The 72,089-nt window shown below is 33.8% G+C and overlaps 5 protein-coding genes and 1 long non-coding RNA gene across 6 annotated transcripts; 2 read left to right on the top strand and 4 right to left on the bottom strand.

Moving 5' to 3' along the window:
- Positions 1-962: 962 nt before the first annotated feature.
- LOC122598972 (probable protein phosphatase 2C 44) lies at positions 963-5,531 on the bottom strand. Its single transcript, XM_043771426.1, has 5 exons — positions 5,260-5,531; positions 4,375-4,626; positions 3,170-3,446; positions 2,331-2,485; positions 963-1,306 (listed from the first exon to the last, which is right to left on the bottom strand). The coding sequence occupies exons 1-5, from the start codon at positions 5,308-5,310 to the stop codon at positions 1,169-1,171; spliced, it is 873 nt and encodes a 290-aa protein (XP_043627361.1). The 5' UTR covers positions 5,311-5,531; the 3' UTR covers positions 963-1,168.
- Positions 5,532-16,014: 10,483 nt separating this feature from the next.
- Positions 16,015-24,689, top strand: LOC122600035 (U3 small nucleolar RNA-associated protein 25). The gene is made up of 25 exons (XM_043772679.1): positions 16,015-16,153; positions 16,261-16,362; positions 17,957-18,101; positions 18,269-18,357; positions 18,442-18,649; positions 18,848-18,983; positions 19,068-19,191; positions 19,270-19,370; positions 19,481-19,612; positions 19,932-20,012; positions 20,097-20,275; positions 21,310-21,382; positions 21,488-21,547; positions 21,660-21,698; positions 21,823-21,911; positions 22,029-22,093; positions 22,231-22,277; positions 22,400-22,459; positions 22,601-22,672; positions 22,800-22,829; positions 22,923-23,017; positions 23,108-23,213; positions 23,696-23,758; positions 23,843-23,914; positions 24,257-24,689. The coding sequence occupies exons 1-25, from the start codon at positions 16,120-16,122 to the stop codon at positions 24,329-24,331; spliced, it is 2,277 nt and encodes a 758-aa protein (XP_043628614.1). The 5' UTR covers positions 16,015-16,119; the 3' UTR covers positions 24,332-24,689.
- Positions 24,690-29,051: 4,362 nt separating this feature from the next.
- Positions 29,052-31,844, top strand: LOC122602362. Its single transcript, XR_006324228.1, has 3 exons — positions 29,052-29,224; positions 31,045-31,127; positions 31,608-31,844. It is a non-coding gene; the product is annotated as an uncharacterized LOC122602362 (long non-coding RNA).
- A 1,875-nt stretch (positions 31,845-33,719) lies between these two features.
- On the bottom strand, positions 33,720-36,443 carry LOC122601110. Its single transcript, XM_043773881.1, has 4 exons — positions 35,627-36,443; positions 35,203-35,535; positions 34,943-35,036; positions 33,720-34,122 (listed from the first exon to the last, which is right to left on the bottom strand). Exons 1-4 carry the CDS (start codon positions 36,441-36,443, stop codon positions 33,720-33,722), a joined length of 1,647 nt encoding a protein of 548 aa, XP_043629816.1.
- A 2,466-nt stretch (positions 36,444-38,909) lies between these two features.
- On the bottom strand, positions 38,910-55,811 carry LOC122599237 (TMV resistance protein N-like). The gene is made up of 10 exons (XM_043771715.1): positions 55,128-55,811; positions 45,719-46,811; positions 45,530-45,604; positions 45,167-45,391; positions 44,325-45,074; positions 41,550-42,141; positions 41,370-41,467; positions 40,987-41,079; positions 40,786-40,911; positions 38,910-40,258 (listed from the first exon to the last, which is right to left on the bottom strand). Exons 1-10 carry the CDS (start codon positions 55,598-55,600, stop codon positions 39,458-39,460), a joined length of 4,326 nt encoding a protein of 1,441 aa, XP_043627650.1. The 5' UTR covers positions 55,601-55,811; the 3' UTR covers positions 38,910-39,457.
- Positions 55,812-56,136: 325 nt separating this feature from the next.
- LOC122599238 (pumilio homolog 5-like) lies at positions 56,137-64,607 on the bottom strand. Its single transcript, XM_043771716.1, has 10 exons — positions 64,362-64,607; positions 61,788-62,355; positions 60,084-61,153; positions 59,589-59,730; positions 58,955-59,062; positions 58,186-58,398; positions 57,993-58,103; positions 57,713-57,907; positions 57,202-57,373; positions 56,137-56,472 (listed from the first exon to the last, which is right to left on the bottom strand). Exons 2-10 carry the CDS (start codon positions 62,292-62,294, stop codon positions 56,450-56,452), a joined length of 2,541 nt encoding a protein of 846 aa, XP_043627651.1. The 5' UTR covers positions 62,295-62,355; positions 64,362-64,607; the 3' UTR covers positions 56,137-56,449.
- Between the last annotated feature and the right edge of the window lie 7,482 nt (positions 64,608-72,089).

Genomic DNA, 72,089 nt, shown 5'->3' with positions numbered 1-72,089 from the left:
ATCATATTTTCAAAAAATTCCTAATAAAGGGTATCTCGTTAGTTTTTGACAGACAAAGCTCGTTAAGTGTCACGTCATCAGTTTTGCTGACGTGGCACTTGACTTTGACCACGTCAGCAAAACTGATGACGTGACATCAATGATGTGGCACTTCACGAGTTTCGTCTGTCAAAAACTAACGAGATATCCTTTATTAGGAATTTTTTGAAAATAGGATCCTTTAAATAGACAAAAACAAAATAGGTTATCTATAATAGGAAATTCGTGTAAATAGGTTACTATTTACGGATTTAATCCTAAATTTATTACCGGTCAAAAATAATAAATATATTTGAAGTTGATTTATTGGGAAATAATAACTCTTTTGACTCGGTAAACATTTTAACCAAAGTATCTTCATAATCATTTTCAGCAGTTTTCATGGTCACCTTCAAGATATTCAACTAAATGGGTTTCAAACTTGAAAATTTTTTGGAAGAAAAAGACTGAGCAATATTGTCTCTAAGTCTATTACGGATTAGGGTTTACGGCCTGTTTCCAAACCTGTGATCATTTTGATCATAACAGGATTTGAACCCAAAAATTTTCAATCTCATATATCAATCCATATATGGATGATTGGTGGAAATTTATTTTGATTACAAGATGTATACGTAGGGAATAAAAGAAAAGTTAGAAGATTTTGGTCACAATACATGTATGATTCTTTTTACACATTGCCTACTTAAATTTTGGTGCATTGTAGTAAAAAGCACTTTCAATTTCTAAAAGAAAATCCAATATGCAATGTCAATTTGTATAATATTAGTAAAGTAATGAATCTGGACATGCATTATCTAATCAAATGAAGCACACTTCACAATAAAATATTGAAGCTATAGCTATACAAGAATCCCCTAAAATGTCTTATTAAATGCATACTTGCACAACCAAAAAATGAATTATTAAATAGGAGAACCCAATGAAAAGAAAAGATTAAGAAAGTGCATTTTAAAAGCTCTATGAACATATAATTCTTTTCACTACCATGAGCTTAGATACAATATTGTATATACAACATTTTGGTCTTACTTACCCTATAACCATAAACCCAATGTATAAATATAAGAGGGATGAAATACCAATTTGCAGGGGTTTTGAGATGATGGACGTGGTGGTGGTGTTCTGGTCATCCAAATCGAATGACAATACATGATATGTCGTCTTTGCTTTTTCTTGCTAATGCCTCTGAGGTCAATCGCTTGGCTGCTGCTAAGGGGTCTTTGATAGATTTTACCATATCAATTGCTTCGAGGTTACTCATCACCTATACTAACACAAAGTTATGTAAATGTATACAAATAACAATAACAATTCACTTACCAAAACACACATCCTTGGACATTTTTAATCATAAGTAAATGATGGAAATGATGTACATTTACTGACATAAGTTGCAATTGAGCCCATATATGGATATACAAGTAGATTTGAGTTATACATTTTCTCCAAGACCATCTTGAACGCTCAATGTAATGCCCAGTTTTAGGGCCCTATACCATTAAGCTCAGTTTTATACCATTGGAACAACAAGTCAAGTGGGTCAAATGGGTTCGTCAAGGTTGCTCAGTTTTAGGGCCCTATACCATAAAGTCAAGTGGGTCAAATGTCTAAGTCATCCAAAATATGCTCAAAATGCACAAGAACTCGTAACTCGTTTTATTCAAAAACTTTATTGTACACTAGCAGATAATTTAAATCATAATCAAAAGAATGATTATTCATAAAATCCAAAATAAGAGAGAACAAAAAGTACATGTGGGCCCATCTTGACTGACCCACCCGGTTTGACCCATGATGAGCCCACACGCATTATGACACCTCTACTTTGGAGTAATTAAACTTTGTCAACCACATTTACATAGTGAGTTACAGATCCTAAGATGGATCAAATTATTGGCCTTTAAAATTGAAGATAGCACGATTATGCAATGAGAGAATGCATTATGCATACTCTCATGGGGGGCTTAGGCATAGAGCGAAGTGGACGACCGCACATGACCTGTTTATTTTAAGGGCCTCGTTTTTAAAAATTCTATCTATATACACATTATTTTATGTTATATATAATATTGCTACTTTTAATAATTAACTATAAGCATTCTAATTGGGTGATTAAGATGTTAAGTACGCATATCTATCTATTTTTACGTCGTCTGGTCAAATTCGTCGCTCCTAGGCTAGGGCCATTTTCTTTCGGCCCGTCCTAGACCCAAAGTTCCTTAGGGCCGGCCCTGCATACTCTAACTTATAAAACAATTAATTAAACGTAAAATGAGTGAACAACGGACCTTCCATAAGCCGTCACTGGCCAATATTACAAGCTCTATGGTGGAGTTGATAGGTACATGTCGAATATCAGGTTCTGAACTTAGATGTGCTTTAAGGCTTTGGTCTCCAAAAGCTCGAGCAACAGCAAGTTGACCGTTGACTCGAGGTACATCACCTTAACATATAATGACAGATACAATATACATCAGAACTTGCATAATTGATGACACGATGACTGGACTAAAATATGCATGTAGAAGTTCTACTCTATCTACTAAATCACAGAGATGGAAGAATAAACCAACACGTTTGATTATAGTTTACTCTTAAGAATGTATTGCTGAGTTGCAAACTACAGACTCTAACTTGCAACTTACTGGTGTAAGGTTGCTAACACCAGAGGTGGCAAAACGAGTAGGTCGAGTATGTTAGTTACTTGGGCATTGGACGAAAATGGATTCAGGTCAAAAGTCAAAACGGGTTGGGATGGGGGACCCACCAATACATTCTCCAATATTATCATTTAAATTTAAAAAAGCTAAATGTCAAATTGTGAATAAAGAGTTTTACATTACTATATAAGAGTATTAATACAAATTTCAAGTAGGACAATTTGGACATTCTTAGCATTTAAATAGACATTTGGACCACTTTAACTAGTTTAACGTGTTTGACCCATTTGAACCATATTACTTTAGCTAAACCTTTTTTTTTTTTCCTTTTTGTTTTGTAAAATAAATATTTAGTTGATTACAATTTTTTTTTACAGTTACCAAACATAACCAACCAGAAATGAGCCATTTTTGTTTAAATGTGTCGGTAAATTCTTAGACAGTGAATTTCTTAGAACGATTTATACCTGGAAGATTAGTCACAAATCCACCCTGTTTCTCGATCCTTTTCCTTTCAATGTGCGGTTCATGGTCCACCGTTAGTTGATTTGCAGATCCCCTCTCACATAACACAGCTCTGGAATCTCCTACGTTTGCAACCCACAAATCTTTGCCATCAATCACAATTGCTGTAACTGCAGTTGAGCCACCCGGACCTAATTGCCCAGCATTCTCGAGGATAAATTGGTCAGTAGATCGATATGCATTTTTTATTGCCTTCTCGGGATCATTCCAGAAATTCGGCTGGAGAATGTTAATAAGTTACAAAAATATATTAATACAGGGGCATCAAAGTTAATGGAAATGCAAACTAGTATCATCAAAAGCTTATTATCGAGTACAGAACTAAATCTGCAGTAAGCATACATTATGAACCCGGATGGACTAATTAATACACAACATCTTGATTGTGTATAACACCATACAAACAGTCTAAATTCACTTCAATCCGATAAAAATACTAAAATAGAATCTAAATTTTGCATTTTGGCATAGAAGTTATTTGCTTCCATCTTGACAGTTAGGACCGAGCACAATTTTCTAGTCAGTATAAGCCACTTGACACATAAAGAATTCAATTCAAGTCAAACGGGGAGGTATGGAGATCTAGGTCTTTGAGATGCACAAAATAGAAATGCAAGAAACATGTTACTGAATTAGGATTAAGGCGACATAATGCATTAAAATATAAAACGCACATCAAGTTCTTCCTAATGTATGTAATATGTATCAATTTGGACTATTGGACAGTCATTATCAAAGTTACCTCATATCTATCAGAAAGTAGTGTTCCATATACAAACACGATTATAATTGACAATCGTTCCTGACATTCTTAAAATCATTACTTACGTACAACACTACAACATGAAGAAGCATCTAGTCCATTGTAACATTTTCAAGTCTGATCTATGAAATGCATCATAACTCACTAATTCAACAAGGAGTCAACGACTATTATCTACCGAACATTAAAAGTAAATTTTAGGATATCTGCATATATTAACTGCATTGATATATATATCCTTTATGAAAGGATACGCAATTTCATATTTATAAAATTTCCATTTAGAAGATCCTACTTTTATTCCGACTTTCAACTAACAATGCTTACAAAAATGCTTTCGACATACCTGGGGGAGCAAGAAAAGGGGAATATAGTGAGACTTACCTCACCAAGTATGTTGTTAAAAAGATTGTCTTTCAAATAACTCGGGACACGATCACCCAGATGACCGTCAAATATTGCAAATAGCCCGAGCACATGGCCCTTTATGTTTCTATATTCGGCAACATGATAATCTTCCATGTCATGTCCAGACTTCCCTTCTACCAAGTGAAATCCATGACACACTTTGATATCCGATGACTTGCTTTTCCCTTTTCCAGTGTCCGATGGTGATGCATCGAGACAAGCAGCTTTCTGTGATCCATTATAAAATTTAAAACGTAAATTTCATTTTCGAGTTTTGAACCATGTGTTTAACTTTTCAACTTCAACAGAAATAAATTTCTTACAGGAGTATACAAAACTTAAAGCAATAAATAGTACCGCGTACGATATTAGATACAATAAGTACTAGATATAAAAGTTTTGACAATGAAACTTGTACATATACATCATAGAAATTAGGTTAGTGATCATAAAATTGCAACCACTCATTCAATCAATAGGATAACTATGCCAAAAATAATACATATTCATTCACCATCCAAACACTCACACACAAACATGCATACTAAATCAAATATCCAACTGTTATACAAATCTAAACAACCAAGATACCAAAAATAATCCATGATCAAAATTCAAACAACTTACAAAAATTAATCCTATTAGATTAAAACTATTCAAAAAGACAACTTTCATAAACATAATACACATACATATGACATATGCATACAATTATAAAATCCAAACATATTTAACTACTAATTATGCCCAAACTTAACAATTTATCACCAAAATAAAATATCAATCATTAAATTAGATAACTAATAAAATCATCAAAAAAAAATTTAAAAAGAAAAAAGAAAAACAGAACAAAAAACAAACCTTAATTTTCTGGAGAATTCCACCAGTTGCAACAGGATGTTTCTTGTCCATGGTCTTCTAAAACATTAAATAAAATATCAACAATTATAAGGAAAAAAAAAAACAGAAATGTTTTCTTTTCCCGCGGTTTTATATAGAATAAACACTATAAACAAAGAATTGTTGATCGTCAAACTTGATAGGCGATACTTGAAAGAAATCTACACTAAGAGTTCACACATATAGATATATGTATCATATATGTATAGGTATAATGTTTGCAAGTAGTTTGAAAGTCAAAAACTAAAACAAAAATCTGTTTTTGATCAAAGTCTTCGAAAGGGAATACAAGGTCGTTTACTTTATGGCGGTTTTAACAACAACCAACCCATTACTACTTTTTTATAACTCCCTTTAGTTATTTATGTTGTCAATAAAGGTCCCTTGTTTTATAACTTGTGTGATTTAGACCCTTTGATTTGGTATATGTTTGTCACAAGTCATAAGTCAACTGGTTTGTTTGAATTTACTATAACTAGTTATTAAGAGAACATTATGGTTTGTAATAAGTTGTTAATGTTAATATTGAAATGTAGTCACTAATGACCTCCTTTTGCTTAAATTAGGTACAAAGAAGTTAGGATAAGTTACATAAATGCTTTACGCGTTTGTTATTTTTGTAAGCATTTTATTTCTTTCGAAAGATTTTGACATTGGCGTTCTGTTTTGAATATCACGTGTATTACTTTTAACCAGACCTCTTAAAAGTTTCAAATTAAAAATCACAACTCCAAAGCAAGAGCTATCAACTCATATCCAACCCTGCATGACCCAATAAATGCATAAATCAAACAAGTTGATGGATTGGTGAGTTAGATTTCGGGTCAAATAGATTTTTATGAGTCAATTGGGTTAAACATCAATCTCTTGTAAATTTTTTTTTTATCAAAACTATAACTTTCATAATAAAATAACAAACAATAAATCTACTTATAAAATTTATAAAAGCTATAAGTACAAAATGAGTAAAATATGAGTTCAAATTGTACTAACATTGATAATTACAGTTTTAAAATGTATTATTATTGATTGAAGATATTAAAATTTAGATTTTAGACTTCAAAGGTCTTAATGTATATATATATTTACTGAAAAAGTATTCATAAAAAATTGGATTGACCTAATAACTCACAAGCCAAACCTGAATTTAACCTGAGAAAAATTAGATCGACGGGTTAGCAAATTGATGGGTTGGCAAGTCGATAATCTATAACACTATCTTGCTTCTTTTCACATCAATTAAGTATTACCAGCCCTACATTTAGGATGTTTAACTACTCATGTAACAAGCATGAACAGTTAATTCAAGGATGTAGAATAATTTTAACTTTCTTGATTTTGGTGTCTTTGTCACATAAAAGTTGTGTGACACCAACTACACAAATGATAATCTCATGATAGAATTTTTTTATTCTTTTTCTTGAAAAGGCTCTACAAGAGTGGCTCGAATAGGAGAGAAATAAGTTTAGGGTTTAGTAAGGAATTTTGTTATAAGGTTATATCTAACTTGACCAAGTCCAAGGGGGTACATGAAGAAGAAACATTTAATGATGTTGAAATGTATAATGTGTGAATTTAAGGCTATGTGTATGTGGGAGTGAATAATTCCAGGTCTACTATTTTGTTCATATCTACTACAAGTAAGTAATGACGATTACATGAAGAAGATGTAACATACTTGTATTATCACACATAGTACACACATACGTACAAGTGAAATATAGTAAGACAAAAAAATATATATGGCTTTCCTTGACTGTAATTTCAAAGATCCAACGAAATTTATATATAAAAAAAAAAAAAAAACATCACGAGTTCACGACTATTTGGTTTCTAAACTACTCCAAACTTGCATATGTTCTTTATGTAAATCCTCTTTTCGTATCCAAATTAATATCATGATGAAAACCTTCGTGACCATAATCCAATATGTTCTCATCTCTCGCTGCATGTATACGTTTCTTTATCTTTTAACTTTAATATAATCGAAAATGTTTAATTCTCATAAATATACTCCTATAATTCCTCTTACAATCATCAAAAATAATATGTGTATTTTACTAATTCTGTTTATTAACCTCATTTTTTTTTTTAATTTTGTCACATGTTATCTTGTTATTAAGGGGATTTTTTAAGAAAATTAATTAAGAAGAATATATCATTTCTTCTCATATATAATTTGTTCCAATTAACTTTAATATAATCAAAAATGTTTAATTCTCATAATATACTCTATAATTCCTCTTAAAATTATCTGACATGTGTATTTCACTCATTCTATTTATTAACCTCATTTTTTTAATTTTGTCACTGATCTTGTTATTAATTGAGGGGATTTTTTAAAAGAATGAATTAGAAAGATATATCATTTCTTCTCATATATAATTTGTTCCAATGGATTGGAGACTTGCGTCAATTAATGAAAATTTAACACAGAGGCCCGAATGCATTTATCCACGATGACAAGAATTAAAGAATCCTAAGAGGATGCCTTCTATACTATCTTGGTACATAAAAAATACCGTTGAATTATTGAAACTGTTTTTTTCCTATATATGGTGTTGGTCATCAACACCTCGACACCAGAATGAGGGCCTGAGTACTTATGATTGTAGTTAGTTATAGATGTTTTCATTTTTCTTGGCATTTACGACTTCATAGTCTTGTTAATTTAATATAATTTTTTTCGTATGGTTTATCACCAGTTTAATATATTCTAAAGAAAAATACATATAACTAAATGGATGTAGATAATTTTAAATACAGTTTTCGCATAGAATTTTAAGAATCTAGTAATATGAAAAATATATATGAAATTAAACAAACAAATATTTGGACAGAAATATATATAGAAGTCGAACTTTTCAATATGTCAAAGCGAAAATCTAAGACACTGAACATGATTTCGTGTGAAAATTTTAAATACATGTGTATTGTATAAACTCCTGTAGTCCGGTTTTCAACTATTTTTTCTCTTTTAATTTTTTAATTATTAATATCATAATTGTAATTATAATGGTTATTATTGATGGTAAATATAATTATAACCTACTTAAATAAAATTAGGTGAATAGTCTATTACAACTTTCATTACCTTTTGTGTAACTTTGAGACAAGACTGACACAGTACCCACGCAATGCAGCGATAAAGGCGGCGTTCGTGGTGATGACAACATAAAAGTGGTGGCGGCGACAAAGTCAAGTGGTGTTAATAATTGATGTAAAAGTAATTGATGTTAACGGTTAGTGTATATATCAGAAAAGATAAGAGATTGTAATTTAGGCTATATTGGTAAATTCTTCTCCTAAAAATATAATTTTTTAACAAAGGTGGTGAATTTTTATAATATAGTGTAGATGTGTTAGGAATATAAATAAATTCAACTTTGAGAAACACAACATAAGTTATGATATGGTATTATGCTTAAAAAATCACTTCTATATTTTGTGTTTGTTATATTACATATCTTGTTTTAATATAATTTTTTTTCTTAAATAAATGGCAATGATTCGTTCATTTGAGTCTTTAATTTTGTTTGAAAACCAAAGGACAAATCCTGACCATTGGATTATCCCAAACAATGGTTAGGATTAAACATCATCATCTAGTAATAATTTTGGACGGAGGGATATAAACGTCTTTTACCTAAACATACACTCTTTCAAACACTCCCTCTGTTCATTTCCCCCAAATCCCAAATGAAAACCCACACAGGGTCACACACACGCCTCCCTCTCTTTCTCTAACCTGCTTTTTAGACAACGGTGACAACGAAGGTCACCACCACCAACATCATCTCCAACAACACAAAAACACATTCTATATCCTCATCTTTGGCGACGGGATTTGTAACCACCACCATCTCCCTCATTATCTTTGGTGATGGCGACGGGATTTGTAACCACCACCACCTCCACGCTTATTTTGGTCCACCACCAGCACGCACAAACACACAGTCTCTCTTTGTCTCCTTTTTTCTGGCGACGACGACCACCACTACCATCATCTCTGGCCACCACTAGCACACACAGGCTCACACAACACTCACAGACCACCAGCTCTGTCATATGATTCGCATGTGTACATTCAAGTTTGATTGGCTATTAAGGTAATCACATTTTTAATTTTGTGTACAATCAAGTTTGATTTGGAAATCAAGTGAGATTTAACGTAGTTCGTTTATGTTTTTCTATGAAAATGGATAAGCAAATCTATTTTTTCCATGACTTTCGGTTTCTTTATGTGATTTTTGATACGATGATTTGTTATATCATTAGTTATTGTTATTGAAAATTTATAAGAAGAGTTTTTCTTACAAGGTGTTTGATAAAATGTCTAAACCAAAATTATATACTGAATCACATTTGATTATATATGTAATTGTAGTTTTTGGCTGTTAACTTCTATTGTTTAAACTAATGTACTGAATCACACGTTATTGCTTATGAATTTACTGATTAACTTAAGTATTTATGTACTGAATCGTACATGTTTGGACAAGATGAAATTGGTAATTGTAAAACATATTTTGATTGCTAGTTGTAACTTTGTGTCGACAAATGATGACTTTTGACTGTAATTTTTAGATTTCTCGATACTGGACATAGTTACTAAAGTAGCCGAATAACTAGCTAATAGCTTGACATTGATATCCAGTAATAAATAGTAGTTCAAAGACAAATTCGAAGAAGTATACAACAAAATTTTGTTTCCTCTTCAATCTGTTATTCATATGCAACTTTGAAGGGTTACGATTATGTTGTGTTTATGATTGTTATTAAGGTCGGTATATGCTTGCACTTTTTTACAGGCTTGTTGCTAGTTGAGCCTACTATATAGTTTTCATTCTTTGGTTATCATCAAAGATCGGTGTGTTGGATTGTGAGAACATTAGGATTGAATGACAGTTAATCATGATGTGATTTTGTGAGGACATGGTCCACATTCGTTCTTCAGCAGATATACGAGGTCAATTCGTCTTGTTGAAAGAAATGAAAATTCATCAGGGAGTTTTTCATGAAAAGAATTGATTATATTGTGGTTATATCTTTATTTTCAAATTCATTTGCAGTGTAATGTTTTGTAAATGAATGTAATTTTTACCATGTTTTTGTTCTCTGTTCTCAACTAATCGTTTATATATGAGTCATATGGTGGTTTCATCTTTTTTGTATTGAAGCTGACATGCTTTTTTTATGGAGATCTTTTATGTTAGTGGCACCTTCATGAATTCTTCTTTAATGTTATTTAAATGGTCGCGACTCTTGTGCTTATACCCATGACTTGAAATGTCATTATTCTTTACTTTTTACTGGAATGAAGGTAGTATTTAAATTTGTCATTCATGCATGCGTGTGATTTTGGATATTCGAATTTACAGGTGCACAAAGCTCGGTTGCGTGTAATTTTATATCCAATCAAATATGATTGTATAAGCAAACATTCTACAATCAAAAATGATTATGTATCAGATCACAAAAATAATTCCAATCTAACAAATTACAAAATACAATTAAAAGTGATTAAGTATTTAATCGTATTAGATTGACTAAGATAGTGGTTGGATACAACATCAAGTGTCATCTAATACATTACAAGATACTCTCAAATGTGACTGGATACATAACACATGATATCACATTCTATCGGTCTAACTTACTACATGTTTATATATAGAGAGAAAATAATAGACATTTACAACTTGCAAGTATAATAACATAATCTTTTGATGATCAAATTCGTGTTTCATCCTAACTATTTGCTCATCTTCTTCCTTCAAGTTTCTCTATCTGATGCATACACTCCTTCAGTGCACTATCCAAATGTGTTGCTCAATCTTCATCTGTAAGTTCAACGTCACCAATTTTAAATGTACTTGCCAACCTGTAATAGTCTTGGATCAACTACTGGCACATAATACATCAATGCGTCTGGTGTTTCGAATTGTTTTGGTAATACTGTTTTAGGAGTTTAATTTATGCTATGTACATAATCAAATTTAATTAGATAGCAAATCTAACATGTTAAAAAACACAACACATATATAACCAATCACATTTGATTAGTTTAAAAACACAAATTGCATACATAGTCTAACACATTTTATAACACAATCATGTTAGATTGGATACAAAATTAAACTTATTTGGAATAAAATGTGAGGTGCACAATGTACCATCAAACATGATTCGCTCCATAAAACTACACACATAACCAATGGAAGATAGGCCCGACCAACACATATACCCCAATGTACAATCAAACATGATTGACTAAATAAGCTAGTTTTAACACAATACATGTATCCCAATGTACAATCAAACATGATTTGGTAAGTGAAGTCATTTTGAAAACGAAACATATATACCAATGTTCAATCAAACATGATTGCTAATTAGGTTATTTTGAAAACAACATATGTATCCCAATGTTTAATCATATATGATTGATATCGTACCTTCATTCTCTTCTTTTTTCAACTGTAATAATGTCTTATTCCTCTGCAATAATCTTCTCTTCGTTAGCAATAATCTCTTCTTGTCAACGAATTAGTGATTTAATGAAGACACAATGACAGTTATGACGTTTCATGGCGTTGATAATTGATGACCGGTGATGCTTTGCACCGAGAGGTTTTTGTAAATTAAAAATTGTCATCCCCGGAAACTTTAATTCGCCACCGCTGGTGATTCGCCGGAGTTCTTCTCGATTCTTTTTTATAGCCAATTTGATTGTCAGAGTTTTCCTTTATTAGTTTTTCCTGTGAGATTTATGTTTAGGTTTTTGATTCATCAATTTTGTGTATGTAGGGTGGTGGTGGTGGTCTGTGTGTTTGTTTGCGTGTGTTTAGTGTATGTATATGTGTTTTTGGAACTTCAAGAAGAAAGCATGGGAGAGTGGCAGTGTAGTTTTACCAAAGTACCCATCTGTATTTAATTTAGTTAGGGGATAAATTTCAATCTTAACCATTGATAAAAATAATTTAATGGCCAAGATTTGTCCCTTGATTTCCATGGAAAATTAAAGACTCAATGGATCACAACCCATAAATGGCATTCAAAGATTTTTCCCGTTTTCCAATCATATTCAATTTTATAATTCTGCACCAAACGCAGCTGTTAACGCTAGGTACATAACAACCACTAATTTATAACATAATTACAATGGATACAAATTTAAAATTTATATTAATAATTACATAAAGAAAAATCTCTCTATATAACTAAGAAAAGATATGAAAATGTTTATGTGACAACTTTTATTAAATGACATGTAAGATTTTTTTTTTAATTGTCAAATTGTAACAATTTTTCTTATTTTTGGTATTTTAAAATTTGATATAATAATACTTAATATTAACAATAGATATATCAATTATGTTTTTTTGTGCATATACGTGTTTTTTATATAAATTTTATTTAACATCTTAAGATATATACTAGTTAAAGATATAGTTAGCTAGGCACATATTTACATACAATTTTAATTTAATACTAATATATAATAATATTGATTATTGATTATAGATATTCATTATGTTATATTTTTTACATATACGTTTTCAATATATTTTATTTAATAGTTTGATAAATGTGTTAAGTTACGGCTACGTAATATTAAATTTAATCTGGTAATGGTTATTTTTAATATCTATTTGTAATAGTTGCAACTTATTAATTATGTAAGAAATAGCTTATTTCTAGGCATGATTGCTAGGCTTTAATTTATAATTAAAAAAATTAGTTTAAAGTTGAAAGAACTTTTTTTTGGTTATATATATGGATTAATAATACAAGTTTACAATTTGGAGGTCTCGAGTTCGAGACATGAGAAATACATTTAAATGAATTTCACAAATAAAGTCCTCCAGTGAAGCAGGTTTGAGTCCTGCAGAGGGGGCAGGGTTTTACCCCAATTAAATGTCGTGACTTCCGGCGGTTTAGTTGGGGTTTTCTCCTCCTAATAGGTATTAAAGGTGAGGGGGCTCTCTAGCGCGGACCCGGTTAAGACAACGTAAACTAGATCCCCTGTTGCGAGCAAATGATCCACACCTTTAAAAAAAAAATATTGATAAATAATACAATTAATTTTTTTAGGGTGTTAAATCTATTTTTTGTTGTCACATTTAGTTGGTCTGATGTGTAATTTCGAGTCTTAAATATTATAACACGAATCACCTAGCGAATGACTATTACACACTTGCGGGCAGTGTACCCGTTCGTATGCAGTATAGTTAATTTGGTAAATCCGAGGTCGAACACAAGGACTTATTAAGCAATTGCTAAGAATAATGTAATTCAAATAAAAAGGGGTTGTGGCCGAGTTGTCACTTTGCAAAAGTTAGTAGCAAAAGTTAGTAATCCCTTAGGATTAATCGAAAAGAGAGTTTGTTTTGATCAATAATTTAAACGGCATCCATCTTGATTTTGCTCGACAACATGTTCAGATTGCACATAAATGAAGTTCAAATTCAATTAAGTTGATAAGGATAATCGTGACAAAATAAAAACACAAACTGGTACCACCAACGTTTGTAAAATCATTTAAATCACCTAATTAATCAGTTCCTTTGTAAAAGCCGGTACCACTAATGCTTGAAACAATTTCCCTAACCAACTAGTTTGTTTGACTATCAAATTACAAATTGCATCTATGTGAAGAGAACGTGGTACCACCAACCGTTATACAACACGTTGACAAAATAATTCCTTTTATTAAAACGATGTTCACTATCATACCATGAACTGGTGATAATTTATTAAAGATAATTAATTGAAATCATATATATATATATTTGACTAGTACACTAACGAAAAACATATATATCACCAACATCATAAAGATAATTAACAAAGAATTAAATCATCAAGATCACGACACAACGATAATTAAAATCAACTTTGAATTATTAAAATAGTGCAATCTTTACATATTGTCCCACTTCATCAAGATGGATGATGAAATGATTAGCTACTCATAATGAAAAGATAAAAACAATCAATATTTATTGAAGTCATGTTGTACCGAATGAAGAAATCAATCCAATCAAGTGCTTTTATTGTAATTGAAATGATGAGATGAATCCAAGCAAGATTAAGATCTTCCAAGATGTTCAAGGGAATGAAAATTGACTTTTGAAAACCCTAAAATTGGTTTGAGTGCTAAGAATCCCGTCCAAAGGAATGAAAAATAGAATTTATATGTCATCAGCGTGTAATGGACGTTACTATTTGTCATGGCCATTACAAGGTTGCATCCCGTCTAATGCCCGTTAAGTAACTAACGCCCATCAGCTTCTATCATGACACCATCAGCCCTTCAGGTCTTAATGGGCGTTAACTTCTCTAATGGCCGTTACCGTTACAGTGGGTAACACAATCATGGCCATGGCAAGCCCCTAACGGCAGTTAAGTCATGTAATGGGTGTTAAGCTCATTTCATCACAATTTCTTCATTTTAACATCCTTTTTCACTATATCTTTCACCCGGTTCATCCATGAACTCCACTTGATCCTTCTTTAAGTCGTTTTTTGGCCATTATTATCTGTCTCGCGTGCTATAACCTGAAATCACTTACACATACCATAAACGCATCAAATGTATATGATAACGACTCAAATTCCATACAAAAGCAACTAAATACATTGTGGGAAATGGTTATAAAATATGACATATCATGGTCTTACATATAATTTGATTTATTATTTGATAAAATAACTTTCACTTAGTAATTACTTAATATACTTAGGGTATATCGTCCATCTGAGGGGTATAATCTAGTGATAAATATAACCGCAAAACTATGGTTAACACATTATTACATGCATGAATGATTTGTGCATTAAATATATCCCTTCTTATATTTAAAAATATGTAATGTACAACTTTCAATGCGTGTTATAACATCTTAAATATAACCTTGGGGCTATGTTTATCATTTAAGTTTTTTAAATTCATGTCATATATAACGTAGGAAGTTAACGCACTAATTATTCCTTTTTTTTAAAAAAAAAAATATATTTTATCCTATATTATTTAGTAATCTTGCATATAAGGTATTATATGCAGTAAATGAAAATTATATGACTTATAAAAAGCAAATATTTTTTCATCTCTCATGTTAAGTTCAATTCTGAAACTCAATTCTCGATTCATAAAAAGCTGATGTCAAGTTCAATCTCGAAACTCAATTCTCGATCCATAAAAAGCCATGTGATTGAACATTGTACATCATGAGATTAGCATGGTTCCCACTGAAAATAATCTTCATTTGATAAAAAAACATATGCGTTGCACATGTTAGGTTAGACATGAAAGAGTAAGTATTCACATTTTAATGTAATAAATTAAAGTATTTATTGACTATTACGTCAAATGAAATAATCACTATAAATATTATAAAGTTAAATTAAATGAAATTCATCTATTTTTTAGAAATAAAAAACTCATTTCATTTGTGAAAAAATTAAAAACCATTTTCAGTAACTAAACACGAACTTAAGTGTTAGCAAACGAATTGAAATCATCATATCAAACATGTGATATTTGTTAACACCAAAATCAAACGAATAACTAGTAATCTTAAGTAGTTAAAATTGGTAACTAACTAGTAAACAAAAATCAGTTTTCGGGTTTTACCGGGCCGGTCCGGATTTTGACACAATTTATCCCATGAAAATAAAAGTAATAATAAATTCAACTGTAGCAAAGTTAGGGTTTAAGAGGGTTTAAATAAATAAATAAAATAAAACCTCCAACATACAAGAAGCTGTTATTTGCAAACCAATTGAAATCATCATATTCTTATTATTATATCAACTATGGCTAAACCTAGGTTTGGTAAGAAACGACCAGGTAACACTCAATTTTCCTGTCTCCTTTTTATGTGTGTCTGTTTTTGTGGTTTTAGTTTGAAATTATAAGGGGTTTTTTTTTTTTTTTTTTTTTAATTTTAAATATAGGATTTAAAGGTTCACAAACAAATGAATCATTGAAAAAGCGGACCCGAAGAAATCAGTTTGTTCAACCTGATCCTCCTTCATCTCCAAGTGGTGATGATTCAGGTAAGTATAAAAAAATGTTCCTTTTTAAGTAATCTTGCCTTTTTGTAGTTTATTATTACTCAATCTGTGAAATGTGTTCCGCCCCTTAGAATTCTTTGTCGATTAATGGGCGGAACACATTTTACTTGTCAATATATGAGGGTGGGCGCTTTCAGAGACGAGCCAGATTTTTTTTTTTTCAGGGGGCAATTTCAAAGGTTGTTTGGCATACTTATAAGAGTCGTATCGAGAATGTAAAAAAATTGGACCCTAGCTCGGGGTTAGAAAATGGACCCTCAGTATAATTTCGTTCTCCACACCGGGTATAACACTCATATTCAAAAAGTACTAATTTTTTTTGATAAATAAAGACCACAAGTGTAGGGGAAAGTCTTATTAAATGAAAACTTATTCAATGATAATGTAGGGAATCCGAAAACTATAATTTTTTATGAAGTAATTAGCTTGTATATATATTTTTTCTACATAACTATTATAATTATTAAAAATTAAAACATCTTAAGTTTTTTATTCTATCAATGGAAAGATCTATCTCGAAGTTAATGCTTCGATAACCAATGACTTCTAAATAATAAGCTTATGACAACGAAGATAATATTTGTATATATTTCTTATTATTTTTTCTTATTTTGAGAAAAAAATTACATATATACCATTTAAGTTTTTAAAAATTACATTGTACCAAAATTGAAGTGGGGGCAGCTGACCCCGCTGCCCCATGCTAGAACCGTCCTTGGGCGCTTTTATATGTAAGTTTTGTATAATGCGGTCAACTAAGCAGATAAACAGTTTCTCAAGTGAGTGGCTTTTGTTGTGTTATCTACTGTTAGAAGTCGCAAAAGATCCTTTTAGGGTGTACAAAAATGACAGTTGCATAAAAAGGAACACTTGATAAGTGCGTTGCTATTTGTGCGTTTGTTTATTCCTTGTATTCATTTACAATTTACATACTTTGAAAGTGTTAATGTTTGCTATTCAGTTTAGTTTAATTGGGGTAATCTGGGTGGATTTTAGGTGACGTGTTAAGTTATGCATGTTGTTCAAAGCCAATAAATAGTGCTTGAGCTTATATGATTGCGGTTAGATAAACATGTTTTGTATTACCATGTTATGCAAAACCAATGCTTTTGCAAATTTCAGTATAGTATGTGGATAACATCTTTGTTACAGATTATTGTATGTATAGTTGTTTAAGCGTGGAAGACTTTTAGGCTTGTGGTTGGTTCTTTTATATTTTTAAAGGAGTGTTTGGCTGTAGCTTTTCTATAAGTGATAATGTAATATTAGATAATCAGAGTTTGATAATCAGTTAGGCTTAGAATAGGGTGTAAGATAGTGTTTTTCAGTGCTTGTAGTTGTATTGGTGTAACAATCAGATAGTTTAATTGTCTGGAGTAAATTGTGAGAAATGAAAGGCGTCTTACCAGAAACACGAATCCAAGCAATAGGGATACCATTTATGTATGTCCTTTTCAACATATCGAAAGTTATTAATTTTAATCTGTTATCTTATCTGTTCTCTGTAATGAGATCAAGGATCTTTGCATATATGAGCATTGATGTTGAGCCAAGTGTTATGCCTTTTGCATTGTAGATGCTTCACCTGAGAAACAAACGGATATCGTTTCAGAAGAAGAACGAGAGGAGGTGCCTGTTTACAAAGAACCAACAATGTATGATAATTTGTTAAAGACACTCGAGTCAACCAGTGAATCAATTAGCGATGCTTATAAGAGGAGGTAAGCTGTTTCTACTAGAAAATTTAGTTATTTTCTCTTAATATATATTTGTTTTTGCATCAATATTAATTAGCTCAAGATGATGGCTTTTTATCTTGATCTACTTTAAATTCAAGTTATACCAAAGATTTAAAATGACATTCGTGAGTTGCTTCTGTTATGGGTAGACAACGTGCAGAAGAAGGTAAAAGTGACACAGATGAAGATGAGGAAAATGATTTAGAGTCTTTAAGTGGTTCCGAAGAAAGTGGGAACGGTAAGAAGCATGTAATCTGACTCAGTTTCTAGAGAATAGTTTATCTTTTGTAATTCTAACATGTGTGTGTGTTTTGATGATCAGAATCCGAAAGTGGATCAGAAAGTGGCGCTTTGGACTCGACTGATTTAAAAGGAGATGGTTTGGCATCCATGGGAGAACCTATCGAAGATAATGCTTCCGATGGTAATGCCGATGATGATGATGACGACGACGATGAGGCATCTGATATGGATGGACAAGAATTCATGGAGAATGATCTTTCACTTTCAAAAGATTCAGAAAGTTCAAGGTATTGAGATAAGCCACACAACATCTTTGAATTTTTTTTCTTTATATGCAGTATTTTACTACAGTAGAACACTTCTGAATTGATGAGAAGATTGAGTTAGTCAGATTATATGCTATCTGATAACTATTTGCCATCAACGATATTCCCATGGGTAGATATATGTTTGAGCATTTATTTTTTATTCAAATCTTCATGCAGTTCTTTCTCTACTCACCTTAACTACAAATTATCGGTAGAAGTGACTAAAATACTCTCAACAAATAAAGCGAAGTATAAATGGAAGGCTGATGCAGCTAATTGCAAGTGGGTGGCAACCAAAGATCTGTGTTTAGAGGTATTTTGGCCATTATGCAACATTTTGACTTAGTTAAAAATTTATATTTGTTGTTTGTTTCTTAATTCATTATTATATTTGCAGGATTCCTACTCGACTCCTCCTTATGGTCTAAATCCTAAGTTATATGACCATTGGTTGCATAATTACAAGGCTTCAGACGTGCATGATTTTTATTCATCAAGATCAAGATCATTCTTCTCTCTTTGTAAGTGAATGATAGATAAAACTTGTGAATTATCTTTATTTATATTATCTATATAACTTTGTATGTATTTACTTACAGGTAACAGTTATCGGGATATATTGCACCACAACAAAAAGCCATTTTATCTTAGAGGCAGGGAAGAAGACACAAGTATCATGGATGCCTACTTGTTACACTCGGTGTGTGCATATTTATATTTGTTTTTTTTAAAAAGTTTTATTGTGTAGACTGTAGACTACAATAATGATCAAGGATTTTTTATTTATTTATATCATTTGTTATCTTGCAGCTAAATCATGTATTTAAAACAAGAGATCTCGTGACAAAGAATGACCGAAAGTTGGCAAAACTAAAAGAGTCGAAGCCTGAGGAAATTCTGGACGGAGATAATTTCCGTGACCAAGGATATACTCGTCCTAAGGTAAAACTATAGAATGTAAAAATCCCATATGATATATATTAAAGTGGTAGGAAAAACCTAAAAAAGAGAAGTGGGTTAAAAAGGCACTCAAAGCTTACTAGTATTGAAGTTATCTAACTTTTCTAGTCATATTTGACACATTAATTGTTTGACGAAATATTTAACAATTGGTCAAGAATCTGGCCTATCCATCTCAGCTTGTTTCGACTCATACTCAAAGTTTTGACCCAATTTCAAACCTGCCTGAAATGTGCATATTTTCGCCTTGTATTTAATTTTATATGAAGTTTTAAGGAATAATGGTTGCAATCAAATCCAGGTATTGATCTTATTGCCAATGGCAAGCATCGCATACCGAGTAATCAATAGACTGATTCAGCTGACCCCTCCAGGGAATAAGGTCAGCGTAAATGAGTAAATCCCACACAGGAAGATTTTGCGATGGTTCTAAATTTTTTATAATTACTATATTCTTTTTCAACAGGTTAATGTAGACCACATTGGTCGTTTCTCTGATGATTTTGGCTCTGGGAGGTCTGACGGCCAGGAGGAAGAAGATGGAATTTCCAAATCATCATGGAAAAAGTCAAAGCCATCAGATTTCCAGGCACTATTTGGAGGGAATAATAATGATCATTTCATGGTCGGCATCAAGTTTACCAAGTATGTTTTGTCATCAAACCAGCATCTGTTTAATCTGTCTTTACGGGCAGGGCCGGTAATGGTCAATGCGGAAACACTTCTGCCCAAAAGTTTAACTTTTTCATAAACAATTAGTGTGTTGAATTTTATTTATTTTTAACATAAATCATCTAATCCTTTTAGTACAATGATATGGGCAGTATTATGCATTAAAACCACATTTTTAGCTACTTCCAATATGTTACAGTTAAACATAATCTGCATTGATCTGTTCTTATGTATATTGGCAAATAATGCCGCCTCAAGTTTCATTGAATATGATACTGTTTGCGCCATTAGCTATGACCAATAACAATGGTATGTGCTTTTTAAACCTTCTGATATTCATATCAGCTTAAAGCTGTAGGCTGAATGCAATATTTAATTTATGAAAACACAAGTCATTGTGTATCTTGAGTATTTCAGTAACTATCAATTGTCAGGCTCTCTATTGTTAACTTTTTAGATCTAGAAACATTGTGAGATTCGTTTCAAAGTTTTATAGAATTGCATAAAGTTACATTTGATTCTGATGAGATTCTTAGAAATCTATTGTAAAGAATTGGTCTCTATGAACATAATAAATTTATTATCAGATGCTTTAAGTGTATGCATATATGCAATGAGTTTGCTTGCCGTTTGTCATTCTTCATTCCACTGAATTTTCTGTCAGGCTAGTGTAGAAATCAATGTTGAGAATCTTCTGATTTACATGTGGCCTAAATCTATATCTATACTTCTATACTACTTTATAATAATTCTAGGACCTCTTGTTGAATATTATAGATTTTGAGTATGCCATATTACCATTTTACCTTTAATGAATAAATTCAAACCATTAGTCCCTTATCTTCTATAATATCTTCACTACCCCCTTCACCACCACCACCACCAGTCGCTACTACCACATTGCTATCATCGCTACCACCAGCACATTGTGTGGGTACCCCTCTAGTATGTTCAAATGATTAGGGAAAGATATTATTGACTCAATGAGTATCTTGTGATTTTTGTAGGAAAACCATAAAGTTGTATAGTGATTTTTATACATCAGACATGATTGTTGCTTCTCCTCTTGGTTTGATCACCGTGAGTAAACAAAAGCTACTAGCTATTTCAATTTTTACCTGCTGTATCATGTTTTTTCATCAATTGTTTTTTCTAACTCTGCATCTTTGAGTTTTTCCTTTGTAGAAAATTGGGGAGGCTGAAGCGGAAAAGGAAAAAGATGTCGATTATCTGACTTCTATCGAGGTAATTCATCGTGCTTATTTACACCTTTTTATATGATGAAGCACGTGTGACATGTGCACATTCAGTTTATGCTCTTATATGCTAATGGAAGGTGCTCTTATCTTATGAATAGGTGCTGATTGTTGATCATGCAGATGTCATAACTATGCAGGTAAGGTGTCAGATACAACTTCTGTTTGCTTTGTTGATTTCTTTCGATCTAGGTCTTATGCTTTGTTGATTTCTTCTATAGATCTATTCTTCTTTTGATTATATATTTAACATCACTTGTGTAGAATTGGTCCCATGTGAATACTGTTGTTGAGCAGTTAAATCATAGACCGTCAAAACTTCAGGGAACTGATATTATGCGCATAAGACCATGGTATCTCTTCTATGCTATATATCTTTTTCTCTTCTCCTAAAGATATACCTTATGTTTGACAAGCTCAAACTTAAGTATAATATCAGAGTGTATGTCTAAGCTTTTCCAATTGCTTAGGTATTTTGAAGAACAAGCTCGGTTTTATCGACAGACAATTATTTTAGGATCTCATGTCAATCCAGGTAATCATTTAGGGTTAGTATTCCTTTTTATTACAAACTTTTAGGACTTCAAATATGCTGCGTTTATGCATATTTAGTGATTCTATATATGATGAAGTTTGAATCCATCTCATTTACCAGTGTTTTCCATTTACCAGATATTAATGCTTTGTTCAACAACCACTGCCTCAACTACGAGGGAAGGGTGAGAAAAGATATTGTTTATATTTACACAACATATTTTGGTGCATATTCTTTACTTCACTGTTGATCCCACTCAAATTCTTTCCTCATTCCACTGTAAAAGATTGAAACTGAAATTTGCAGGTGAAACTGTTTTGTGAGCACAAAGGTGTTCTTCCAAAAGTTTTGCTTCAAGTGAGGCAGGTTTGCATGTTACAAATCTTTACAATATTATTCTATGAGCTATAACACTTACTTCTGGTAGACTTTTTGTTATTTATCATTCTGTACTATGTAGCAGTGTGTTCTTACTATTACTTGTTTGTTTTACCAATTAACATTCAGATATATGAGCGTATTGATGCTGAATCAATAGTTGATGCTGATGATGCCCGTCTTGATTACTTTAAGAAAAAGGTATGTATTTTTATGAAGATTCTGATGATGCCTGAATCAATGGCAGATCCTTACAGTAATTGGTTTAAAATTGCCACATCTAACAGTGATTTAAAAGTAGATTTGACAAATTTCATACTTCTTGCAGGTCTTCCCAAAAATTCAAGATTCTGTGCAGGTATCATAATTATCGTATTACATGGTCAATTAAATAAGATACTTCCACTATCCGCTAGGTGGCTCCTTAGTAAATGATCATATATTCATGTAGGGTGGTATCATGATCTTTATTAGTTCTTACTTTGAGTTTGTTCGGGTACGGAACTTTTTGAAGTCCCAAGATGCATCCATGTGTCTGCTTGGAGAGTGAGACTTTACTCTTTGTTATCTTATTATACTGTGATCATTAAACTTTTCTTTTCGACTATCGTTTTTATGTGATCGGTAATTATCCAGGTACACAAAACAAAGTGATATATCCCGTTCACGTGTTTGGTTCTTTCAAGGAACGAAGAAGATTATGCTCTACACCGAGAGAGCCCACTTCTACCATAGATACAAGGTAAATTTATACAGGTGGCAGTTTTGACCCCTTCAAATTGAATTGCTGATTTTGGATCATATATTCGTGTTATATATCAGCTGGGTCAAACTGGTAAAACGGAAAAAGTTAGTGTAAAATGGAACAGGTATAAAGGGTTGTAGTGTTCAAATTTTATACGTCTGGAAGCCACTAAATTTGTATTCATAATGCATATAACTTCCTTTTAATTAAAAGTTCATGTTACCATCGGAATAATAAGGTGATTGCTGAAATAAGGTAAGTTGTGTAATTATACCTGAAATTGACTCAATTTACTAAAAAAGGATCAGAAAGTTTGGACAACTGTTTTGGGTGGGGCTGATCTGTTTCAACATGTATAAGGAAGTTTGATCGAACACTTTACCTAACTCACTCGGCTCGTCTGTTTTGCGTTTGTTGCACTTCTATTTTCAAGTTTTCCTTGCTTTTCTTTTTTCTAATCTAGGTTCTACTGAAAACAGATTCGTGGTATTCAGAATTTGATTATTTACTCTCTTCCTGAGAGGAAAGAGTTCTACCCCGAGGCATATCTTCAAACCCTAATTATTTATTCGTGACAGATACTCTTTCGCATACGTTTTGATAATGTGTTTTTTATGTGCTTGCAGATTGTTAATATGCTTGAAGGGTCTCATAGCATGAATTGCACAGTCCTCTTTTCTCGCTTTGATCTTCTTCGGGTAACCATCTTTATTTACTATCTTTCCATAGGAATGTATTCCTTTCTTCGTATGTATGGATGTGTTTGGGTGACGGGTAAAGCAGATAATATGTGTACGAGTTTGGTTGAGTTGCCTAAAAAGCCTTTTGCTAAAACAAAAGTGTTTTTTTTAACAAGACATTAAGTGCACATCGTGCCACTTTGATCCCTATGACATGCTCCCTTGTTAGCCAAGCCAATGTTCTTTTGACTTGTTTGACCTATTTCGAGATAACACATGACCCAGATGAACTCATTCATAAGTAAATGGGTCGAAATTACCAAGTGTACTTATATCCTTTAAAAAATTTCTTCTCTTTAGCTGGAGAGAATTGTTGGTACTACCCCGGCAAAAAGGATGGTGACATCAGATAAGCGTATCTTCACGTTCTGTTAGTTAAATCTATTTGATAGACCGTCGACAATAAGATATATCTCAAAAAAAGCTATACCTACAAGAGAATATAGCGGTTGGATTCTAATGAGTTGGTATGGGACCAAACTGAATTTCAGAGTGACAATACTTCAATTGGAGCTTCAAAAGTACATGTCAATTCTTGAGATTTCTTTGGAGAGAACAAATTTTGCTTCATTAGAGTGAACGTAGAAGTTTTTAATATATTTTTTTTTTCTTTTTTTTGAACGGCAAATGTAGAAGTTTTAAATATTGCTGCCAATATAAAGTGGTTTGCCATTTGAACTATGTAATACGGTCATTTATCATCGTTATTAATTACAATAGTGAAATTTTGGAACGAGTAGTGATTTATGTTTTGTTAGTATATTCATTTTATTTCGTCCTTAAAAAAAATGATTCAATTTGAATTTACAGCATGTAAATGTGTAATGGGACGGAAGTTAGTTCGTTAATGAATAATGGGGGTTATAGCTTATCTTATTTAGTGATGACTTGTTTTGTTTCCTACTTTTTTTTTATTTATAGAGTTGAAGTTTATCACTTATTATGGACATAATTTAAGGATTAGTATATGTGAATGTAACTAACTATGAACGAATGTCTATATGGTAAAAAAAATTAAAGTTGTGTTCATTGATTGTAATAAATTTCAAATCTTATCAATTGTACGTATTCAGATATATGTGACAATCATATAAGCTGTTACTTTTAAGTTTTTTGATTAATTGATTGATAGTAATAATAAATTCATATGTTGATAAGAATAGACAACAAATTATGATCTGGTTCTAGTTACTTAGTGATCAGCTAATTATACTTCTTTCTTGTACGTAAGCCTGTCAATAGATGGATATGGATTAAATAATGATCTAATCCTTTAGTCATCCAACTTAAATAAATCATGATATCCACATCCAAGTATGGAATGTATTAGTTAAAGAGAAAATAGCTTAGATACTCAAAAACCATCTTCAATATACGAAAATACCCAATTTTTTTCGAATTCAACAAAAATACCCATAAAATCGCAAGACCGCACGGAGGAGTTGCGGATCGCAAGGAATCCTTGCGTTCGCAAGCAAGTCTTGCGATCCGCAAGGATTTCTTGCGATCCGCAAACAAGGCTTGCAATTTTGACTTTTTTTTACTTATGGGTAAGATTTTTTGTGAGATTTTCTTGTACTTGTTAAGATAGCAATCAGATTTTTATGTACTTTTTTTTTACTTATGAATTTACCAACAACTTTTCACCATAATTTTTTGTTTCTTTCAATTTGCAAAGTAAAATGTATGTTTTTCTTAGCTAATAAGTATTTAGTATTTGATTTAGTTTTTAATTTAGTTTTTGTTTGAAATTTAGAGTTTGGATGGAAGTTTGGGGCTAAACTCTGAGTCTTCTTATGTACTGATGTGTCACTTAGAACTGAGACGGTTTCTATGTTTTCATTATGGAAAATTGAAATTTAACAAGTGAAATTTGCTACTGTTTGTGTTTCTTAGATTATGGTAATCTTGAAAGACATAAATCTAGTAACAAAGTTAAGATTAAAATTTATTAAATAGTAATTTCAACAGGTTTTATCAAGAAAATGGACCACGTTATTACTGCACTCGAGTCAAAGGTTATTGCTATGTGCTTGAAATTTACAGAAACTCGATGATAAATATTTTTGAGCAAGTAGGTTTTTTAGTTGACTAGAGATAAAAGAAAGTTTCAACTTTGTACAGGTCCTTACTTGGCTGGGTTTTTGGTAGTTGGTACTGTTCTTTCAAAAACCCTTGTATCTTTGCAGTATTATTTCTCAACATTGTAAATACAAGATTGGTCCTCGTGGGTTGCCACTTTTTGCAACGGCATTAAATACTAAATACTTATTAGCTAAGAAAAACGTACCTTTTACTTTGCAAAGTGAAATTTTGTTGGTAAATTCATAAGTAAAAAAAGTACATAAAAATCTGATTGCTATCTTAACAAGTACAAGAAAATCTAAAAAAAAATCTTATCCATAAGTAAAAAAGAGTCAAAATCGCAAGCCTTGCTTGCGGATCGCAAGAACTCCTTGCGGATCGAAAGACTTGCTTGCGAATCGAAAGGATTCCTTGCGATCCTCAAGCAAGGCTTGCGATCCGCAACTCCTCCTTGCGGTCTTGCGATTTTATGGGTATTTTTGGTGAATTCGAAAAAAGCTAGGTATTTTCGTATATTGAAGATGGTTTTTGGATATCTAGACTATTTTCTCTTAGTTAAATCGATATACATTCTGGTCTTGTAGCTCCTTCATAGCAAACTAGGATGTTCCCCAATCCCCGTGTTGCGGGGCTCATAATTATTGTTTTTTCACGTTATATTCTTCAAATACAATACTACAAACAAAACATCGTAATTATTGTTTTTTGGCGTTATATTCTTCAAATACAATACTACAAACAAAACATCATAAATGTGTTTACTGATTTAAATAAAAAAAAATGCTAAAAAAACACGATTGTTTGTTTTCTAATAACACCAATACCATACCCGCATTAACATGTTTATGTTTACTCCTAATTACCAAATAAACTCAAAACAAAATATTTTAAATTACTTTTTGTCTAATTAAAAACATCTTAAAGACTTGAAGTTAGATTTTCAAAAATGAAAAAAAAAAAATTCCAAATTCCATCTAAAAAAACTTTAATATATAAAAGACATTTTTGTTCATAAAAAAAGGATAATTTAAAAAACAAAAGAAGAAGATAATAACCAATAAAAATTTCAATTTATTATATTTATTTGTTTTATCAAACCCATAATAAGTCAAAATGTCAAATATCATTAGAAAAATTGGGAAAGCACATCAACATTTTATCATGCAACAAGCCTTACAAAATTGTTTTATCTATATCTTATACTTCTAATACTATCTTATAAAGTATTTTGCCTTTTTTTTTTTTTCAAATTTTAATTAAGTAATTGAACTACCTATATTATCATTCTTCTTTATTCACAAATTTAAACATATCTACCTAATATACTATAATACCCTTAAATCTCAACCATTTATTTTTTTCTCTCATCAAATCTCAACCACTCATTTTTTTTTCTCTTTCCTCCATTAATCATTTTATTCTTCTAATTCATTCAAAATCTTTTATCTCAAAACCGTATATCGATTAATTATAAAAATTGTATGGGTGTTCTTAAAATTTCATGCTCTTTCATTAAAGATGTCATTCGATATACTTTCGACGAATTTCTAAATTCGAGGTATGGTTAAGGCATTTGGCTATCATACTCTATGACTTGACTTATCACCCCCACCATCTCACCGTCGCAACGCGCGAACACTATCTCTCATTATCTTATAAAGCATTTTGTCCTTTTTGAAAATCTCAATTCATGATTTGAAGTACCTAAAATACCCATCTTCTCTATTCACTAATTTAAACATCCTTATCTAATATACCTATAATACCCTTAAATCTCAAACACTCGTTTTATTCTCTCTACTCAAATCTCAACCATTCATTTTTTTTTCCTCCATAAACCATTTTATTCATCTAATTCATTCAAAATCTTTTATCTCAAAAACCGTATATCGATAAATTATAAAAATTGTATGGGTGTTTTTAAAAGTTCGAACTCTTTCATTAAAGATGTCATTTGATATACTTTCGACGAATTTATAAATACGATGTGGAACTTATACGGATAAAGCATTTGGTCACACTCTATAACTTATCACCTCCTATGACCTATCACCCCTATCATTTTACCGCCGAAATGCGCGAGCACTTTCCTTCGTTAATACTAAAAATAAAAATGTGTCTTGGAATCAAACCCACGCACATGGTTATGATGAAACTAAGAGATCTTTAAATAGATTTTAAGGACAAAGCTATTGTAACTAATAATCAAAGAAATAAACAGTTGGATGTTCATCTTTATTAAATCAAAGAAAAGAAGAGTTTTAATACATAATAAAACTAGAACAAACCCTAACATCCAAGATTGATTATCGGTGAAACAAAGGAAAAGGTTTTTTGTAACGGTAAAGAAAACACAACGGCTGTCACGGAATGTTAAAATCCCTAGGCAACCCATCACATTATATATAAAGAGCTTCATTCTTTCTCTTCTGCCCCCTATGCTTCTTCCTCTTCCATATTAGTCTCTCCAGTTTCCTTCTTCTGCTTAATGACACTTCTGGTACCTTATCTTACCTATATTAACCAAATTAAGTTAGAAAACAATTAAGTTGTATATTTAACAGCCCCCAACAACTTAATTGTGGAAGATGTCAAATAATCCAAGTTGATCACAAAGTAACTTGAGCTGAATAACTGTAACATTCGTGAAATTTGACCCGTTTGACTCTTATTAAACGTGATTTAACGTGATTATTTGATTCTCGAACCATTGACCTAAACGTGTTAATGACTAATTGTTTTAGTAGTTTAAGTAATTAATTCATTTAAAATTTGAATTAAAGACGTGCCTTTATGCTAAGTGAGATTATGTGAATGTATTGGTCGGGTTAGAACGTAAAACGATTTTTTTTATGTTGATTAGAAACGTAATCGGGTGATCCATGGGTCGACCCATGACCCAACTCTATCCTAAACCACCCAATCACACTCTTCCACTCTTTCCCTTCCATTCATTCAACTCACCCAATCTCCTTTCCTTTCTCTCACTATACTAAATGCAAGACTTCTTATCTCTCTCTCTAAATTCTTCTTATCATTTAATGTTGTTGAGTTCATACTTGTAATAAATTCATCATCACTAACATCAAGTAATCATCATCTCAAATCTTGGAAAGTCAAATCGGAAGGAATCCTCATAAATAGCTCAATTTTGGGTTGTGACCTTGGAGATGATTTCATAAGGTAAATTTAACTTAAATAGCATCATTTTATGTTTATAAACAAGTCATAAGTAAAACCCTTGGAAGTTTTAGTCAAAATCGAATCAAAAGTCAAATTAGGGTTTAATATGAACTAAATGGGTTAAAAATCGGGTTTGTTCTTTGTTGGATGTTACGAGTCAAATCTTTGCAGTAAAACATGTTTATAAACATGTCACAAGACTAACATATACGATTTTTAGGCAAAAATGCTGGTTAAAATTGATTTAAACCCAAATTAGGGTTTATTGACTTATTATTAGGTCAAAAATTAGATTTCTAGATTTTTACAATTATGGGTCGAATCTAAAGGAGGAATTGGATTTGTTATCATTCATCTAAGTCATCAAAGCACAAAACACATTTCAGGTCGTCACCATATCGATCCTTGCTTAATTAGGGTTCTTGTGTTCTTGGCCAAGTTTGACTTTTAAAAGTCAACTGTGGCAGATTTGGTCAAAAACGAGATTAAACTCGAAATTGTGTTAATGATCGGTTTTTGGAAGGTGGAATACACTTAATGTTACTTGTTGTGATATTGGGCATAGTTGTCGACTCGTAACTTTTGACTCGACTTGAAAACCTGATTTCTGACTCGTGACTCGAAACGTGACTCGACTCGTAAGAGTCCGGACATTTGTATATACTACATAATAGTGTATAATTATATATATATGTGACGTATTTATAAACAAATTCTAAGTGGATTACTTTAATACATTACCAAAATATTACATACTCGATACTTTTAAGTCATAAACTTACAGTTTATCTCCAAATTTGTACTAAAAGAATAAAAAATACATATATAACATAAAAAATAATGTAACCATAAATATGATATATAATATATAACCATATTATCAAACTATAACAGTGATAAATTTGCGACTCGTAGTGACTCGTTTCAAATTCACACCACGACTCGTAAGAGTCAGGAAAAAAATGAGTCACACAACGAGTCGCCTCGTTTTCGATCCAAATCGACTCGACTCGTAAGAGTCGACTCGTGACTCGTAAGAGTCTAACAACTATGATATTGGGTACATCACCCACATGCCTGGAAGCTTTGTAAACCGATATGTACACCAAAAATTGAGTTTTTGGGTCAAAATGCTTTGTGTTCTTGTTCTTGAGCCAACCCAGATGCTCCCTCCCCTGCACCACCGTAATTTACGCCTGTGATGGCGTAGCTTACGCCCCTCTCCTTCTTCAAATCGAGGGTTATGCCCAAAAGCTTCTGTTTACACCCAACTAGACGCTGAAATCGAGCTTTCTGAGCCACCGTAACCTACGGTGAAATCCACCGTACCTTACGCATGTTCTGACTTCATCTACCGTACCTTACGCCCCTATATGCCGTACTTTACGCCCCCTATAAATTCTGCCACCGTCTGTTACGTCACCACCACCGTACCTTACGGTGGTGTATGTCTTTTGATTCCCAGATTTGATAATTCTCTTCCTTGACCCTTGAATTAATTGGGTTTCATCTTAAACTCCTAGTATCTTAAAAAGAAATGGAGATTTGATTTGTTGTCCTTGGAGAAGATGAAAATGGCTAGAGTCCTGTACTTGCTCCTGGTTTATGAACATGGTGATAATGATATAACATACATACATATATATATATATATATTCATATAAACTAGTAGTGTTTTGGTCGGTTAAAAAGGAATAGGTGGGGTCGTCCAGAACTATAAGTCGACAATTGTAGATTTGATTTTTATACATTAATTTAAATTACATACAAATTTATGTACTTACATAATTAATAACACATGTCATAAAACGGAATGATAGGTCGTGAACATTGAAGAATTCAGGACTTTCGAAACTCGTCAAATACCTATAAATCAACTATAACTTGACGATATAAGGCAAAGGTGAGTTTCGTAGCCCCTATGTTTACATTATTTGGGGTGGAAAGTGTACTTGGTCGTTTAAATGTTGTCGGATGATATACCTTGTTATAATATGGAACGGGGCGTATATGTGTTAATGGACGTATATGTGTGATAATAGTCATTGGTTTATATTATATAAGACGTTATGTTATTCATATATTCGTGGACGTGGACGTGGACGGTGGATTGACGAATCCACACCCGGTATGAACATTACCGTGGATATGGGTTGTTTAACCTAAATGTGGACGATATTGCATGTATGGACGATTATTGGACGTTGATTTTGATTTGTGTTGACTTGTGATAACGTGAAACCTTTTAGGGTTCCTTGGACGTGATTAGGTATCCTAATCCTCGTATATCGTTAACGGTGGATATCCCGACACACTTAATTCTCATTATTTAAACCTACGAACTCACCAACTTTATGTTGACCCGTTTTAGTACACTTTTCAGGTGAACATGTGAATCAAAGACATGTTGGATGATAATTGATTGTTTGCATGCTAGGAGTGGACTTGGACTTGACTGTGGATCCGTGATTCATTGTCCCTGCTTATGGGTTATGCTTAGGATCATATACCATCTTTTGTACTCTCTTTTGTAAACGTTTGATGGTCGTGCTCCTTATGCATTTTTGTATGGTCTCGGATTTGTAATTGATTAACTTGGATGGATTCCCAATCCTTTTAATGCATCTAGATTTGTCTCTACTTAATTTCCATGTCGTGCTGTGCTTTTCTTGTGATATCCCATTATTCCGCCTTGTTGGGGTGTTACAATAACAGGCAAGCCTTTTGTAAAGATATCAGCCAAGTTTTCCTCAGAGTTCACTTTGACAGTTTCAATGATTCCATAACCAATTTTTTCTCTAACAAAGTAAAGGTCTATCTCAAAGTGTTTGGTTTTTTCATGGAATACAGGATTGGCAGTGTATAGCTGCCTTACTGTCACATTGAACTTGAGTGGGCATTTCTCTCTTAATCTTAAATTCATCCATAACTTTGAGAATCCAGATTATTTCACAAGTCACTGCAGCAATGGCTCTAAATTCAGCCTCTGCAGATGACCTTGAGATAGTTGGCAGCTTTTAGCTTTTCCAAGAAATGAGAGATCCACCAAGAAAGAGACAGAAACCAGTGGTACTCTTTCTGGTAGTGATCTTCTTGGCCCAATCAGAGTCTACATAAGCAGAGAGAGTAAGAGTGGTATCCCTTTTGAAGAGGATACCTTACCTGGGGATCCCTTAAGATATCTAAGAACTCTCATTGCAAGTCTTAGATGAGATTCATAGGGATCATGCATAAATTGACTTAAGTTGTGAACTGCATAAGAGATATCAGGTCTGGTAAGGGTTAAATAAATCAACTTTCCAACCAGTTGTTGATACTCAGTGACATGCTCAAGAGGCTTGTCAATATCAGACTCCTTAGAGAACACAAAGTTAGGTTCAATAGGAGTTTGGATTGGTTTACAACCAAGGAGTCCAAATTCAGAAATAAGGTCAAGAGCATATTTCCTTTGTGACATGCATATACCCTCTTTATCATAAATAACCTCAATACCAAGGAAATACCTTTACTTACCTAGATCCTTTATAGAAAACTTTGATTTCAAGAAGGCCTTGCACCTCTCAATTTCAGTTTGGCAGTTTCCTGTCACAACTATATCATCCACATACACAAGTAAAATAATAAACACATTATCAACAGATTTGGTATAGAGAGAGTAATCACTCTTGTTTTGAATAAAGCCATTTTCAACCAAGGAACTATTGAGTTTTTCATTCCATTTCCTAGGAGCTTGTTTCAGTCCATAAAGGGACTTGACAAGCTTATAGACTTTAGGGTCAGAACCAGAGTGATAGCCTGGAGGAGGTATCATATAGACAACCTCATCCAGGTCACCATAGAGAAAGGCATTGTTGATGTCTAATTGGTTAATAGGCCACTCATTTTTTACAGCAACATGTAATAAGACACCTTATAGTTACCATTTTCACAACAGGGGAGAAGGTCTCATCAAAGTCAATTCCAAATCTTTGACTGTAACCTTTGGCCACAAGTCTGGCCTTGTACCTATGAACTTCACCATTTGATTTATACTTGATCTTGTACACCCACTTACACCCAATGGGTGTCCTATTAGAAGGTAAATCAGTTAAGACCCAAGTTTTGTTGTTATATAAAGCCTCCATCTCACAATTCATGGCATCAAACCAAAGAAGTTCTTGAGATGCGTCATGATAAGTTAAGGGTTCCCTAAGTTTGTTAAAAGTTGGAAACAAAACAAAGATTATCAACTTTTAGCCTAGAATAGCACACAAAATTGGAAATACAGTGTTTGGTCTTAGTACCAAGGACAAAGTCATTGAGGATTTTTGGTGTTTTAATGGTTCTGTTGGACCTTCTAAGAATAGGAGGGTCATTTTCCTTATAAGTTGTTTCATGTTCAGTGGTGTCCTCAGAATTAATGTTCTCATCCAAGAGTGTTGCTGTGAGCTGCTCCCTAACAGATTCTGTTGCACTACCAGAGGGAACCATGTCACTGCCCTCACTTTCAGTGTAATTAGTTACTCTCTCTTTCATCATTGGACATTAATGGACTTAAGGCTAATTGTTCATTATCAAGAAAGACAGAATCAAGAGGTTTTAAAGTAGTTTTATTTTGATCAAAAGTTTTATTCCCAAGAGACTCCTTAACCATTTTTAGAGGAAAAATCCCTTCATAAAATTTGACATCCCTAGAAAAGAAAACAGTTTTATTATCCAAGCTAAATAGTTTGTAACCTTTCTTCTCATTGGAATACCCAATGAGAATGCACTTTTCAGACCTACTAGAGAACTTGTCATCATTATTTAAAATGGTAGAAAAACACAAACAGCCAAAAGACCTAAGGTGAGAGAGATTAGGTTTAGACCTGTAAATCAACTCATAAGGGAACTTTCCAGATAAAACAAAAGAGGGTAACCTGTTAATCAAGTAAGTAGCAGTTAGAACAAAGTCAGACCACAAATTTAGAGGCAACCCCCTTGAAACATAAGGGTTCTTGCTACATTAAGCAAGTGCCTATGTTTCCTTTCAACAATCCCATTTTGTTGAGGAGTATAAACACATGAGGTTTGATGTATAATACCATGTTGGTTCATGAAAGAATCCGTTCTTTGGTTTAAAATTTCACTCCCATTGTCACTTCTTACCACTTTAATGGTTTTATTAAACTGGTTTTTAATCAAATTATGAAAATTCACAAAATTGTCAAAGGTTTCATCTTTGCTTTTCAAAAGGAAGACCCACACAGCTTTGGTATGGTCATCAACTATGGTGAGGATGGATTTGTATCCTTCTCTGCTTTGGACCTTGTAAGGTCCCCACAAGTCTAAATGAACCAGATCCCCAAGAGAGTGAGTCTTGTGTTTACTTAAAGGAAAAGACTCCCTGGTTTGTTTGGCTTTGTGACACACTTCACATGGTGAAGAAACAGTATGATCATCAAGTTTTAAAGAATTTTTAAGAGTCAACAGAACAGGTTCAGCAGGGTGGCCTAGTCTATTGTGCCATAGTTGGGAAGACAAGTTGCATTCAAATTGCACATGGTTACTTAGGGCATGATTACCTTGTAATTATTTTTGAAAATGTAAAGCCCCCCACTTTGTCTACCACTCCTAATCACTTTCTTTGTTTGTAAATCATGTATAACACATCTATTTTGATCAAAACCTACATAAACTTTACTGTCCCTAGTCAAACAGTACACAGAAAGCAGATTTACACAATATTCTGGCACATACAAAACCCCAAACAAGATAATATTGTTTTCAAGTCTTAAATCACCAATTTTAAGTACTCTAGCTTGAGTACCATTGGGGTGTCCCACTGTAAGACCTAGGCCAGAGATATCATGAACATTAAACAACTTTTCACTACAAGTCATATGAGTGTTGGCATCGGAATCAGATATCCTACCATTTTCAAACATAGTGGTTTTTGCAGTAATATTGGAACAGTAGAACATAGAAAAATTAGAGTTAACTAGAGTTGAAAAATGTACCTGCCATATTGGCATGCACACTCTTAGAAGGAGGCTTATCAGTCAGAAGATTGATTAACTTAGCATATCGATCAGGGGTTAGGGTTATATTGGATCCAGAATTTGAACCAAATATAGAACTACAACCAAAACCAGAACTGGAAGCAATAATAGAACCAATAGAGTTATTATTAACCATAGCATTATGACTAGATTTAAAAGAAGATTGAGATGGATTTATTCTAGCATAAGTGTTTCTTCCATAACCAGGAGGATAACCAACCACCTCAAAGCATCTATCAAGGGTATGACCATATTTGAGACAACCAGAACACTGAAGTGAGGTGTTTGGTCCTTTTCTTTCAAAATTTTTGTTATTTTCAAAAAGACTTTTTTGGTTAAAAAATCCTATTACTTTCATAGGTTTTGTTTGAAAATTTATTACCAAGGTTTTTCTTTCCACTTTCAAAAGTTTTTGCCAAAAAAAAAACAGTATTATGAGGTTTTGAGTGGTTGTCAGAAGTGTTAACACCTCTGTGAGACTCCTCTCTAGAGATAATAGCAAAGGCAGTCTTGATTTTAGGTAAAGGGCCCTTTAACATAATGTTACTTCTAACAGGCTGATACACATCATCAAGTCCCATAAGGAATTGCATGAGTTTTAAAAGTTGTTGATGATCATAAATTTCTTTTGCAGCATTACAAGAACAAGTGGGTAACTTAACAAGAGCATCAAATTGTTTCCAGAGTGAGTTTAAATTATGATAGTATTCAGAAATAGGTTTTCCATTTTGTTTTAAAGAATGAATTCTGTGATGAAGATTGAATGTAATAGAACCATCAACTTTGTCATAAGTTTCTTTCAGTTCCTCCCAAACCACTTTTGCATTTTTTGTAAAAATTTGTCCCAAATAAAGTTCTTCAGTAACAGAGTTAAGAATCCAAGAAAGAACCACAAAGTTACATATATCCCACTGTCTAGACAAGACATCATTATCAACATATTTCACACAGGTTCCAGTAATAAATCCTATTTTGTTTTTAGTTTCAAGTGCAAGTTCCATTGCACATACCCAAACCTTATAATTTTCTGTGCCTTTGAGTTTGAAATTAATTAAAGGTGTTCCTGAAGTATCACTAGCATGCAAATACAATTCATCACCAAAATTCAGTTTGCTAATTTGAGTACCAAACACATTAACATCACCCAAAAAATCATCAACAGTTTCATTCATAGGAGTTTCACCATTAACATTAGCCATAATGATAGACAAACACAAAAAACAAATAACAAAAAGGAATAAGAAGAACAAGTAAACACAAAAAACAACAGAAAGAACCCTAAAGGTAAACCAGGTAAGGAACCAGATTCAAGACCACTCAAGTGGCTTGACAAGTATTACCTAGTACCTCTCTTATACCAGAAAACAGGGTTAGAACAGATATAAAGTAAAGAGCATAGAATACTAGAAACAAACATAAAACACACACACACATAAATAGATAAGCACAACAAGATAACAACCACTTTAAGGCAGATAGTAGAGAGGTCCAAGTCTATAGGCCAAACTCTTTGTACTCAGAGCACTCCAAGAACAAAGCAATTTGCTACGACGAGGTAGGAAGAAATACACTTATAGTGGGGTCTCCAACAGTAATTCTAGTGTTCGTATAAGTAAAAGGCAACAGAGGTTTTTGAAGAAGATATTCGAAAGAAAACCTAGATCTCAACCCGATATGGACTCTACAATGGTCAACCAACTTTTTATAAAGAAGAGATCAACACAGAGAATCCTTATGCAAAAGAAGATAGAGATATACCAGAGGCAAGACTACAACTCCTAAGAAAAAATAAGAGGAGTCCCATACACCAGTAAAGTAGATATAATAGAATCAATCGATCAAATACAAACCCTAGAAAGAGTAATATTTGAATTGAGAAGGAAATAAAGAAGATATAAACTATATATTAGTATATATATATATATATTTTGAAGAAATAGTATCGATTCAGAGAAAGCCCTAGAAAGAGAAACGCCAAATCGATATAAACCCTAAAAAATAAAAAAACAGATTAAATGAGAAATCAATCGAAGCAAACCAAGGTCTGAATCGAGATAATAGCTAACCTGTCTCTGATACCATGATGAAACTAAGAGATCATTAAATAGATTTTAAGGACAAAGCTATTGTAACTAATAATCAAAGAAATAAACAGCTGAATCATCTTTATTAAATCAAAATAGAAGAGTTTTAATACATAATAAAACTAGAACAAACCCTAACATCCATGATTGATTATCGGTGAAACAAAGGAAAAGGTTTTTTGTAACGGTAAAGAAAACACAACGGCTGTCAGGGAAAGTTAAATCCCTAGGCAGCCCATCACATCATATATAAAGAGCTTCATTCTTTCTCTTCTGCTCCCTAAGCTTCTTCTTCTTCTTCCATATTAGTCCCTCCAGTTTCCTTCTTCTGCTTAATGACACTTCTGGTACCTTAACTTACCTACATTAACCAAATTAAGTTAGAAAACAATTAAGTTGTATATTTAACATGTTACAAAGTTGTACTGTTGACCAACTCTTCCACTGTTTGTGTTAAGACCATTTGTAAGGGTAGGTTAACACCATAGGTGAAGAAAGATGATTCATTCGGTGAATTGTTACGGAACTGAGGGTGAAAGGTCGGTGATCACATGAGTCGGCGAATCACTTCACCGAGGTGAAAGTAATGGTTTTCTTCTGCACTTTCTTGTTTTATTTGTGTTTTAGCAATATTCCCCCACCTGTAGGTTATCATTATTACTTCATGTGTGTTATTTTATTTTATTAAATTAATCATAGATGGACAAGAAAGATATTTAGAATTTGGAGAAATAGTTTTTTTGTTATATTTTTCTTTTCTATTTTAAACTTTATATTATAATTTAGCTTTGTTATTGTTATTTTTTCTTTTTTAAAACAACACTTTTATTATTATTATTATTATTATTATTATTATTTAGTTTTCATTTATGTCTTTTTTTTTAATTAATGAGGTTTTAATTTAATGTAGTTTTATTTATAATGAAATATGTTATATTTAGTTTAAATTTATTGTGTTTTTAATGAGATAAAAGTGAGGTTCAAATGGTAGGTGAATGGTTAAGGGAGAAAATAAAAAGTGAAAGAGATGAGTAGGTGACAGTGAGGTGGCAAGAAAAAATGTAGATAAAAAAATGAATAGTTACAAATGATCTAAAAGGTTGCTGTAACAAATACATATACATTATGGGATAGTCACATAAAAGGACAAAATTTCACTGTTAAGGACAAAACTTCACTGTTTATTTCCATTTGTGTTAATAAAGGGTAATAATATAAATGTATTGGATCAGATTTGGATAATATCTGATTCGTTGCCAGACCTATTTGTACGTTGTCTAGAAAGCAGTAATTAATACATCCCCTAAACCAACAAATGTTGTGAAGAACACACGTGGCTGCATAAACGAAAAACTCATTCTCAACGAAAAACTGAGCCTTTCAAAAATGTGGCTTCATAAATTAACCAAAGTCAGCCATCAAATACATTGTTTTGTAATTGAAATGCATCAGTTCTAAGCATATGTCTACATAGGCTAAACTTATAGTCACAAATTAAGGTATCATTCTTGATAATTATAAATGGTCAAAACACGAACACAATGTAAGATGACACTTTCGAATTGAAGCTGAATAAGATAATGGAACAAATTTAACGTGAGAAATGAATGTCCATGGAAAAATCAGTTGATCATCTTCAGTAATAGATACATAGCTTAATTACTCAAGATAATTGCACACACTTACACACTTGCAGCTGGTGAAACACTTAATTTCTAAGTACAAATCAGCTCTTACAAACATTAATAGAATTAACCAACATTTATAATATCATCACATTTCACTTAAACATATATAATTTATACCTACCATAGATTCTCCGGCAGTTCTTCAGCGATCAAACCGTTGAGACTTGGAATCTTAATTAACCGACTATCATACATTCAAGCTAGTAATTAGCAAGGGTTTGAAAATCCTTGAGCCATATATATATCATAAAACAATCATACTCTTCAATATGCAATTCCCCCTAATCCGAAGATTATAAGAAGTGTGTAGTGGGAGTAAATTATTAGTGCTAACACCAGGAAATTCTGACTACGTATATCCAGCCCATGGTTGTTGATTGTAATTTCCTAACATACCCAAAAATTTTCTTGATAAATTCAAGGCTCAATCGTCTTCCACCTTCACTGGGGATAGATCTGGGTGTTATCGGTTCCAGGATTGTTCTTCAATGTCATGTCTCCACCAACCATTGGAGAGGGTTGTGTTCCAGTGACACTTCCATTTTGATAGTTAAATAGATTATTAGTATTGTTTGGTACTTCAAATCCAGGCAAGAAAGATAGTCTCCAATTCTCACCTCCTCCAATTGATAGAATATTGTTAAAATTGTTGGCACTTGAGCTACTATTTCCTATTTGAGGTTGAAAATCGGAAATAGCACTTGAGCTAAGGTTACCCCCAACACCTCCATATTGGTTAAGAGAACTCATGAAAGGCAAGTGAAGTGAAGGTGGATGTGAGAGTTGTGAACTTGTCATATTTTCTGAGTTACTACTTGGAAGACTTGCACCTGGTGATTTAGGCCCCGAACGGTTTGGAGATTTTGAGCTTCTACTTTTGCTACTTCTTTTGTATCTTCTACAGCCTCCTCCAACCGGAACATTTCTTAGAGCACCTCCTCTAGTCCAGTATCGTCTACACGTCTTGCAAAAGTGTCGAGGCTGTGTGAGGCTATAGTTGTTGAAGAAGCAGAATTTCGTGTTGGTTGAATCGCAACGTGGACAATTTAGACCTGGCTCTGGCAAGGGTAGGTTGGCTAACCTAGCTCGATCTACCATTGATCCAGGTCTAATTGATCCTTCTCCACCCCCACCGCCTCCACCTCCACCTCCACCTCCATCGCCAGGCTGTGAAGGAGGCGGCGGGGGTGAAAAACTAGGGTTTTTACAGATACCACCACCGACACCTCCTGATTGTTGAATCTGAAAAAACAACTCAAAACATGAAATAAAATTATATTATAAAAAAGACAAAGAAAGGAGATACACTACTCAATGCCGCCGCTGCCACCACCTGCCACCCCCACAACCATTCGTCGCCACGACATTTTCACCGCATTGTGCGGGTATCTCTCTAGTTGATTATTATATGAAAATGTACTTATTTTAATAATCAAATCGTATAAGGTTTTTTTAACAAATTTTTCCACACCAAAAAGTGTGAAGTTTTAGAGTCCATAATTTTAGGTGTAGACTTTCATATTTAATTTGTCACGCCACTTTTGTCCACACTAAAAAGTAAATATGAAAGTCCACACTTAAAATTGTGGATTTTTAACAATTCATATTTTTAGTGTGAATAAATTTTTACACACTTTTAGTTCCATATAATTTTACACATATAATAGTGTGCCAAACTTTTATAATTTGTTGAAGTTAACTAGAAGTATGGATAATTGCAATATTTTTTGTCGTGTTTGTTATATCTACCAAGCATAATATTAGATTACCAGTGTAGACGATGTGCTCCAGTCAGATACTGAACCTGAACATTCAATTGTGTCAAATAGTGAGCTTGTCGTAGACGCCACTGATATATCCTGTGGATTGTAAAGTTTTGGAATGAATGGAAGGAGCTATAATCTTACACAAAGAAAGGTTAAACTGTTTCCTTTTCTCAACTAAATCTATATACTCACATAATCAATTACCATTGGTATTGCTTTATTAAGTTCAGATGTGGACTCCATAGTTTTATCAACAAGAGATGATTTCGATAACTCTGCAATCTTATAAATTCCCTCCTGTATTGTTTTTATATAAAAAACGAGAGAGAAGTTATCAAAGCATTATTATCACACATGCTAAAATCACCAACATAAAAAGACGTTAAAAATGATGAATCGACATTAGAGATTAAATTATTTTTTTTTCTTTTTTCTATCAAACATGAACAGTGATGTATCAATGAAAACTGCAAAGTGATTAGATATGGAGATATTAAATAAAAAATGTAGAATAATTCTACCTAGCCTTTCCTGGTATTCAGATAATCGATCCATGTAAAGGAAGGAATATTACAAAGAAGGCGTACCATTTCAGGACCATACATGATGCATCTAATGGTCTTCAATTCTGTATATGATTGGTACGGGTGCCCTGGTTTACCAGTCATTCTCCATCCTCCTACCTCTGTTACAATTGTAAACTTTCTCCTTATCAAAGCTTAAATGCAATGAAAACGCCCAACATTAGCTTAGCAGTAAGTACATACCTATATAGTTGATATTGTTATCAACCAAAATCCTGAACCAATCAGGAGTGAGTTTTCCGGCTTCCATTAACTCAAAGAAATCACGGCGACAAAGATAGTAAGCCCCTGTGCTAAGTTGAAATTCAGAAAAATCATCTCCAAGAATTGCTACACATTCTTGGTTTACTTGCAAAGATTCATTTGCTCCTTCATCAGTGTACACAAGGTTTGCACCACACCAATGTATATCCAGAAGACCCTTGATCACAATGATTGACACAATAACTGTCTCTTCAATATTTAACGCTTTTCCAATTGGCCAATAGCTTGACCACATACCAACTTCATCAGGTTTGCCAAAGACTCTGGGGTTGTACATCAAGTTAACACCACTGGAAGTACTAATTTTAGCAAACCATACCCAATCTTCACCGTGTGCTGTATACTGAAAAGTTATGATTAATCCTTCAAGCCTCCTGTGCTCGGGGCACGCAGGCACGTCAAAAGACAATAATGTCGATTGAGATGTATACATGTAATCAGTATCAGTCATCATGTTTAGATTCTTTATTTTTGGTAGAGATGTGCTCATTATATTAAATTCGTATAACATCTGTGCCACAGAAGAACAGGATTCCAGTCAGTCATGTGGGAATTTATGCACGGGTTAAAATATATTTTATATAGGGAAGTGAATATGGGGTTGTCCCTAACGGTTCGTTTACTGGGCAGACGGGTCTGAATTCACGTGCTGTGGGTTTTGGATATGGGCCAGATTTGGCTTAAAACTTGCGGCTGGAATTCTATAATGCATATGTTTATTTAGTTGTTTTATTAACTTGATTTTAGTTAGTTTGAATTGGTCAATATGTTGATCAGGTAATTAGGACGTAAGTGCAAAGAGATCATGGGGATATTGAGTTAGTTTTTTTTTTTACTGTATAAATAGGATCTGTATTTTTCTTTGTTGTGTACCCTTTTTCATATTAAAAGGAACATTCTGAGTCGAACTCTCTCATCCTTATATTACTCCATACAGTGTGTGAGTGTCACGCCTACCAAACCAGCAATCCGTCATCTAAGCTTCAATTGGACATTCTTCGCATATTGAATTTTTATTCAATAAATATCATGGGGCTTAAAGTATTTATTTACTGTTTAATAAATATTAAAATATTAGTATGTGAGAGGTTCTTCATTTAAGCTTAGATGAGTGATAACCTCATATATATATATATATATATATAGGGGTGGGTTATTTGTAGTACATGTACTTTTTATAGTACATGTGTAACATATGTAACTTAACTTACACACTTCTTCTTCCTTCTTCCTTCCATCTCCGACCACCACCATGATCATCTCCGACCACCACCATGATACTCCGGTGACGGCGACCATCTCCGGCGAAACTTGTGTAAGTACAACTTACGCATGTGTAAGTTAACTTTCCAGCGAGAATCAGGTTCGTTTTCGGGTGTTTACGGTACGGGCCAGAGGCCCTTATCCGTTCTAAACTTAACCGTCAAGGGACGCATATGGGAATCGTATGGATTTGATGGGCGGCGATCCAAGAAATGGTGGCGGTGTGCTACAGTACGGGCTCCGCCCTTGCTGCCGGCGCCGGCCGTCGCTGGGTGGTCGGAGATGACGGTGGCTGATGGTGGTTGTCTTGCGAAGGAAAAAACCTAGAAATTTTAAACGCTAAAATGCTAAAAAAAAGTTGTACTTACACATGTGTAAGTTAGTTACACATGTGTAAGTTTCGCCGGAGATGGTCGCCATCACCGGAGGATCATGGTGGTGGTGGTCGGAGATGGAAGGAAGAAGAAAGAAGTGTGTAAGTTAAGTTACACATCTAGTTACACATGTACTATAAAAAGTACATGTACTACAAATAACTTTCCTCTCTCTCTCTCTCTCTCTATATATATATATATATAGGGGCAGGTTATCTAGAGTCCAAAAAGGGTCCATATAACTTACACATGTATAAGTTAACTTACACATGTGTAAGACCGTCCATCTTCTCCGGTGACTTTTCCGGCGAGAATCAGGTTCGATAAGTCGTGGTGGTGGTGACTTACACATTGTAAGTTAACTTACACGTGTGTAAGTCGTGGTGGCGGTGGTCGCCGTCGCCGGAAAATCATGGTAGTGGTCGGAGATGATGGTGGTGGTGGTAGGAGGTGGTTGGAATTTCAGGAGATGGAAGAAAATCAATGGACCCTTTTTGGACTCTAAATAAGGTGCACTCTAAATAACATTTCCCTATATATATATATATAGGGGAGGTTATGGTAGGAAAGTGTCTTAACGTGTGGAGAATGCGGGGTTGTTACATTTTTCATTTTTTACCCATCCTGCTTCTTCCCTACCACCCTCGGCCTCCCCCCACCCCACCACTGCTGCCGTCATCATCTTATACTGTGATACCGTACGGACGTAGTCCGTTCATGGAGCTTCACCCTTATAGAGCGTAGCCTTCAAAGTGTTGGGGGCTGAACTGATTTGGATATGGTTTTGATTTGATGTGCGGCGCTCCAGATATGGTGGATTGGTGGTAGTTGGATAAGGTACGGGTTGCGTCATGGCTCCTTCATGGATGGTGGATAGGTGGGGATGAAGTTAAGATGTGTGTCAATGGTAACTAAGATGTATTACTTATATGCATCTTAGAATGCATGTACACATACATCTTAGTTACACTCTGACATAAAGTGTCGTATCTCTTCGCACTTTAAGATAGTTCGGACAGTAAGCTAAAACTGTATATATATATATTAAAAGGCGAACCTGGACACATGGACTCCTGCCTTTGGTAAGCTTGACATCTCCAACCAAGCACACCTGAAGATCTTGATATTCCTTGAGCCAGGACATGTACTTCAAATCAGATTCTTCAAGCTTGTTTACCGGCATCAATTTGAAAAGGCCTTCAACTTCACACAAATTGACACAACCTTCATAGCCAAATTCTTGCAATGTGAATCGATGCGACTCAAAAGTAACTATATTCAATGAATTACAGTAATAAATGTACAATTCTGCAAGTGTACTCGGTAGACATCGCAGCTCTTTAAGATCATTGCAACCACTGACGTCAAGGACCCGAAGACGTTTAAGATAATTGTAACTAGGCAGGAATGTAAACAGACCATTGACTAGATTCAAGTATATCAAATGCGGTTGGTCGTTGAAAGTAAGAAGTAGATAATCCGTGTCACTAAGATTGCATGAAGAAGAAAATAACCGCTCTAATGACTGTGGCAAAAGAAAAGAAGGTTGCTGAGTACTTTTTATGGCATGAAGAGATGATCCTTCTTGACTTACCAATAAACTTGTTTGCCCTCTTGTGCACAGCTTTTCACACCCTGTTATATTCAATATGGCAAGACAAGTAAGACCTCCAAGGGCAGTTACGTGAGTCAGACTTGTACAATCCCAGAGAATTAAAATCTCTAGATTACGGAGTCGATAGATATTGTGGATTTCCCGTAGATACTTTGAGCTTCTAAGATTCAAAATCTTGAGTGAATGAAGATGCTGTTTCCAAAGTAATATGAATTATTGCAAAATATACATCCATGAAAAATCAAGGGACAAGTACACAAAAAAAGAGGATATTGAGTTCCTACCATGGGCGGCTCAAATTCTTCCAAGCAGCTATAGCTCATATCTATAGCCACCAAGTTTTTCATGCACAAGTCAGAGGGTATGGCTCTTAAACTGTATCCAGCCCAGCAGAGCCATCTTAACTGTTTTGAAAAATTCATGTAGGGTCCAGTGAGATTCACACAGTTTAGCTGGAGCAATTTTAATTTGTCCATCTTCTCAAATGACTCTGTGGTTAGGTCTGATGACTGCAATATTAACATTAAAGAATATGATGCTAGGCCAGTTATCGTGTAAATATCACTTATATGTTGATCAAACAAATGTGTAAAACTTGTATGTCTGTCATTAACGCTTGGAAAAGCTTCATAAATCTTGAGCATTACCTCATACTCATACGACTCTTTTCCTTGATTTAGCAGCTTTATGTCAAGAGCCAGACCTTCGACTTTTTTTGAACCCTAAATAGAAAGATGATAAACACGTATAAAAGTACAGATCAAACTAAGAAGTAAGAAGATATGAATAAGTTGCAGTTAATATCTTAGCATAGCTGCAATAATATCTGATCATACCTTTCCTTCCAGCAATATATCGTAAGACTCCTTATCTCTCCAAACTCTGCTACGCTTCGCAGGGTTTTTGGGTGATTCTTTATAGACAATTGTTTTTGCCATTTCTTGAAACATTCGGTGCATCATCAGTTTTTTGTCTTGTGAAACGGAAAGGAGGCATCTTTTAAAGAGGGTTTCTATTCCAGACAAAGCCGAGTAATCAGGCTCTAATATCTTCGCTACATAATCCATGTCTTTGCCAACAAAGAAACAAGCAATATGCAAAAACAACTCTCGGTCACAGTCAAGTGGCAATGACTCGTAGCTCCCTATGAGTACACAATGAATTCTAGCATGAAGCTCTGTTTCAAACGAATTTAATCTACTTTCCCAGAGTTGCTTGTTATTCTGAGATAGGGAGGAACCCAATACTTCAAGAGCAAGTGGATTTCCTTCACAATACTGTAGTGCTTTCTCTACAAGATGGTCATAACCTTCAATTAGAGCTTTGGATCCAAAAGCATGAAGACTTAACAGCTCTAATGAATCATTCATATCAAGGGATTTCATTTCGAGGTCTTGACACCTCCAAGAAGTAGACTGATCAAACCATTGTGGATTTCTTTCCCTTGTTGTTATTATAATCTTACATTGTGTTTCAGTTCCAGCTCCAAGTAAGAGAAACAAGTGGCCTGGTTCAACAATGTTATCAAGAACAATGATTGCCTTCTCTGTTTTTAGGGCATTTTCAATCTTACACGTACCTTGCCAAATACTAGGGATTTTTCTCTTCTTGCCCTGTAAGATATCTCTAAGAAGTTTCTGTTGTAGCTCATGCAATTGTTCTGTTGATTTATTACCAACATCTTCCAAGATGCTGATGCTTCGAAAGTTTTCCCACTTAGAGTAGACAATGTGCCTGGCCAAAGTCGTCTTACCAATTCCTCCCATGCCCCAAACCACTAGAATTTGAGCACGGGATCTTTCTAACCAATCCTCAATCTCCTTTTGCCAATTGTCCATCCCCACTAGATTGGCTTTACGGTATACTTTTTTGAGATCAAGCCTTTTCTCAATGATGCCAACAATTTTTTCCAAAAATTTTGTTTCAGACCTGCATCAAAATACACAGCAAGCTCAGAGCTTTGAAAATACAATAGTGCACTCTCTTAGGACTATATACTCTTTTGGGTAAAGAGTTACCCCGATGATTTAAATGAATTGGTGTTTACCAAAGTTCGTTCTTAAGACATATATAGTATACAGCTTATCACAAGACAAGAACATCTTAACAAGGCTGGAAGCTAGATGCGGTATAAAAGGCCTAAATACTTTAGTCTAATTAGTTAGAAAGACAAATTTTTAGCTAAATGGGTGGGAACGGGGAAGTCTTGGGGTTTTTTCCTTCTAAATACTTGTAATGACTCATGGTCAACATCTCGTTTTCTATGGTACGTACATACCAACTGAATGTTCAAAAAGAAAACGAAATGAGAATTTTGTGTCCATATCTATCAATAGTAAAAGTAGTAATATTAACTAGCGTAATACCCGGCCAACAGCCGGGTATAACAACCGATATAAGCTTAAATGCGGGACATTTATTTAACACTTCAACTCTCATTATCAGACAAATTAAACACATCATTAAACAATACATAATATATCGTAATATACAAAACTTTCGTGGCAAAATAAAAAAAATTGCAAACTTTCACGGCCGATAAAAATAAAAAACTAAAAACTTTAATAGTAAAATAAAAAAAACTAAAATTCTAACACCATGTTCTCAAATATAAAACCTTAAGGGTAAAAGTTTAAAAAATTTAGTTGTCAAAGTGTGAAACACTAAAACGTTACCAGTTACCACCCTAAATATAATGATATAAATCAAAATAAAAAATAAAAACTTCAAAAAGGCAGACTAACATCTGCACAACACGTTAGCTAAAAAAATAAAGAATACTAAAATTAAGCAAGTAGGCAAGCTGTTGAGCCAGTTGCCATAACTTGCTTTACTATTCACGCCAATTTAGTTTAAATAGTATAGAATGTTTAAAAAAAACGAGTTATTATTAATTTTGGTGATATTTTCTAAATAAAAGGGATTGATATATTAGTTAAATTGGTCATTAAAAAGTTTACTTCTCAAATTCCTTAACTTATACATATTAGATTTTGGTCCCGTCTATACTTTATACAAACCAATGGTAGACGCACAAGAAGCAAAGGGCCGTAAAGCTTCCTAGTAGTGCTAAGTAAAGGGTTAAATTCATTATAAAAAAAAATAACCTTTTTACCTAAAATTCTTATTAAGGAACCTATTTAGGTTTTATTATTATAAGGATTTTATTTTCAAAATGTTTTCAATAATAGGAAATATTATTAGTTTTCATCATTAGCCATTCGTTAAATTCCATGTAAGCATGCCACGTAATTAAAAGGTCCAAATTCCCCAAACCCCATTCCCTCTCCTTATTCCCCCAAAAAGTAAGAACCCCAAGGGCGCGTTTAGTGAGGGAAAACACCCCTTGTTTTCCAAAAAAACATGAGAAACAGAAATTGCAATCAAATACTAGTTTTCCAAAAATATTTTCCAAGAAAACAGAAAACATTGTTTTTCACTTTTCTATGGAAATTTAGAAACACTATCTTAGTGTTTTCCACTTTTCATTTTCCATTTTCAAAATTTTGAAAACCTCAAAATATATTAACTCTCTGCTCACCTGTACCTTCCCCTTGTCACCCCCTTGGTTTTAAAATCGCGCTTTAAGTGCGATTAAGGTTAGCGTTCCTAAGCGCTAGCTTAAACGCTTTATTGTACATTAAGCAAGCATGCGATTGTTGCGATTTTTAGTGCTTTTTCAATAAGCGCTAGGCACTAAAAAGCGTAGGATTTTTGTAAAAAAGCGTTCTCATTTTTGTATGTAAGTCTTTAGAGAATATGGAGTGTGAAATAGTCCCAGAAGTTAGGTCCATTTAGTAATTAATTGGGTATAGTACTCTAAAGATTAGGGCGGCATTGATAAAGGTGGGAATAATAAGGGTGGGAAAGATAAGGTCATTAAACCTAATGGGGGTTTTAACCTAATTGAAGGTACGAACAACCATTATCTCTTTATTCATCTCCATGCTGCTGTAAAAAGTGAAGATAAAAGTGATTAAGGCTCTTAGTTTAACCTTAGAACCTCTAAGCAACCTACTTTTGAATACCTATTTGGCTATCTTCTGTGGGGGGCTATAATTGGAGATACCATTGTTTCTGGTACAGAAGTTCCTATAGCTGCTAGGTTGTTTTGCTACTTAACGGTGTCGTTGCTACATTAAAGAGTTTTTGATATATATATATATATATAATGGCATTGATGGTATTTTTGTTAGGAATAAAACTGCACACGCACACAATAGGAACCAGAAAAATAACAAGAATGAAGGACACGAGAAATTTAACGTGGTATCTCACACTAAACTGTGTGAACTAATCCACGGGCTGCAACTAGAATGTTTTATTAAAGCTTTCTGCCTCTCACTCTCGTGATGAGGAATTACAAGTACATAACAATATATTTATAATAGATAGATTAGGTTAATGACTTAATTCCCAAGTTACCAAGTAACCAGGCCTAAGTTAATTAAAGGGCCTACTGTGACTTAAGTTGTAAGGCCTGCTGCCTTGACAGCCTTCTAAACTGGGCTTGCCTATCAAGTCTCCATAAACCCAACAATCTCCCACTTGGAGGCTTGATAATCTTCAAACTGCCTTCCGCTGTGAATACTTGTACTTGTACGTCTAGTAACTCCATCATTTCATCTTAGTTGCAGCAACCTTCTTATCAGCTAACCTGAAGGTCTGTTGAAACTCCAGTGAGCTTCAACTCAACAGTCACGGCTATCTCTGCCCCTGACTCGTTCTCTGTCTCTACCGGCTCCTACTGAAACGAACTGCCAGACCCTAAGAAATTCTGAGAACAAACACTCTCCTTTATAAGCAAGAAATCATCTGGAGAGACTTTATCAGTCGAAATACTGGTTTTTACAACCCACTGTCGTCGGGAAGATGTAACTGAAGCTTTGACTAGCTTACTGCCAATGCTCCCACTGTCACGATGTCCCTTGACTGGTCTAACCTTCCGAACTCGTTCATCCTGAATCTTCACATTGGCTCTAGGTTTCTCTCTTGCAAAGCAAACCCTCTTCTGCCCACGAGATTCTGTGAACCGGACTTCTTTTTTCTTCAGAATTGATCTATTCTGATGTCAAGCTAACAAAGTATAATGAACCTCTCTTGTGTCCACGAGCTATCACGAGATTACCTTTAACAACTTCCCACTTCCCATTCCTGAACTTTACCTCGTGCCCCGAGTCATCCAACTGCCCAACTGAAATTAAACTCTTCTTCAAGCTTGGAATAACCCTCACGTCTTTTAAAGTCCAAGTAGTATCGGCTGAAGTTATCAAATCAACATCTCCTGTGCCCGTAACATCAAGAATATCATCATTTACCGGCTTAACCTTTCCGAAGTCCCCTACTTTAAAATTCTTCAACGTTACACTGTCGTGGGTAGCATGAAACGAAGCACCAGAATCCATTACCCAGGAATCCATACTATCTATACTACAGATTAAAGCTAATCTGCTTCATCATCTGAAGCAAAAGTAGTATTCGCCTCTTTCTTTTCATTCGGACATTGATTCCTAAAATGACCGACCTCCTTACAGTTCCAACAGGTCACATCATTACGAGCCTTAGACTGACTCCTTATCTGTTTTCGCTTCTACTACCTCTGTTATTACTCCTTCCTCTACCTACATTCAACAAGTCACTCGATTCAACAGAATTCTTTCGTCTCACGGCTTCGCCTAGAATTAAATCTCGAATCCCTTCAAAAGTGAGCTTTTTGGATCCTGCTGAACTTGTAACGGCTGTAACAGTTCCGGACCAACTGTCAGGTAATGAAGATAACAGTAGCAAAGCCTGGACCTCATCATCGAATTTTATCTCCACTGACTCAAGTCTAGACAAAATCGAGTTCATATTATTGATGTGCACTGTTACTGAACTTCCTTCCTTCATCCTTGTATTCACCAAATCTCGAATCAAGAAAACTTAATTTGCTGCCGAAGGCTTCTCGTACATATTAGACAACGCATCCATGATTTCCTTCGCTGTCTTTTCTTTTAGAATGTTGAACGCAACATCCTTAGATAATGTCAGCCGAAAAACTGCCTTGGCTTTCTTATCCAAAGTATCCCATTCGTCTTGTTTTATACTCTCTGGTCTTTCACCCGACAACACAACATCCAAATCTTTTTGAACTAGCAAATCCTCTACTTGCATCTTCCACCAACCGAAATTTTTCCCGTTAAACTTTTCAATTGTAATCTTTCCGTCTTCTGCCATTATATTGACTTAACAAAAAACTGATCACGAAAAGAGAGCATCTAATAAGAGAAAACAGTATATCTGCCGCTGATTAACAATGAAGACCCAAATCGACTGCTGATTGACACTGTATACCCAAAAACCGACTGCTGATTAATGCAATATACCCAAAATCGAAGCTTACTGACCTGGAATTCCCCAAAATCAGCTGCTAATTCACAAACTGAAAACCCTAATCTGCCAAATTGAGCCCTAGTCTGCCCAATTAAACCCTAATCCACCCAATTGAACCCTAATCTGCCCAAAATCAGACCTGATTTTACCAAATCAGACCTAATTCTGTCTAATTCTCCCAAATCAGACCTAATTATGGTTGTTCTGGCTGACTGTGGTGGATGCAGTGGTTGGTTTTGGCCGAAACCCTAATCTGGGTGACGGCTTGGCTGGAACCCTAATCTGGGTAACGGCTGGGTAGGTGACGGTTGTGTGATCGATGTGAAACCTGCTCGGATACCACTTGTAAGGAATAAACTGCACCCACACAATTAAGAACCAGAAAAGAACAAGAATGAAGGACACGAGAGATTTAACGTGGTATCTCACACTAAACTGTGTGAACTAATCCACGGGCTGCAACTAGAATGTTTTATTAAAGCTTTCTGCCTCTCACTCTCGTGATGAGGAATTACAAGTACCTAAAAATATATTTATAATAGATAGATTAGGGTTAATGACTTAATTCCCAAGTTACCAAGTAACCAGGCCTAAGTTAATTAAAGGGCCTGCTGTGACTTAAGTTGTAAGGCCTGCTGCCTTAACAGCCTTCTAAACTGGGCTTGCCTATCAAGTCTCCATAAACCCAACAATTTTATACATATAATGTTGTTTTAGTATTATTTATGTGTTACAAATACTATATATATAATTTATAATATTTTAATAAAAGTGTGCGCTTCGAGTACGAAAATCTGCCGCTTTTCCGATAAGCGCTTTACGTTTTGGAAATGGACCTTATCGCTTTTTAAAACCAAGGTCACCCCTCGCCCCGTCACCCCCCCGCCTACGGGAAACAGAGGGTTAGGTTAGGAAGGGAGAAAGAATATTTACCAAGACTACTTAAAGAGCACAGATTCGGCTTGGGAGTTCTTACCCAACCTCTCACTTAACCAAGTGTATTTATACATGTTCTTTTATATGGAAAATGAATATATCATTTTCTAGTTTTAAACGTATTTTCAAAATTTTCATTTGTTTTCTAGAGATGAAAATCTGCTTTTCCATTTTCTAGAAAATGAGAAATGGAAAACTATAAAACATTTTTCACAACTAAACATGCCTAAATTTTTACTCCATTCATATTGATGGAGTGTTTCTCTAATCAACAATCAATACATTCAGTTAAAAAATTACTATAAGTATATGGTAACATACAATATTGAAACATCAGTTGAATATATAATATTAAACATACCTAATTACAAATACTAATCAATTGGATTTATTAAATATATAGAACAATTATAAGCAATAAAGTATTGAGTAAGAGATTAAATTGGAGTTACGTGGCAACGTCGGTTGAATTGATAAGGAATTTTTCAATCTGTATGTATCCATCTGTAAGAGTTTTACTTGATTGTCGTTTTTCTTGGTTTGGCAGCGTTGGCTATGACCATCTTGTATTTGTGAGTGCGTGAGTGGCACACAGTCCATGTGAACGGATTGAAAAATAGAGTTCGTAGTTTTGGGAGCGAAAAAGGGGTTTGATGAAATGATAGAAATGATGGCACCTTGGAGTACGGTTCGGTTTGGGTCGATTTTTGACTAAAACCAAAAGTCAATCAATTATAATTTAGATTTTGAAATTTAAAACTATTGGGTTTTGGTTTGGGTCTTTTTCGGTTAGGTTTTTAGGTAGTAATATATATTTAAATAATGATTATTAAGATTATGATGATATAAGCGAGAGTTGATTTGATGAAATCGAGTGATGTGATTGGTCAATAAATCATTAATTCAACTAGTTTTTAGTATATATTAAGATTAAGATTAAATTTTAATGAAAATTGGTATTAAAAGTTAATAAACGCAAAATAATATAAAATATATATATATATTTGGTTAGGTTTTTTGCTTTGGATTTTCATATAAAACCGAAACCGAATCGGTTTTTAGAGAATCAAAACCGAAAACCATTGACTTTTCCGGTTTTCGGTTTTTTCGATTCGGATTTTTCGGTTTTCATGGTTTTTGCTCACCCCTAACACCTGCAAAGTTTCCCACTAAAAAAGACAAAATGATGCTACAGAAAGATTACAATAAGTTCAACAGTTTATTATTATTAGAAGATGTCATCCTTCTCAAAAACACAATGGACCTTTACTATTTAGCACAAGGGCACGAAGAATCCCAGGAATGATGGCTATAATTAGAAGTACAAAGGCATGAAACAATATCCACAAACCACAATGAGTACCTCAAAACCAACCAAGCCATTTCATCAACAACTAAAAGAAAAAGGTGTTCCAGGCGAAATCATAAAAGCAGTCAAGAAAAACATCATAACCGACCAAACCTTCTTAACCTGGAAAAAGTTACTCACCATCGCCATAAAAATACATGGCAGACCCCTAAATGGCCTTTATTTCCACCTAGACCACCCATATTTTAGTACTCTACGTATCAAACGACCAAATGCCAGAGGAAACTATAAGCTTCTTATGTACCTTACCAAAGCTTTCTGCATGGCTTTCGCCTTTAACTCCCAAAAGCTCTTAACCTACCTAGTTCAATGCGAATAGGTGAACTCTCTAAGAGTGAACTCAATACTTCCGTCTTCTCCGGTGGTTTCTTCCAATAAATGAATGGATTTATGTATTACGAAGAGGCCCCAAGAAGCATTGTTTAGTTACTCTTTATGAACCCAACTTTCATAAGAACATGTAGATGCAACCTAGATGAGTTCACCCAAGGTTGGATGGATATGAGTCGGACATACTCGTTTTATAAACAGAATCATCACAAATCCTAGATAAAAACTCACACGACGTTGACTGTAGCAAACAAGTGGTTGCGGAAAAGCACCCAGACATTCTAAATGGGACCAAAGACATACACATCGTCCACAAGTGCATGAATGGGATCAAGCTTATCTTGATATCTCAATAAGCTCCCCCACTTCACCAAAGTTCATTATTCACGGTCCCAACCACAACCAACGATGGAGATTAAAGCTCAACAATGGCGATGGGTCGTCCGAATCCTTAGTTGTCATAAAGAAATTTAATATGTTGTATCGTACTATCGTTTGTTTAATATTGTCTTAATAGTATGATAAGTGCACTTAAAGTGCGCTTAAAAATAAATAAGGTCTTAATCACTCTTAAAGTGGTCAATGTATCTAAATTTTTCATCCAGATTTTTATATCTAGATATTTTCATATGTATTATTGTAGTATGATGTCATGGAGGATATAATGGAGCCTTTTCTTTGCCTATAAAAAGAAGCCTCCACTCTCATTTGTAAATCATCCACGAAAAGAAATAAAAACTAGTTTCTCACTCTAGATATCTTTTTTTTTAGTTCCTTTGAGTTTCATTGATTTCCTAAGAGCTTCTTTATAAGGATGTTTGGTATGATTGAATGGAAATGGAAGAAAGAAAATAGGAAAGACTTCCCTTATTTGTTTGCAACAAAGAAAGAGAATGAGAAAGGGGAATCAATTCCATTTTCTCCATTCTCTACAAATTTTAAATACTAATTCTCTTTCTCACTATTTTCATTCTCTATTACATTTCCATTCTCTATGATTCCCTCCTACCAAACACCCCATAAGTTCTTAAGTTCTTTAGAGACCTTAAGAGAGACCCTAAACCCAAGGGAAGTGATAATTTTACAACAAACTTTAACTATCTACAACAATTTCTGCATGATACAGTTGTACACTGCATAATAAAGTTGTACACTGCATAATAAATTTTGTATGATCGTTGTAGATGGCTAAAAATTCCTGATAGTAGAATATAAGAGGAACATATAGAGATACATACCCCCTAGAAACTTCACCAGCCATATTGCCAACCTTCCTAAGGGCTGCCTTCCACCTTTCAACGTTATCTTCTGTCCACTGTGTATTGCATTGCACATTTATTTCAAAACTTTCCTCTTGATTCCTAACATGTGAGGGATCAGCATGATAAAAAATGGGTAAAACAAAATGTCTTCGCGTAGTCGCTTGTTCTAGGATCAAACATAGCTCGTCAAGACACCATCTAGAAGTCGCATACTTGTTGGATAGTACAACTATTGACGCTCTTGATTCTCTAATTCCTCTCTTGATTTCTGGCTTTAGATCTTCCCCTCTGTCAATGTCATCATTATCCCTGAAAGGGACTAGTCCTGCGTTTAGTAACGCCGTATAGAGATGATCTGTAAAACCATGACGAGTCTCTCCTCGGAAACTTAGAAACACGTCATATCTGCAAACATTATTATTAGAAATCGGATTAAAGATCTTCGTCATATCTACAAACCGGTATTGAAAGAAGTGGAAGCCATTCAAGTGTTACTTGTTCTGCATGGATAAAAGATCAGAGGGTACTAAAAAGTGGTTTTTGCTTGGATAAAAGACTAAAGGCTATGATCGGTCTTCACCAACTAAATTATTAGTAGTTTAAATTTTAAAAGTCTTCTTCGTCAACTAAATTATTAGAGTTGATATGGGACCAAGTTGAGTTTCTTGCTGTGAGGATTTTTGTTTTATATCCTTGGCTAGTGTACATAGAATTTTTAAGTACTATTGCAAATATACTAAGTGATTTACCATTTGAACTAATTACTGGTTTATTTTCAGTTTATGTTTGTTACCTTGTTAGTATTTTCATTTATTTTGTATTTAAATGTACTGGCATATACCATGTACCTTTGTTATTACTTATTAGTACATGATCGACATGCAATGAATGATAGGGAACGAAATTCTTAGTTCTGGTAGAATGCAAACCAGTCATGACGGTAACTAGTCAAGCCCTGGTTATTGTCTCGTGAGACAGGAAAGAATGAAATTTTAGAAGCAGTTATTTCTTATTAATTTCTAGAGAATGGTTGAACAACCAGACACTTGAAAAACATGATTTGGGTCTATTTACATCACTAAAAAGGAACTCTATTCTGTCTAATCCCCCTTTACACACATATATATACGCTGTCAAACTAGCTATATAAGAAGATATTGCAAATATACAACCCGGATTTTGTGCACAGTTCAACACGAGACGTCAACTTTCTGACAACCTCACTTGAAATACTGTTTGGTTCTTCAAGACTAAAAATACGGAAACTATACAGATTGTGATTGCTGATCAGCTGCAAGTTATGAACCAACCTCCTCAATTTCTGCGGAATTAACGATACAAATAAAATTGTCAGTATTTTTTTTGTTTATAACTCGGAACCATGAAATGAAATCTCGAGTATCCTGCTGAAACTCAAAAAGGCAACATATTTCTAACTGCATATCTTTATAGACTATCAACTTGCATTTTCTAGTTCAGGGGTATTCTGGTACAGAATTTCAAAAACTAAAATTCCCAGAAACCGTTGTTCTAATAGCTCTAATCAAATAGGTGAGACAAATTGAAGCACCTGTTTGAAGTGCTAATATATTCATTAATGAGAGGAGTGATGGAATTAAAAGCGAAACACTGAACTTAGACAGTCGAAGCGTATACAGAACAAGTGATATACTACCTCGTCCCATCTCATAAAATTTGCAAAATTTTCTTTTTTGGAAATATTCTAAGTAAGCAAACCCATATTTCTGACAGGGAAGGGAGAGCTAGTAGTGTAATGACATATACATGTTGATGATATTAGTCTTGGTCAATGAGGGTACTTAAACCACATGAGTCAAGTTAAATGCTGTAATTTTCTGAAGAAGGTATTTGCAGATATAGGGACATGGAGTCTTTGGTAGTGCACTTGAATTGTAATTAAGTCATGATAAGTTTTCAAGGGATCGTAATCCTAGTTGGATGTGGTTGTGTTGCTTGACGAACTCTGATTATTTACAGAAACACATACTCATATATAATGATCCAAATAAGTAACTAAGCATACACATACCTTCACTGTACAGGTGTTCAAAGCGAGCAACAATATGTTTCCCATAAGTATATTTTTTCAACGAATTGAGATGACCTTTTATACGACCAAGCAATACTTCCCGTTGTTGGGCGCTACACGTTTGAAGAACCTTTTGGACCACATAATTTGCAAATTGGTCCTTCACCATTAACTATACACATTATAAATAGGTATAGGTTAGAACTAGAGATAAAATTTTCAACCCATTTATTTATCAACTAGTTGGTCAGGCTTTGAATGTGTGAAAAATTAATGGCTTTAAAGGAATGGGGTTTGATGAGTTGAGGGGGTCAATGGGATCAGGCTTAGCCCAAAATATATTCTTAATACATTGAACTTATCCACAAAACTAGATTACTACTGAAATGATACAACTTGGGATAAAGAGTGTTTTCAGTCAGCGCAACACATCCAAAAAGGCAAAAGTTATCCATTATGGCCATTACTTTTCTAAAAATTAATGAGGGCATTAAGATTTAATTCCACTCACCAATAAGTTATCGTTGCCGTCAGCATCTCCAATAATCTCTTGTATCAAGATTTCTTTTGCATCTGACTCACTGTATTCCAAACATTTCTCTATAACATTTGATGCAAATTTGTGTTGGCTTAGTTGCACTATATGGCCTGCCAACTTGTGTATGGTTTGGCTTCTTTCTTCAGGTTTCCCACCCTCCAACACATACTGTAAGTACCACAACCAAACACACTAATGTAAATGAAAACTATCACTTAAACGAAAGGTCGAACACTGTTAAAATTTAACAAACCTGAGTTACATAATTTCCATACTGATCTTGTGCAAGATCATAAACCGATTCCAAAATCTCGTCCACTATAAACTGGCTGTGTAGTTCATCCGTAGCGTGCTCTAGCACTCTCTATTAGTAATAAAGATAAAAATAAATAAGGCAATGTCAATGAGAAAAATAAAATAAAATGAAACCCTGTTTTAGCTAGTACCTGTATGACACGACAACCATAAGGATGTTTTGACAAGGCTGCAACTTGACCGCGAAAGGACAATATCACGAATTTGATGTTCTCGGTTGGAATGCTCTCTATACACTTCTGTATAACATGATTTCCATTCTGATCACGAACACAATTTAAAACATGTCCATCCAGTTCACTAGTAAGCTTGATTTTTTGTTCTAGATCAATGGAGTCAAGGGCCTACAGACGAATTCAACTAAGCAGGATTAACAATACAAGTCTTAAAAAATTCTTTCATTACGGAAATTCAAACATAACTGAATCGGCAGGTAGAAGTGGCAATATATGCAGGTTGCATGACGTGTTAAAATAGGATCCGGTCAGAATGGTAAGCTTTTAGCACTGAAGCGAGTCTGTTCAGCCCGATGCACAAAAATTTGGGTTTTTCTTACCAGATATTACGAAAAAATACTGTGATAAACTTATCATTGGAATAAAGTATATTATTACAGTAACAATTTAGCGAGTGCTCTTTTCTGCAGTGATTGTAGAAAAAAAAATTATGTGTTAAGTATCACTATATACTTGGAGGGCTTTCCGCATGTTTGACCCATTCAACCCATTTTAATTTGGCCAAGTCCAATATTTTTACTTGTTAGACATGTTAAGAGAGAAAAATTAAACTCAAATCGACCCATGCCCATAGCTGCAGAGAAATTCACCTCTAGATGCAGTCATCCCAGTAGGATAGAAAATTTTTCAAAGATAGACAGCCTCAAGAACAATACCGATATACCTTTTGGATTACACGGCAACCGTACATCTGCAGACTTAAAGACAATATCTGACCTTCAAGCTGGTTTCCAAGCTGCCTTCTCTGCTCGGCATTTCCGTACTCAAAAAACTAGATAAACCAAATACAATAATTAAGCCACATCTTCCCTTTTTTGAATATCAAAAGTCAAAGCATCATTATTTTCAGAGGTCTTGTAAAAAGGCTGTCAGGGGAGTTCTTATACTAACATTTGATGCAACATTACAATAAGAAACTCATACTGATAGGGAGTCTGGGTGTTGATAAGCAGATGTGACTATCGAGAGTTGAAGAATTAGCTGATTTAAGCTAGAAATATTGATAGGTATATGTGTATCTTAATAACCAGTTTTCTTGATATAACTTCTCACCTTCTTCAAAACCGACTATTTTGATCCCTAAAATAAAAAAGCTACACTCACTGATTTGGGTCCACACGGTTTTCTATGTTTATTGTTATTGAAGTGTATTTTTAGACATTTGGACTCGTGGACATATACTCTAATCTGTGGGCCAAGCTAACCACTGAAATTTTCATAGTAGGATTAGTATGCATTCCATGTAATACAAGATTCAAGAAATAAAGTATACAACGCTACAAGCTGTATCATCGCACCTTCTGGATGACATAATTTCCGAAAACATCAGTAATTAGTCTGGAAGCATGAGGAAGGACTTCTTTAAATACAGATTCCTTCTCCTCCTTGCTACAAATTTCCAACTTCTGTTGAATAAAGCGACTTCCATGTTGATCAACACTGCACATGTTTTTTTTTTCTTTTTTGGGTTAAAGGTGTCAAATAGAAATTACTAGGAAAAACGCACCGAATGGGTTAAATTGGTTGAAATAAACCCAAAGTGCACCTTAATAGGTTACAGGCTATCAGCCTCATATTAACATCTTGATATACAACACCAGATTATCCTTGTAATAATTTGGCGTGTTATAGCATAAAGGAAACTCCAGAAAATTTGTGGACTGAACCGAACTAAAAATTTTCTGTTTCCACCTCAACACATATTTAAGCATTAACCAACCAATTCAGACACCCCACCCCTTACCCAGATTCTCCTACTGCTAGTGTGATGTTATAATGTACAAAGAACTTGCCTGAATTCAATGATGTGTCCATAAATGTCTGGCAGCTCTAACCTGCGACCTTTACCCGATTTCAACTCTTCAAGAAATGAATACGTTTTTGGATCACTAATACCATGATTTCCACTATAACCTTTCCATCCACCATACACACCTTCATTTATCATAGCAGGGTAGCTACCCCCACCTATTGGAGACCCTGGCATTAGCGGGCTAGCAAAAGGTGACGTTGGAAATTGCAAGAAATCCATATTTCTCGGGATCCTGAAATAGTGTGGACTTGTGGCATCCACCCTTCTTGATTTCATATTAATATGCCCCACACCTCCTAAAGATTGCAATTTCGGCTCTTCCCCAAGAAAGGGTAACCCAGGATGCCCATAGACATTGTTAAAATGTTGAAAGTCGACTCCGGGATTTTGACCTTGACCGCTAAAACTTGGAGAGGCATTGCTAAAAGGTGTAGGGAAAGGACTGTTAGGAGGATATTCAGTTGCAAATGGTGTTATAGGTGACGGGCTGTAAGCATAGAAATTGTGAAAATGTTGTGGCAAATAATTGGTTGGCATCATATTGGGGAAAAAGTGGGACGCAGGAGTCATATATGTTGGTCCTGTAGCATAATGCGGTGGGGTGAAACCAGAAGACTGCAATAGCGGTTGTACCTCTGAAGATAAGTTGGTGGGATTTGGAAAAAACTGATTCATGCCGACATAGGTTTGAGGCAGTGAAACAATTAGAGGGCGGCCAGCATGAACAGGGTATGGGTTTCTTTGATTTCTTTCATTTTCTAATTTTGAAAAGTTGGATATGTTAAGGGTAACTAACTGATTTCTTATACCAGAAACGTCGGCATCCATAACACCACTGATAGAAACATTGTTTTCTGAATAACTATTTACATTTTGGTTCGCAGGTGGGCTAGCTACCAGATTGCTCCCTTTACCATCAATGGATGATGAGCTTGAAATGGTAGTGGTTGTGGGGTTATAGTCATCATGGTCATCCACATCCTCATTCCGTTCATGTCCAAATGGGCCAGATTGATTATATACAAGTGTCGGAGCTTGAGGAAGATCTTCCTGTTTGGAAATATAAGATTTGTATCTATAATGTATGTGTGTAATTTATACAAGTAGCCTCTAGTATGTTAATACAAGAAAACTTTGATCCATTTTGAGTATTCATGGGGTGGAGTTTTAGTCCAACTGGTCATCCATGAAATATGAAAAAAACTTGCTAATAATGTAACAGGTCAAACAGATTGAATTAGTCAAACTAGACGAACAGTACTCGAGTTATATTTTCTAACGCATAAACTTTGTAGTATAATTCTTCTAATCGTACTTTTAAACTTATCTGTGGCCAGAAGACTGCAAATGCGGTGGGGTCAACCCAGCCCTACCTGTGGCCAACCATTTGCACCTCTACTTAAGGAGCATTTCGATGTGCTTTTAAACTTATCATCACCATGAGATATCATAATGATCAGATTTGCATGTTTGGCAAAAGGTGATTATAAGACTAATGATTTCAGATATTTTTTGAACTGCCCAAGTAATCATGGATTAATATAATAAAATATTCATATTTTGATTCTCCAAGACTTCCAAACACCCCCTTAAACTTTAACAAACATGGAAACCCCTGACACACACACACACAAAAAAAAAAAAAAAAAACCTTTTTCAGAATCTTCACAAAAAAATAACAGACCTGTTTCGGCGATCTATCATCATCGGATTCTTCCTTATGAGTAGAAAGATTACTGTGATCCAACCGCAAAGAGCTGCTAAAAGAATCATCAAAAGATGCCAATCTCCTATTATTTCCGGCACCTCTTACACTTCGGAAAAGATTCCGATTTTCGCCAGATATTAGTGGTGGAGGGAGCCTTGGATTCATATTAACATGGGCCCAGTAGTACTCAAAATAAGATGGATTGGCCCGAAGTTGCTCTTCAGACTCAGAAATACCCGCAGCATTATCAGGGCTTGCTAAACTAGCATAAGTAGTATAGTTTTGCCTAAACATGAGGTTTTCAATGGCTGCAAATGAGCCTTCAATGCTTGGAGGTGCACTTCCACTTCTATTGGGAGGTAAACTACTCTTTTTTCCCTGAAATCTTTGCCCCTTTAACAATCCTGAATCCTCAATTCCCATATTATTAGATCCCCAATTTCCGCTTGCTTTAATTATTCGAATCGGGCTTTCAGTCGCCATTTTGACCCCAAGAATATCTTAGCAACTTGGTGTTATAACATCCAAAGGTTCTTCATTTTAGCTGAAAATAGAACTCATGAATTATAAGCCAAGTTTTGTAAAAGAAATATTTTATGCAGCAGATTATCTATTCGGAGAATCAAACGTAGCCATTGGATCAAATTGATCGACATCATCTGTTTAGGCGGTGGTTTCCTATAAATAGTTGAGGACATCATCAACCCAAACCTTAACAAATTATAGAAAAATGACAGGGGATTAGAGAGAATTTATGGAAAATTCCATTTTTATTAATTGGAAATCAAGCCATAGTTGACTTACATACAAAGCAAAACTAACTATAAACTATTTGTATAATTAGTCTTCTTAACTATTATTCACAAATATACATATCTACAATCCTTAATAGGAAAGTGTAACTGAGGCGGCCTCTTAATGGACATATAGACGCATTCAGACAATATTATGCAGACAACCCCTACAAGTAGCCTTATTTCAATCTTATGAAGTTACTCCTTTTCAATTTATTTGTTCACTTGAGCACTTATCATTAACCTGAGTCACACAACAAAAGTGTCGTACCCCTTTACACCATGTGGCTTGATAAGAAGCAAGACTTACCCTTTTAAGACAGTAAGACACATCACAAGTAAATCTTTTGTGACAATGCTTACGACATTATGTATATATTTCAATAAGGACAAAAAGAAGTTCATTTTTTCTATGCTAATGTTTTGTGCTATATGTTTTCAACTATACAATTATTGTCTTCATAAAATTGATCGATAGAATTGAATTATAATGTTTGAGATGTTTTTACTTTATTTGTATACAGGACTACACGAGACTTGCTTAAGTAGTCAGATACAGAGTACAATCACTAGACATAATTTGGTTAGCGACTTACCGTGTGTCTACATTGCCGTTTAAAACTGTACATTCGGGTGTCACCAGTCAAAAACGAATGACTTAGAGCATAACTAGGCGAAGCTTTTTGAACATCAAGTCATAATGTAGATATTTTTTTTTCTTATTCTCTAGACAATTTCGTAAGTCAAATGTAGCAACTTTCATAAGATAGAGAGAGGACACAAATAAGAAGCAACAACAAATTTCATGATTATATATCATAAGCTGTAAATAACACATCAGATACATAACCCAATGGTAATATGGAATAGATTTACAAATTGCATACAAAATGAGCCTCACCAAACAGGTCAAAATAGGTAGTTTGGTATGGGTCAAAAAATGAGACAGGTTGATATTGGACACTAGTTATTCGAGATTAATAACTGTTTAAAAATTGTGTCAACTACAATTACATGATACTTCTCCTCTAATTAAGTAAATAAAATGATTTAGGAGTTTAAACACATCGAAAACGCGCAAGTCAGTAGAGTTTCGACCATTTGTCCCTTTCCCTTTTTAACTAACTGTAATTTTTAAAACCAACATGAACTGGGCCATTCATAAGTAAATGGTTTGAAACTGTGACGACTATCACAAACATTCAGAACCATGTTACAATCAGCTCTCATCAATTGCAATTCACTAACAAACAAAAAAAAACCCACCACACACATGAAACTTTGTTAAGATCATAAAAAATACGAGTACTATTTTTTCCTTAGTTGACTTTAATTATCCCACAAAGAAACAAGTACCAAATTTAACTTCACTAATGATTTATCAACTTGTTTCATTTCAATTCATTTTACTTTCTTAGAATGTTAAATAACAAAAAAAAAAAAAAATTTGAGCTAATAATAATAAAGTCAACTCATATACAAAAGTGTAAAACCATGCTTTCTTTTTAAGTTAACCAAAACACTTACAGTCCTACCTTAACAAGAAAACCAAAAGATACAAACTTTATCAATCAAAACAAGTTTCTAACACTTACCAACTTCAAATTTTTTCAAATTAGCATAAACCCATATGAAATACATGCAATATATTTAACCAAGAAAAAAGGGATAAAGAATAAAAATGCAATATAAGCTTAAAGATATTACCTTTTTTGGTGAAGTTTGAAAGAAACAGTAAAAGAAATAATATGCTCACCTGGGTTATGTGTAAAACAGCTGAATTCACAAAAGGGTACTGAAAATAGAGCTTCAACTTATGACAACTATAATTGTAAGCTTAAAGATATTATCCTTCTTTTTTTTTTTTTTGTTGAATGTTGAAAGAAACCAATTGTCACCTGGGTTATGTGTAAAACAGCTGAATCAACAAAAGTGTACTTGAAACCCTAAATTCTGTTAAGTAGGTGTTTGAATATGATGGTGATGATGATGAAGAGTGATCAAAGAGAGAGACAGAGAGAGAGAAGAAAAGAGAGTTGAAAATCAAGTAGGGTAGGCCGATAGGACTTGATGATTGATATATAAAAACCATATGAAAACCAAAACTGAAATGATAAAATCGAAAAAACCAAAAATTGATTTTAGTTTTTAATGAAAAACCGAATTTAACAAAAAATATATATTTTTTACTTTATTTTATATTTATATCATTTTATTATTAATTTTTGCTAAATTTGTTAATATATTTGAAACTTAGGTGTATATAATAATATCATTTATATGTTTTAAGTGAAAATATACAACAAAATTGATTTGCGTTAATAGTTGTATAATTATACAACGCGTAAAACATATAAATAGTTATATATAAAATTTGTTTAAAGTTTGTACAATTTACTTTTATTGATTTGTTGTCATTGTTGTAGTGTTATTGCTACTAATATTGTTTTGAAATCTTGTTGAAATTAATTATGGTGTAATTATAGGGTATAAACTTATAAACTTTAATCTCAATTTGACGTAAACCACAAGTGGTTAAAAACCGACTAAAACCGAAACCCAATGGTTTTAATTTTCAAAAACCGAATTATAACGGTTCGGTTTCGGTTTTAGTCAAAAACCGAACCGTACTCACCCTTAGTTATAGTTATACGAGAAGAGATTTTCCGAAGTTATTCCTAATACCAGGTAATTTTGACTAATCAAAAGTAAAAATAAAATTCAAAGATGATATTTATATCTTGACTTTTGATATTTGCTCGTATTTAAAAGTCAAGATTTTCTAGACTTGAATCAAATTAAGAAAATAACTTGACTGAAGACCTTCTTTACTTATAAAAACCAATAATTGGTTGATAGAGCCACATGTCTAAGGTTTGTTTGACGTCTTTTCTTATCCTGTAAACAGTCTTTATATCTTCATAATAAACGTAATATTATTTATATCATAGCTTTTTCATACACCTTCAAAATATTGAGGCCCAAAACTTATAAAAAAAAAAGGCATTGAATGTTTAATGTTTACTTCTTGTTGAATGGATAAATAATGTCCGTATGCATTAAGTAAAAAATAGATAATTGACGGTTATTTTTGTTTATTAAATAAAAAAACATGAAATTTAACTGAATGATTAAGTTATTACGTGTTAATTTTATTTAGTTAAAAAGAAATAGGGCTTACTTAATTAATCTTATAATAACTATAAATATAGTACCATATTTGGAGTTGTTTATAGTAATATATAGAAAACAGAAAAGAAAATGATGGATTACAATATGCAAACTATGCTTCATACTGTATAATTCTGCGTGTAAGTTATATGACATAAAAGGGTTAGAAAAAGACAATCAAGAAACTTGACAAAAAGAATTGTAGTTTCAAAATGGGAATTCATATAATCCAGTAGATATTATACCTTGCATTCAGCATGCACATTCACTCAACCTCTTCTTGCAATTTCATATTTTAGTTTATATATAGTAAAGAATACTCTATCCAATCTACTTGCAATTTTAGTTATAACTTGTGTGCACGTCAGATTTTGTCTTTGTTAGAAGCATCGTTGTTTAAAACTTTTTGTGTTTATATATTCATTATTCCAAGTTATGTATAAGTATTAAAAAATATCATATAAAATAGCGAAATGCCAAAAAAAAAAAAAGTAATTCACTTTTTATAAATATCCAATTAAGATTAATAGAGTAGTTTACAAGATCCATTTATATCATTTTAATTTTTATACCCATTAAGTTTTCAAAAAATATGGCAACTAAATAAATTTAAGAATATATTTTAATCTTTTCAATTGTCATAGAGACGATTTGAGAGAAAAATGGCAAAAATTGGGACGATTTGTGATAACTAGCCAGGGAGAGAAGACAAAATGCTAATTTAACAGGTACCCGCACATAAACACACATAAAACATAGACAGGTAGGCATTTAAAAAGAACTCAACAAATACGAATAAGACCTTCATCATGTTTGTTCGTTTAACTCAACTAACAAACATTTCATAAATCAATAAACGAATATAAAGTTAAGTTCATATTCGTTCATTTGTGTTCATGAACCTTAAATAAACGAACACAAACGAACAATCGAACACAGATGAATACTAATAAACAAACATATAGTTATAAGTTAGAATTCAAATTCTATTTTACAAATATTCATCACCTAAATTCTTTTACCGAAAAATCAAAAATTTCTAATTATGATTTTAATTTTAAATGTTCGTTTAGTAAAAAGAGGTTGATATAAAAAAAATTTCGTTTCCAACATACATGATTTAAGGATTGATGATTAGATATTTATTTAATGGGGAGGGGAATATGAGGATGTTATGCATTCAATTTGGGTGAAAAACTTACATATCATTTTTAAAACATAAAAAACATGGAGGCCCAAATATTTAAACAAAATATTAAAAAATTAGTATGTTATGGATTTTTCACCTAAGTTGGATGCATAACATTTCCATATTCACTTTTTCCTTATTTAATATACATAGTATAGCTAAAACAAATTTATATTTACATGAACAAATGGTCACGAACGAACAACAAATATTCATGACATACGAATGAACGTTCATGAAAATATATTGAACATTCATGAATATATTAAAATGAATGAACCAGACATATGTTCATGTTCCTTCGTTTAGTAATTAAACGAATAAATTTTTGTGTTCATACTTGTTCATTAAACTAGATGAACAAACGTTCCATCAAACGGTTCATGAACAATTTATTGAAATATTTCGTTCATTTACAATTCTATAGCCTGGGTACATAACGGGAGCTATCTAATGAGAAATAGACAGATGGGTAACAATGTATACTAACCGATAATTTAGATTTGACGTTGATAAATAATAATAATAATATTAACAACAACATGATTATCAAACCTAAGCTAATGACTGGTCACATAAACAATTTGTGACATTTACTCTAGATTAAAGTGAGCAATGTTCTGAATATCGGTCGATTTCTCAAAATCGGATCGTGAATCGATGGGTTGATGATTCAAGTTTGTCCAACTTAGACAAAAAATCATCCAGGAGTCAAGACTTAGGTCAACTTGGTCAAGGCTCGGCTAACTCGTTCAAGACTCAGATGTACCGGTCAAGAACCAGGTGTATCGTGTAGTTGATCTGGTCAACATAGAGTCAGACTTTTTTTTTTACTTTGAAGAATTATATATTTTTATTTCTAGACAATTATGTTTAAGTTGAAGAGTTGTGTAATGTTTAAATTTAAAGTTTTATATATATTTTAAAGTTTTTATTACATATAATTGCAAAATTTATTATTTAATACATAAAAACCCAATCCAATATGACGAAACAAATTTTTAAAATCCTGACTCTCTATCGCAACCTTGAAAGTGAGTGTACCTTTTTACATTCCAAAATCATTGTATCATAGAAAGGTATTTACATTTTTCAGTTTAAAGTTACTCATTCTTAACAGTTAGTCGGTTGTCGACATCAGGGAACACATCACCGTATAATGGTGAAGTCGTGCACGTATTCCAGACTATGAGATGTAGACCATAAGCCGTTACAGGTGATTCAGGGAAAAAACCCATAGACTTGTCACTCCTAGGAGTCAAACCCAAGATCTATGAGAAAAACCAGTGATGCATCTGTCAGTTGAACTAGCTTCATTTGTGTAACACTCCACCGTTGGCGGAAACATGATGTGTCATGAAAAGTACAGCACGACATGGAATTACATAGATACTACTAAATGAAATAGAATATAATAAATATATTCACAAAACATGAGTTCAAAGTCATAATGATGCTAGAATAGCTTAATACAATAAGTCCATAAACGGGATAGTCCAAGGCATGTAGCCTAAGTCTAACAATAAGCAATGGAGTATAAATCTCCGAAGTCCAGTCCTAGCATAAAAGTCTTTATCCCTGATTAGTCTGAGTAACTGAAAAGTATACTAAAATGTGTCAACACAAAGGTTGGTGGGTTCGTAGGTTTTAGTCAAAAAGTCTAGTCAAGAAAGAAGTCTTTTGTCGATTCTTTTAAGTCAAAACAAGTATTTGTTCAATATATAATGAGCAGAGTTACACCATATAAGTCAAGGTACTCAAGTTCCAAGTCCAAGTCTCAAAGTCTCAAAGTCACAAGTCTCAAAGTCCAGTCTTATGGTACCTGCCTCAATGCACACAAAAATCAAGAGACTCAAAGTATGGTCTTACGATACCTGCCTCAATGCACATAATAAGCACGCCAGAGTCATAAAGTCTGGTCTTACGGTACCTGCCTTAGTCCAAGTCTCCAATGCACACAATAAGCACGTAATAAAGCACAACCAACAAGCACATAATCACACACATACAAACAAGATCAAGCACGTCATATGGCATAAGTAACTCTATACGTACAGGCTCAATATTGAACATAAATAGAAATAAAATAAGTTTACTTTCCACCCCAAAATTTGTAATAAGAGGGCTACGAAACTCACCTGAAAGCAGGACAAGTATAAGTATCATAGATGACGAACTGTCAGATACACCTGAAACAAGCTCACTATCTGTCCACAAATCCTACATTGTTCACAAGTCACCCAGTAAGTACTTACTTATTTGTACACGTCTATGTCTTATACTAGTGTCTTAGGAAATGTCATTATGTCTTGTGTAATGTCGTATTATGTACTATATAATAACTTAATTTCACTTGAAACACTTTGAAATGTCGATAACTTAAAGTTTAGTCTTTGACCACTGAAACAAAGAACTTGTCATATATATCGGAGAGTTTAACTTCCAAAGAGTTTAATTGAAAAAGTATAAGTTTTAGAGAATTCAAGAGTTTAATGTACTTAGAGAATTTATATAGGGAACTTAATCTCATAGAGTTTATTTCAAAGAACTTATTTGGAAAACTGTTAGTGCATTTCCGGGTGACAACATCATTATAGAAGTTTGTCTTGAGTCTATTGAATATGTACTTGTAATAAACGTTAAGTTTTCGCGTATAATAAAGTCAACCTTGACCTTTGACCAGTCAAACTCAACCATTGACCAGGTCAACCTCGACCTTTGACCAGGTCGAGCTCCAGGTCGAGATTGGGCTTGGGTCCGTGAAGTTCGAGGTCTGTTTAAGTCTGTAAGTTTTAGTATAAATAGAGATTAAACCTTATGTTTAAGGTTTAATCTTCCAGACGTTTTGTTTTCATATTTTCATACTTCGAACTTGGTGTGTTACTTGTAATTGCATTTACTGAAGTAATATATGGTTCCGATTTATTCATATCTGTGTTCGTGTTCATATATTGTGTTGATTGCTAGTATATAAGAATTTCCGCGCTTATATATTAGTTACTTAATCTCGTGTGATCCGGTGGCTTAAGGGACTTACAAGTGGTATTAGAGCCAACGGAGTTATTCTTTTGGTTCGGGATTAAGGTATCAACAACAATAAAGGTGGTTTATTTCGATTCTTCAAAGTTTTTTGGTGAAAACAAGCTTGATACGTCCTTTCGCTCAAGAACAAGCCAAACTCGATCTCGAACACGCTCCGGGTCGAGATTGGGCTTGGGTCTGTGAAGTTCGAGGTCTGTTTAAGTCTGTAAGTTTTAGTATAAATAGAGATTAAACCTTATGTTTAAGGTTTAATCTTCCAGACGTTTTGTTTTCATATTTTCACACTTCGAACCTGGTGTGTTACTTGTAATTGCATTTACTGAAGTAATATACGGTTCCGATTTATTCATATCTGTGTTCGTGTTCATATATTGTGTTGATTGCTAGTATATAAGAATTTCTGCGCTTATATATTAGTTACTTAATCTCGTGTGATCCGGTGGCTAAAGGGACTTACAAGTGATATCAGAGCCAACAGAGTTATTCTTTTGGTTCGGGATTAAGGTATCAACAACAATAAAGGTGGTTCATTTCGATTCTTCAAAGTTTTTTGGTGAAAACAAGCTTGATACGTCCTTTCGCTCAAGAACAAGCCAAACTCGACCTCGAACACGCTCCAAGGTCGAGCTCGACCTCACTCCAAGCTCGACCTCTCTCCAAGCTAGACCTCGACCTAACCCTAGCTCGTCCAAACACTAGCTAGACCTCCCAAGCTCGACCTCGACCTCCTAAGCTTGACCTCGACCTTTTTTCTAGCTCGAGCTCGACCTCCTAGCTCAACCACCATTCTCCTAGCTTGACCACGCTCCTTCTAGCAGACTCGACCTCCTAGCTCGACCTCGACCAGGTCAAGCTCAACCTCACCCAAACTCGACCTCAAGCTCGACCAATACTAGTCAAACTCGACCTAATTTTGTTTTGACCATAACTTTCAAACCGTAACTCCGTTTTTGACGATTCAAGCGACCACGAATTCGTAAATGAGTCTACTTTCCAATGGTTATGGGAAAATCACTTGACCTTGACCAGGTCGAGCTCGACCTCAAGCTTGACCTCGACCTCTTATTAGCTCGACCAACCTTCTGGTATTGTGTGTTCGAAGAACTTGTAATCTTGATTTAGTTTTGGTCTAAGCTTGTTGGAATATTGAACTTGTAAACTCTTTGAGTTTTGGTTCGAATTCTGTAATAAAGCAATAGACTTGAAAACTTGATCAACTTTAGGTTCTAAATTTAGACAACTTGAATCAATGGTGGCTAGAGTTCTATCCTTTGTAGAAGATTCTGAAAAATCTTAGAAGGAATTCAAGACCAGGCCAAAAAGGTTGTTTTGGCAATGAGCTACTGTGTTATCTCTTGATTGTATATGTGAACAATTGTGTCATGATGTTGTTTTGGCAATGAGCTACTGTGTTATCTCTGGATTGCATATGTGAACAACCGTGGGATGAAGATGAGATTGGGAGATGTGTTGAAACCAAAAACAAACATATAGGCTGTTTTAAGAATTTTGTAGAGAAAAAGGGGGGATAAAAATTTAAACCTTCCATGTTTTCTATGCAAAATTCTTGGATGTTCGTAGCAATGAAGATCATGGTGTTTCGACAGGGTTTAGTCATGGTATCTTTTTGGTTTTGAATCTGTGCGACATGTGTTCGACCTAGTTTTTGGATCAAAGGCATATGATTTAAGATTAGGTGATTCAAATGAATCAGATGAAGATTGAAGACCGTGATTGAAAATCCGAGTAAACTGTTCATGATTTTTGCTTAACATGTGTTTGGGATTTTGTCGAAAAGCTTTTGTGATAAAGTTAATCATTTGTAGCCAAGTAATTGAAAATCAAACCTTTATTTAATGCCAATGATGTAGAGATGATTAATCCGGTGACTAGTGAAGAAGTTGCAGATTAAGTGGTTCTCTATGTATTTTGGAGATGCTTACCTTAAGGGGGAGAGTTGATATGAAAGACTTCAGGTGATTGGTGGATTCATGAAGATAAGACAAAGTCAGACACTATTGGTTGAAGACATAGATCTTGTGAGTGCTGCATATCTGAAATTCAAGTTACAGAATTTCTTAT

This window comes from Erigeron canadensis, chromosome 5, assembly GCF_010389155.1.
Source record: "Erigeron canadensis isolate Cc75 chromosome 5, C_canadensis_v1, whole genome shotgun sequence".
Lineage (NCBI taxonomy): Eukaryota > Viridiplantae > Streptophyta > Magnoliopsida > Asterales > Asteraceae > Erigeron > Erigeron canadensis.
This window is presented reverse-complemented; position numbering and strand designations above follow the sequence as displayed.

Bases quoted from the DNA above. Each gene is read 5' to 3' on its own strand.
- LOC122598972 (XM_043771426.1), bottom strand. From the start codon at position 5,310: ATGGACAAGAAACATCCTGTTGCAACTGGTGGAATTCTCCAGAAAATT. The intron at 4,627-5,259 runs GTTTGTTTTTTG...AATGGATCACAG, and splicing joins GAATTCTCCAGAAAATTAAG to AAAGCTGCTTGTCTCGATGC. The intron at 3,447-4,374 runs GTAAGTCTCACT...AACATTCTCCAG, and splicing joins TTAACAACATACTTGGTGAG to CCGAATTTCTGGAATGATCC.
- LOC122600035 (XM_043772679.1), top strand. From the start codon at position 16,120: ATGGCTAAACCTAGGTTTGGTAAGAAACGACCAG. The intron at 20,013-20,096 runs GTCAGCGTAAAT...CTTTTTCAACAG, and splicing joins TGACCCCTCCAGGGAATAAG to GTTAATGTAGACCACATTGG. The intron at 20,276-21,309 runs GTATGTTTTGTC...TGATTTTTGTAG, and splicing joins GTCGGCATCAAGTTTACCAA to GAAAACCATAAAGTTGTATA.
- LOC122601110 (XM_043773881.1), bottom strand. From the start codon at position 36,443: ATGGCTAATGTTAATGGTGAAACTCCTATGAATGAAACTGTTGATGAT. The intron at 35,037-35,202 runs GTACATTTTTCA...TCTCTGGCCTAG, and splicing joins TGTGCATGCCAATATGGCAG to GTCTTACAGTGGGACACCCC. The intron at 34,123-34,942 runs GTATGTGCCAGA...CTTGATTAACAG, and splicing joins ATTATCTTGTTTGGGGTTTT to GTTACCCTCTTTTGTTTTAT.
- LOC122599237 (XM_043771715.1), bottom strand. From the start codon at position 55,600: ATGACGAAGATCTTTAATCCGATTTCTAATAATAATGTTTGCAGATAT. The intron at 41,080-41,369 runs GTACGCCTTCTT...AAAACAATACAG, and splicing joins TCATGTATGGTCCTGAAATG to GAGGGAATTTATAAGATTGC. The intron at 40,259-40,785 runs GTAATCTAATAT...TTGTTTTTTCAG, and splicing joins GGAGCACATCGTCTACACTG to ATTCAACAATCAGGAGGTGT.
- LOC122599238 (XM_043771716.1), bottom strand. From the start codon at position 62,294: ATGGCGACTGAAAGCCCGATTCGAATAATTAAAGCAAGCGGAAATTGG. The intron at 59,063-59,588 runs GTGCGATGATAC...TGGTTTATCTAG, and splicing joins GAAATTATGTCATCCAGAAG to TTTTTTGAGTACGGAAATGC. The intron at 58,399-58,954 runs GTATATCGGTAT...ATTCGTCTGTAG, and splicing joins GTTGCCGTGTAATCCAAAAG to GCCCTTGACTCCATTGATCT.